At 46.4% G+C, this 71,882-nt stretch overlaps 1 protein-coding gene and 1 long non-coding RNA gene across 2 annotated transcripts; one reads left to right on the forward strand and one right to left on the reverse strand.

Annotated features, from left to right (window-relative positions):
• Window positions 1-5,403: 5,403 nt before the first annotated feature.
• LOC132536480 (carboxyl-terminal PDZ ligand of neuronal nitric oxide synthase protein-like) lies at window positions 5,404-58,431 on the reverse strand. Its single transcript, XM_060184394.1, has 2 exons — window positions 57,946-58,431; window positions 5,404-5,777 (listed from the first exon to the last, which is right to left on the reverse strand). Exons 1-2 carry the CDS (start codon window positions 58,048-58,050, stop codon window positions 5,562-5,564), a joined length of 321 nt encoding a protein of 106 aa, XP_060040377.1. The 5' UTR covers window positions 58,051-58,431; the 3' UTR covers window positions 5,404-5,561.
• On the forward strand, window positions 9,809-12,703 carry LOC132536479 (uncharacterized). Its single transcript, XR_009548039.1, has 2 exons — window positions 9,809-10,046; window positions 12,550-12,703. It is a non-coding gene; the product is annotated as an uncharacterized LOC132536479 (long non-coding RNA).
• Window positions 58,432-71,882: the final 13,451 nt, after the last annotated feature.

The following is a 71,882-nucleotide window of genomic DNA, read 5'->3' on the forward strand; positions in this document are numbered from 1 at the left end:
ATGGGGATATAAGGGAAGCTGATCTCAGAGTCCCTACTAAGAAGGAGGCAGAGGGTGAGAAAAGGAGATTCAAGGATAAAGCTATAAGCCAAGGAATGTGGGTAGCCTCTATGGCAGAAAAAGCCTAGAAAAAAGACCTCCCACTACCCCAGATGCTGGAAGGAACTCCAAGAAGACTCATTGCAGAATTCTGATCCCCCCTCCAAAAAAAAAAAAAAAAAAAAAAAAGATAAATCTTGCTGTTTTAAACCAGGAACTTTGTGGCTATGTGTTATTGTAGCTACTGCAAACTGACACAAGTAAAGGAGAGGAAATAACATTTCTTAAGAGTAAAATAGACAAGGAAACAGACAGGGTTCACTCTAAGTTCAAGAGGAGCAGCTAGGAGACAATGGCAAATCCTAAACCAGGAAGCAAGGAAGGTGAACAGTAGGGAAGGCCCCCAGATGATTGTGACTAGAGGTTTCAAGTTCCTGCCAACTGGGTATGACAAGGCTGCTGTGTGGCAAGTCATTTACCTGCTGAGTAATCTACGGAAGTGCCCAGAAACTGTTCAAAGAAAACAAGGAAGCAGCACTTGTACAGAAAGTATTTCCACACTCTGCTACCCCAACAGGTCAAGGAGGATATGGCCTTCCTCCTAGGTTCTGGGCCTCACTGCCCTCCCTGAACCCCAACAAGTGGGAAGACTGCAGCAGCAATCACTTCAGGTCATGAATGACACATTGTTTGGGATGTTTGACAGCTGGAGGAAAGCCATATGCATGGGGTGGGGGGGGGGCTTCGTCATCCAGCCAGCCAGCCATCCATTCAATGAGACTGCAATGTGGGGCTGGGAAGATAGCATAATGGTTATGCAAAAAAAAAAAAAAAAAAAAATTCATGGCTGAGACTACAAAGGTTCAAGCCCCAGCATCACCAGAAGCCAGAGCTGAGCAGTGCTCTGGTTTGAAGCAATGAGGCCTTTAGGATTCTGAGAGAACTTTAACAGTTCCTACTGGAGAAAGAGGATTCCCCTGCTCTGGGGTCAACTGCCCACAGCACCTACTAATCATGAACTCCACTGCTTACAGGCTTTGCCTGTACCCCCAAATTGGCCTTGGCCTATTACTCAGATTTATTCATGTGCCTGTCTTGCTCACAACAAGGATAAGAACCCAGGATGTTGAGGGCTTGGTGAACATCAGAGTGAGTGAGTGAGTGAGTGAGTGAGTGAGTGAGTGAGTGAGTGAGTGAATAATGAATGAATGAATGCACACATGTGCATGTTTTGTGCTGGCTGTCAAGCACAGCAACCAGGTGGCCCCTCTTCCCTCCCTGGCCCACCTCTTGAACTGTCTGCGTAGGAGTTTGTAATTGATGTGAGGAGTTGCTGAGTCATAGCAGGCACTTGGCCCTACGCTCCCCCTTCCCAACAGGCCAACCCTGTTTCTCTCTTTCACCACCTTCTCCTGGAGATCAAGCAATCCCTTCATGGTCTCCTCTTGCTCCCCAAGAGAAAACACAGTGTCCACAGGCCTATTACCAGGGAGTCCAAGTCTCCCAAACAGAGACAGGGCTCTTGTCCATTCAACATCATAGATGTGAAAATGACTATCATGATGAGTAAGAAGGAGTTTAGTAAGTAAGCAGAGATCAGAGACAGTTGGGAGCAGCCAGCCAGAGGAGAAAGTCCAGGGTGGCTACTTCCACTTCCCATAGCTTGCCTGGGGTTCTATGGGCCAGCAGTAAGGACCATCCCCCAGGTTTCTTCTTATCCAATGATCTGGCTTATGTTCTTTTAAAAATACATATTTAATTATTATTTTTTAATTTGATAGAACAGAGAGAAATTGAGAGGGATGGGGAAGAGAGAGAAGGAGAAAGAGAGAGACACCTGCAGCACTGCTTCACCGCTTATGAAGCTTCCCCCTGCAGGTGGGGACCAAGGGCTTAGAAATCTATGATTCACTGGGCATCCATGTCTTGTTTCCCAGGACCACCTACACACTTCCAAAGTGCTAGGGTTCCCACTCCAACAGATTCTACGTAGAGGGCTGGCACCCAGAAGGCACACACACTACTAAGAAAAAGAATTGTGAGATCTTCATGCACAGTTGGTGGGAAAAGAAAACAGTGCAACCAGTACAGAAAATAGCATGGTGGTTCAAAAAATAAACAAAACAAAACCCATATAATCCATCAGTGCCACTTCTGGTTATTTACCCAAAGCAAACTCAAAGCAGGATACCAAAAAGACATTTGGAACTCCAAGTTCACAGCTCCATTATTTACAACCAAGAGGTGAAAGCAACCCAGATTTTCACAAACAGAAACATGTGTTATACACACATAGCTGAACACAATACCACCTTCAAAAGGAAGGAACTTCCCCCACGTGCTACACTGTGGATGGCCTTCAGGACAGCATGCTCAGTGAAAGTCACCAAAAGACGAATACAGAATGACCCCACTCATAGGAAGTGACTAGGGAGTGACAAATCACAGGCACAGAAATAACTTGATCTTGGCTGAAAGGTTGAAAAGTGATAGAACAGAATCTACAACAGTGGTTACCAAGAGATTGGGGGAGGGGAGCAGGCAGGGTGAGTATGGAATCAGAATTTAGAATTCTAGAAGAATCTAACAAGGGAGGTCAGGCAGTGGTGCATCAGGTTAAGTGTACATAGTATGAAGTGCAAGGACCCACGCAAGGATCCAGGTTTGAATCCCCACTCCCCACCTACAGGGAGGACACTTCACAAGTGGTGAAGCAGTTCTTTTTCTTTCTCCTTCTCTACTTCTCCCTCCCCCTCTCATTTTCTCTCTTCTATCTAATAAAATGGGGGAGGAAATGGCCACCAGGAACAGTAGATTTTGTAGTGCCAGCACCGAGCCTCAGCAATAACCCTGGCGGGGGGGGGAGCAAATGGCTTCAGGTTCCCCAGTTGAAAGAAAGTTTTGAGATGTCACAAAACAATATGAATATACTTAACACCACAAAAGTGCACACTTTAAAATGGTTTGATTTGAAGGTACACTTCTTAACTACCGGGGGGGGGGGGGGGGAATCATATTGAAAGCACTTTTAAAAGAAAAGATGCCCAAGACAGACAAGTTAAATTTTCCATGAAAATCAATATGGTAAGAGAAAGAGTGAGGTCTGAGGAGAAGGAAGAGGGGGCAGGCTGGATACAGACTTCAACTGGCAGCCTGGGTGGGGATGTTCTGGAGTCCCAACCCTGAAGATGAATGTGGTCCCGCTCTGGCTGACATTTCACAGTGACTCCCATGCAGAATATGACAGGGACCTAGCATCTCCCAGATGTAAAGTGCTATGACCTAGTCTCCAAGGAGGTCTAACCACTGTTCCTAGGACCAACCACCACTCAATCTCTCTGGGAAGCCCCATATGAGTAATTAGACAACATCTAGCACGCCAAACTCCACAGAGCCAGCCTGACAAGAGTCTGGCACACTCACATCAGAGGACATCGACAGGAACAGTCTTCAACACACAGTCCCACGCCCCAGTCCCTGACAACCAAGTGACAGCCCAAACAGCTTCTGAAAGGGAGCAGGAAAAAAAGAAAATAGGGGCCCTGACCTAGCCGAGAATTGGGGGGAACTCAGGGTAAATACACCCAGAGTTCTTTCCCTGAGTTCTTGCTGTCAGCGGTGGCCAGTCCAAACAAGAGTCCAGGCAGCTAGACCAAACAGCTTTCAGGCCAATTAATCCCTCCTTCTCATTGAACGGGCTGCTCGTTAGGAGCTGGAAGCGGGCCACAGGATGGCGCTCCTGGCATCTGGCCACGTGGATGACAGGTGACAAGGGCAGAGGAATGGGGCGAATGCCAGCATGCAGACTGCAATCCCCCACCCCCAACTCTGTCACTTCCAGATGACAAGTGTCTGCCGGAAGCTCTGCTCTCTCCACACACTGGTGCCAATGCTGCCTCCTTCACTGGGAGAAGGCCATCATGTCCCAAGCCTTTGGTTCCATGATTGAGGTGTCACCTATAGAGGTGACACCTCAATCATGGAACCCAAGGAGCAGAGTCTCCCCAAGGGTGCAGCCTAGTCCTGGGTGTGAATCCACTCGGCCTGCTGAGGGCAACTAGGGCAAGTGATTCCACCTTCCTAGACTCTCCTTAGTTTCCAGGTAAGCACTGCCAATAAAACATCACTGCCAACCCTTAAACAATATAGGAATTAGGGGTGCCAAACCTTCATCCACACAACCATATCTGACTTGGGGTACCTCCAAACTCTAGCTCCTAGAAGCCTACGCAGACCAGATAACCAATAACATCTTGTGAAATGACACAGATTTGATACGTTGTATGTATGAGGCACCAGAGTCTGACAATGTAATCCAGCTAAAAAAAAGTCCATGTCATTAAAGAAAAGCACAAGGAAGAAACTACATTCACAACATCATCTGTTTACAAGAAAATCGTGGATGTCAACAAGGCTGCTTCCAGTCAAGGTCAAGGTCAAGTGTACTTCAATACTTGAAAGTCTAATGAAGCACTTGCTACTAAGCAGGTGCTAAACAGTGACTACAGCCAGCAACAGCAATATACTAATGGTGATATTAGTGACAAGTGTCTTTTACTCAAATATAAAGAGGAATTTATTTATTTATTTATTTATTTTGCCTCCAGGGTTATTGCTGGGGCTCGGTGCCTGAACTAGGAATCCACTGCTCCTGGAGACCATTCCCCCCCCTTTTTTTGTTGCCCTTGTTGTTATTACTGTTATTGTTGTTATAGCTGTTGTTATTGGGTAGGACAGAGAGAAATTGATAGAGGAGGGGAAGACAAAGGGGGAGAGAAAGACAGACACCTGTAGACCTGCTTCACCACTTGCAAAGCGTCCCCACTGTAGGTGGGGAGCTGGGGGCTGGAACCGGGATCCTTATGCTGGCCCTTGCACTTTGCACCATGTGCACTTAACCCACTGTGCTACCAACCCAGCCCTTTATTTTTTTTCTCTTTGGTTGAAATCCCAGAGACAAGCTAGTTCTGGCCTTCTCTGCAATGTTCTAGGCCTCCTTTGAGTGCTGTGGTGTCTTCCTGTCTCTCTCCATCTATTTGAAAAGTTGACCCAGAGGTGAAGCACTAGCAGGTGCATACCTTACCATACATAAAGACCCAGGCTCAAGCCCCTTGTTCCCACCTGCAGGGGGGAAGCTTCACAAGGGCTTCAGTCCTTTCTCTCTCTCCCTCTCTCCCCCCTCCCCTTCCCCTTCCCCTCTCAATTCCTCTCTGTCCTAGAAAAAGGAAAAAGGAAAAAATGGCCACCAGAAGGAGTGGAATCATCAGTGTAGGCACTGATCCCAAGCAATAACTGTAGTGACATTAAAAAATAATAAATACTGCTTTACCTTTTTGTCTTAGTGTTTAGAACCAATTGCCAGCTAAGTATCAAACCTTTTCCCTGAAGTCTTTGAATCAGGCAGATCCTGAAGCAGCTCCTCCCCACCATCCCTTACATCTCCAGGCAGGGGTTGGGGGACAGAGCATGAGCCTAGGTATTGGAAGAGGGGGCAAGGAACCCCTCTGGCCATCACACCTATTTTAACCTTGGCCTCCCATCAGGAACACCACTCTACTCAGCATCTGGACAGTGCAAGGAAGTAGATCTGAGCCCAGGGCAGGCTGGCTGTGACACCAACACCCCACCATGGTCCCCAGCACCCAGCCATGGTCCTTGGCACTCACCCGGATCCGGCGCATGGCAGCCACAATCTCCACCCTGCTGTTGGGCCTCGGCACATCCAGGCTTCCCACGTACTGTGGAGAGGAGAAAGAGACACAGTGAATGAACAGGGCACAAATAGTTCCATATTGGAATAACCAACCCAGGGGAAACTTCTCCACTAACAGACCAGAGAGGAACAGCCAGCTCTTCCTTGGGAGATGCATTTCCTGGAACTGTGGGATTAGAAGAAGGTGCTGAACCTCAGTTCTGGACAAGGTTCCCCACCCATCCACCCCTGGAGCCACACACAGCAGGTACCTGCATAGCAGTGGGGAGCATGCAGGCACTGGGGGACAGCCCAGCATGGCACCCTCTGGGACAGAACCTGTGTGGGTAAAGGAAGCCCCTGGATGAGCAGGTGCTGCTCAGTCTAACCCAGTTCAGGAGCTGCTCACTGGCATGTACTCACATGACACTCAGGCACATAACAGGGGGACAATGTGGGTGACCCTGATTGCACATGGGCAGCAACAGCTTACTAGGAGCCTGGCAGGATCCATTGATCATTGCAGGGAGGCAAGTGAGGATTTAAGAACTGCCACATGAGCTGTCTCTTACTAATTTCAGTGTTGTTGTTATTCATTTCCCTTTTTTTGCTTTGATATTCACCAAGGCTTCACTGGGGCCTCCTACCTGCATGACTCCACTGCTCCTGGCAGACTTACTTTATCCCCCAGACAGAGGGTGAAAGACAGGGCATGAGAGAAGGAGAGACACCATAGCACAACTCCATTGCTCGTGAAGCTTCCCCTCCACATGGTGCTCCATGTGGTAGCCAAGGGCTCAGCCCAGGCCTTTGCACATGGTGAAGTGTGCACTCTCCCAAGTGAACCATCTCCTAGGCCCATCTTTTTGTTTTAATGGAGTTCCAGGGAATGTGTTGTGTAACGTGATTGGCTGGAGATGGTTTCAGCCTGATGGAACTTGCAAGTAGCCAGGAAGTCCAGTCTTCTTTGCCTGAGTATGCGCGGTGACTGGATGCTGGGGGAGGAGGCAGTGCCTAGAAGTGACTGGCTCAGATTAAAGACTCTGGACAGGATAATGGCTCTTTTCCAGGACTCAGACACTCATAAATTTTAACCTTGCTAGTTGTCTTTCTCATGATCTGGCCGACTCTTACCTCTGATTCCCTGGTATTTTCTGTGGAAAATGGTAACACCAGCTAAGGCTTCCCGGGACCCTCTAGACTTGCTGCTGACTGCAACAATGAAAACTGGGGCTGAACTCCTGGTAACTGATTCACAAACTTTCTGGGCTAGCGTGTTCTTAATCCCAGCTGGTAATTCCTTATTTTATAGTATCTAAAACATATGTCCCATACTTTTGTACTGCCCTAATAAACCTTGATTTGTTTAAACCCATTTCCAGCACCCCAATTCAATCCTTTACGTGTCATAGCCCAAAGCCGTCTTTATAAGTTAAAGTTCCAACAGGAATGGACCTAGAACCTCACATGTATTATACTGCTAAGCAGACTCCCTGGCCCAACTTTTTCATTCTTTATAAGGCAGGGGGAGGAGGAGAGGGGGAGGTGGGTAGAAAGACAGAGAGAGGAGAGAGGAGAGACAGCACAGCATAGCTCAATTATTCCTAGAGTTCCTCCCAGGGAGTTCCCATGTGGTCAAATCCACAACCTCAGGCACGGTAAAGTATGTGCTCCCCCAGGTGAGTTATCTCCCAGTCAGCATCAATTGTCATTAAGGGACAAAAGACTACACTGCCAAGAGAGGAGAGCAAAATCCTCCAGAGAGCAAAGTCAACGTTGTCACATTGTCCTGGGGTTTAAGGCCAGACTGCTGCAGATGGGCATTCTGGATGTCTCTTGGAGCCTCTGCCCCACGTTCCTGTCTAGAGTTGGTGCCCTGAAGCATCAGGAGGTCACATGCAGGTCACAGAGCAGACGCAGAGCACACAGTGGAGAAAGGGCTCTGGTCTGGCCTCTGTTCTACCACCTACTTCAACTTTTATAGCTCTAGAAGTCCTGGCTACATCAGCCCTCTTTATATACACACAGGGTAAGGAGGAGTCTAACAGCCACTTTCATGACTCCACCATTCCTGGTAGCCCTTTTTTTTTCCAGATACAAGGTGAAAATCAGAGAGCAGGAGAGGAGAGACCACCACACAGCTCCACCACTTGAAGCTTCCTCTTTGCATCATGCTCTCATGTGGTGGCCCCAAGAGACTTTCACCCAATCCTCAGGTGTGGTAAAGTATGTGCTCAACTCCTCTGAAAATGTGATTTGGTCCTTTTATTGAGGACATGTTGACCTATAGTAGTGTAGTGGTCACACATGTACAGTTCCACATCTCTCCAAGATGAGAAAAAGCACACTCCTCTCTCTACCAAACCATCATATTCATGTCCACCATAGTGTGCTGGAACCTCAGCACCCCCACAGTCTTACCCCTTTCCCTCATCTGAGTCCCCACATCTGCTTTAATAGACCACAGTCCATTAAAATCTTCCCTTGGATTGTCCTTTGCTTTGTTTCTTAGGTTCTGGTTATAAGTGAAATCATGCTTGTGATTGCTTCTAGAACTCTTGAGCTCTAACAGGGCCCCTTAAATCAACTCTTCACCATACCTCTACCCTGGTATCTTCCAGAAACTCAAATCCAGGAGCACACCCTCCTGTGATTGACTCATCAGGGACATTCTGGCTCATAAAAATGTTTCCTTTCAGTAACTTCCATTAGTGAGCCCCCTTTCCCAGGTCACTCTGCTGCTGCCCCAGAATGAGGGTCCCAGAGGACAAGGGGCTGGCAGACTGAGACCTGGGGGGCAGATGGAGGCAGACTGGCCTCTTCTACACCCCACCACAGTCCTATAAACTGGGCAAAACTCAGGATGCAGCAGTTGCTGCAGGAGAGGGGGCAGTGAGGCCCCCAAAAGCGAGAGACAGGCTGAGGAGATAGCATGAACAAACAGGGGTGCAACTGGCTGGGCACTCTCCCCAGATCATGCACACCCAGGAAAAGCTCCACCCACTCTCTCTGTTCCCAGGCTTGGCAGAGCAGGCAGGACTGTGAATGACCTGGGGAGAGAGAACTCTCGCCTCACTGAGCAGGGAACAAAGCCCCATTAAGAGAGAGCATGGGTTCCAGATTCCAGGGCTCACATGCAGCCCAGCAGGTGACCTTCCACTCCATGGCTGGGGAGGGTAAGAGAGATGAGGTCCTGGGGCCCCAGCTCCATGCTCAGAGGCCTGTCCTGTGCCTCCTAGGCACTAAGGCTCCAGGAAGGGAAATTACCAGAGTCCTTATCCCCAAACCAAGTGATCAGAAGGCCCCCATGTGCCTGTCTGTTCCCCTCCCCTTACACAAACACACACACACACACACCAGAAGCCAGCAGCCAGCTGCACACAGGTCTCTATTTCCTGGTTCTCTAGCAGGAATGAGGCACTTCCACTGCTTCTCTCAGCCCAGCCTGAGGAGGAAGTGCTATTTGAAGGCCCTGTAGTGTGACTATCACCATGGACTCAGTAGCATCACAGCACCCAGGTTCAATCCTCTGTACTCAGGGGCTGAGTACTATGACATCCAATCAATGATGAAACCTGTCTCTATACTAACAATAAGCAAGCATGCCACCTTGAGAAAGGGGACAGAGGAGACCTATTGCCACCCCACAGTCCCTCGTTGTGATACCATTTGGCAAAACCTGAGCTGGGTTAAATCTCTGTCCTTATGTTGACTTGAAACTCAGTTAAGAGGACATAAAAGGCATGAAGATAGGAACAGTTTTATTCTTCCATTGCTGTCTCCTCTGTAACAACCCCGCTCTAAGATTAAGATTTCAGGTGTCATGAGGCTGGTGGAGGGCACAGAACCCACACAGAGGCAGGTTATGACTTCCATGGGAAGCTCAGAACAGGTTAGCAGCAAAGACAAACAAGGACCAAAGTTCCCCAGATGATGAAATCATTATGGGCAAGGCCACCTGGTCAATCAGGAACAGAGGCAGCAAAGGACATTGTGATGTCAAAGAGTACTGTTGTGTCACAGGGAAAGCAAACCAATGATCAAGCTCCAGGCCTGATGGGTCATTCACCTGAACTCTCTACCTTAAAGAGACTCAGAGAGAGAGCACAGAGACATAACCTGTGAGTAGAATCATGGGGTTACATGGTCTGCTGTAGGGACATTCAGGAAGAACAAGAGTCATATCAAACTCCAGTTCAGTTTGCCAAGGGAGCTGGGGTACAGACACTACTGACAATAAGGTCAAAACAGGCCCATGAAAAGGTGCCAAATACCCAGATGGGAGCACAGGTCCAGAGTCAGAGGGATGACTTTAGTGTCATATGCTTTACATTGGTTTGTTCTAGCCCCCCCCCCCAAGAGAATTGGATCAGTCCTGTTAATTTCACGGGCCTGCTTGGCCCCGCCCGAAGGAACCCCAGGAGAGGGTTCCTGAGTTGGAGAGTGCCAGAGTTCCTGAGTTCCTGAGTTCGAGAGTTTCAGGGTTACAGAGTAAGAGAGAGTTCCAGTGTGCCAGAGTTTCAGAGGGCTCTCAAGTACGAGAGTTTCAGAGTTCCAGAGTTGGAGAGTTCCTGAGTTCCAGAGTAAGAGAGAGAGTGCTTGCGCCGCCGCAAAGAGACAGCAGAGTTCTGTTTGGTGATTAGTTTGTCTTAGTTTGTGAATCGTTGTTCCTGAATAAAGAAATACAGCTTCCCTGCCCAGCCGTTGTCTCCGCGTCTCTGTTACCCGCCCGTGAAGCAAGCCAGCCCGGCAAGAGCCTCTGAAATTTTAACAACAAATGGCGCCCACGTGGACCTGTGCATCTCTCAGATAAGTAAAGACAATTTGGCTACCTATGCACTATGGCCTTCTCTTCTGCTTGTGAAGAGATCTCCAAAGGCCTCTGCTCTTTCGTCACGAGACTGTTTTGCTGTTTCTGGAACATTTATATTTGGACCACTCTGTGGTTTCCACTCACTCGGGCGAACTCAGAACAGCCAGCGGGAAGAGCCAGCGGGCAGGAGGCGAGGCGCAGAGCTGCTGTTTCCACCTGGTTAAACAGCCAGCCAGCCGGCTGCGCCCAGACAACCCCGCGCACCGCGCCCACAGCCCCACAGCCCTGCAGCCCGCAGGAGGCCTACGCCACCACACAGCAGCCCGATGCCAACACGCAAGAGCCTGATGCCTCCACGCTAGAGCCCGAGGCCAACACGCAGGAGCCTGAGGCCAGCCCACAGGAGCCGGCTCTCCACCGCGTGGCGCAGGGCACTGGACGCGGGATCCCTCCACACTGCTCGGCCACTGCGAGCAGGGCAGCAGACATGGCAGGGCCATGGGGCAGGGCCGCGGCGGCCTATCATGGCCGCCACCCCTGGGCACCTAGGCCCACGCCTTCTACAAAGATGGCCTGCCTGCCCTCTTTCTATAAATTCTGGAACCATCCCGGGCCTCCCGGACCCCCAGGCTCCCTGCCGAAACTGGGCACACGAGATCTCCAGACGCTGGTCCGGTCTGAAGGCAGACAAGCTGGAGTATGCAGAGATTTGTGCAGAGATCGCAACCTGCAATTCCTAAAAGTGAATCTGCGCGGGAAGCCACCTCCGGATGGTGAAACCCCCCCCCCCAACAACTAAGACAGTATAGATTTAAATTCGTGTTTAAAATGACATGTCTTCGTAACAAAGGTTTCTCTCCTTGTGTATTAATGACCATGTTTATATGTATGTTTAAAGTTTGGTAAACAGTAGCTTTAAGGCTAAATTCTTACTAGTTAAAGTTAAATGAAAAAGGTTTTCAACGTAATTCTCATAAAGATAAAAATTAACTTACATTTAAAGTCTGAGGTAAAAATTAGTTAACAATCAATATATTTTAACTAAGTTGGTCTAAACAAAAGGTTAAATAGACTTGTTGATATGTAAAACACTACCTTCTCTATTAGAAATGGTAGATCGCACAATGGCTATGCTAATTATTCTCATGCCTGAGGTCTCCTCTCCGGCCCACACCTAGGGTGTGTCTCCATCTTGAATGGGTGTAACTAAAGGTTAAAAGACGTTGTTGATATGTAAAAGTCTCAAATTCCTTCTCTATTAGAAACGTTGGATCGTGCAGTAGATATGCTAATAACAAGTTTTGTTTCATAGTAAGTAAGTTACAGCCAGCTGCCTGTGGGACCCTAGGCCGTTCCCCACCCCCATGCAATTGCCCTTCGAGGCAAGTAGCCCCCCAGAGGCAAGAAATGTTTTTTTTTTTCTTTCAGATATGGCCCCCTCAGGCCTTCCCTTGGCAACATGCTGGTTTTTGTTATATATGTTTCTGTTCACCCCACACCCTTGATACTATAGTCATTTAGTTAAAAAGAAAAGGGGGAATTGTCGTATGCTTTACATTGGTTTGTTCTAGCCCCCCCCCCAAGAGAATTGGATCAGTCCTGTTAATTTCACGGGCCTGCTTGGCCCCGCCCGAAGGAACCCCAGGAGAGGGTTCCTGAGTTGGAGAGTGCCAGAGTTCCTGAGTTCCTGAGTTCGAGAGTTTCAGGGTTACAGAGTAAGAGAGAGTTCCAGTGTGCCAGAGTTTCAGAGGGCTCTCAAGTACGAGAGTTTCAGAGTTCCAGAGTTGGAGAGTTCCTGAGTTCCAGAGTAAGAGAGAGAGTGCTTGCGCCGCCGCAAAGAGACAGCAGAGTTCTGTTTGGTGATTAGTTTGTCTTAGTTTGTGAATCGTTGTTCCTGAATAAAGAAATACAGCTTCCCTGCCCAGCCGTTGTCTCCGCGTCTCTGTTACCCGCCCGTGAAGCAAGCCAGCCCGGCAAGAGCCTACGAATTTTAACAACACTTTAGGGATGGAATTAAAGATGCTCAGCAGTGAGGCTGGAACAAGGACATTGAAGGAGAAGAAATTCTCCCATTGCTGGAAAGCAGAAAGAGAGGAGCCACAGTTGAAGGGAACCTCCAACTCTTCTCATGGGGAATAAAGGCGGTCCCATCAACAGTATCTACACCTGATGAATCCTAAGTCTTTCAATTTTCCAAACCTGTTTTGTCCACAATGACTGAGATCTCTGTCCACATACAAGGCTCATCACGAGAGTCAAAGCCAAGGAAGTTTCAGGGTTTAAAAGTAAACACTGTAAATCACAAAGAGAGGGCATGCTTTCCATGGGCTTGCCTTGTGGGTCAAGATCCTCAAGATCCAGAATGTGTAGTCTCCCTGGTTAACCACCATACACAGGGTCAAGTAAGTCAGGACATCCCACTGTCAAAGGAAAGGGATAGTGAAGAGTTCAGTCCCTATAGGCTCAACCAGGAATGACATGGAGGGGTGAAGATAAAGAAATACTAGGGAAAGCTATCAGGGGAGGGGGTGGGATATGGAGATTGGGTGGTGGGAATTGTGTGGAGTTGTACCCCTCCTACCCTATGGTTTTGTTAATTAATCCTTTCTTAAATAAAAAAAAAAATACTAGAGCAAGACAACTCCAGCAACATATAAAAAGGGTGATACATAATGAGTGAGCAGAATACACCAAGAAAACCAGGTTGGTTCAAGTAATGTACTGTACTAGACACAAACAAGCAAAAAACCACCATCATCACTCCCAAGTTGGGGCATGGCTGCTGTGACACAGCTCACAAGACCTCAGAGGCAAGTACAGCTGATCTTGTCACATTCCCTCCTGCCTGGATGACTGTTGGGAGCAGTCTTCTTGGAGCTGGTGGTCATCAATAATTTATTTGTACCTCAGCTGAATGAAGCCCCACCATTGGGTAAAATATCCAGTTTGTACCCACTTGGGTACCAAATTTTTCTCTACTTTGGACTTTCTGAACTAGAAAACACCTCACAATATCTTTTCCTTTTCTCTAACAACTGGAACTATGAGTTATAATTCTGCATATTTTTTTCATGAGTCAAAATAGCCATTATCGGGAGTCGGGCTGTAGCGCAGTGGGTTAAACGCAGGTGGCGCAAAGCACAAGGACCGGCATAAGGATCCTGGTTCGAACCCCAGCTCCCCACCTGCAGGGGAGTCGCTTCACAGGCGGTGAAGCAGGTCTGCAGGTGTCTATCTTTCTCTCCTCCTCTCTGTCTTCCCCTTCTCTCTCCATTTCTCTCTGTCCTATCCAACAATGAGAACAACAATAATAACTACAACAATAAAACAACAAGGGCAACAAAAGGGAATAAATAAAAAAAATAAATGTTAAAAAAAGGGCAACAAAAGGGAATAAATATTTAAAAAATAGCCATTATCTACACTGTAAAAAAAATGTATGAGAAAGCACTTTATGAAAAATGGCTACAGACAACAATGTCTTTTGGGTCCTTGAGACTGATTTTCAGCATTTTTCTAATGCATTATGTACACTGTTTGCAAAAGTGATTAAATATCAACACATGCATGTACATATATACTGATGTATATGTGTTTAACAACAACTGTCAAATTTCAAAGACATATTAGCAAAACAAATCCAGCCATATACAAGGATGATACACAATGGGCAACTGGAATCCATGTCAAGAAAGTAAGGCTGGTTCAATGAATAGGTCATCTATGAAAAACACCACAGCCAAAATCAGATTTCATAATGAAGTGTGTCTTCCCTATGTTCATCACTCAGGACCAAGTGTCTCTGTTCTTATCTTTCTTCAACACAAACTAGCAAGTCCTAGCCACAGGAATTAAGCAAATAGAAGAAATGAAATCATCTTGATTCGTACGTAAAAATAACCTTGTATACAGAAAACTCTAAGGAATCCACCTTTAGAACCAATGAGTAAGTTTTAAAATTATTTTAAAGAGTCTATTCCATTTATAATAGCATCAAATGAATAAAATGCTTAGGAATACAATAAGCAAATAAGGTTAAGACATACACTGAAACTAAAAAAAAAAATCACTAAAGAGCACTCAAGATATAAATCAATAGGAAGATCTCTTGTGTTCATGGATCAGAAGGCTCAGTATTGTCAATACTAAAACTAATCTACAACTTCAGCACAATCTCTACTAAAATCTATGTTTTTATACCACTAGCACTTCTGTTATCAAATATGGGGCTGTTCAGAGAATCAAGTAGCAACTGATTGTCCTACAATTCAATTCAATTCTGGCTATAATTCATTTCTGACTACCAAAGATCCCACTGACCTGTCTCCATTTCAGATACCAATCATAAGTCCTGGGCTTGCTAACTCACTACTAACCAGCTATAAATCAGGAGGGGTACAGGAATCTCTCATGACCATGACCTCTAGTTTGAAGAGCTCACAGAACCCCAGGTTTACTGTTACCATAAAGGAAACACCTGAACAGTTAGACGAAGATATTCAAAGTACTGCAGAAGAGTAGGGGGATTCTCTGGCCAGTCTACTGGGTTACACCATGCTCAACACCTGTATACACAAACCTGAAAGGAATCCAAACCCCATTGTGTAGACTAGGTATAAAGATTCCATTACATGGACAAAACTCAGCTGTTGACTATTGAAATGGAATTCAATTTCTATCCCCTCTCTTGTCCCCTCCTCCCCTACTGTCCAGAGGAGACAGAGCTGAGAGTTCCAAACCTCAAGTGGCACAGTCAGTTCTTCAGGCAGCCCATGCCCATCCAGAAATTACTAGGAGTCACCAAGAAGCACTCATTAGGCATCAAGTCAGGGAAGGTTGAAAAGGGCTTCTTAGGACTAAGGAAAGATGATCCAGCTCCACCATTTAAAAATTACAAGAGTTTTATAGGAATGTGGTGCCAGGAACAAAGGACCAAAAAATTATCATGGCATCCCAAAATTCTTTCAGCCTTCTAGCTCAGATCGACAATGTCAGGGACCCAGAGAACCAAATTTTAGGTCTCAGGATACCCCATTCTGGAAAGGCTAGAGATCTGCATATCAATGAATAAAATGGTACAGGAAATAGGGGCCAGGTAGTTGACACACCTAGTAGAATGGACATGTTACCATGTGCAAGGATTCAGGTTCAAGTCCCCAGTCCCCACCTGCAGGGGGAAACTTCACAGAGAATGGAGCAGTGCTGCAGGTATCTCTCTTATTCTCTCCCTCCACATCCCTTCTGAATTTCTTTCTGTCCTAAGAAGTAAAAATTAAAAGGGAGGGGGGAATAGCAGCCAGGAGCAGTGAATTCATGATGCAGAACAGAGCCTCAGAAATAACCTTGGAGGAGAAAAAAGTTGGACATAAATCCATGAACTTATGGCCAACTTGCTTCTGACAAGAGCTTTAAGACAATTCATTGAGGAAGAAGGACCTTTCCAACAATGATACCAAAAAGCAATACCCATCTGCAAAAAAATAAAGATGAATTTCTTCCCAATTAATAGGTTGAAACCCCAGTGTATAATAAATCTAAATGTACAAACTAAAGTGACAAAATTCTGAGAAGATTAGGAGCAAACCTTTGTAACTTTAGATTAGGCAATGAGTCTTAGACTTGACCTAAAAGACACAATGATGAAATCAGAGTCAATGTTAAAAATATATTCAACTTAAAAGTTAAAATGTCTATGTTTTAACAGAGACCCCCCCCCAAGAACGTGCAAAGATAGCCCAGAGTTGGGAAAGATTTTGTACAAGATTGTTCATGTAGTAGCACTGTGCTTGATATCCAAAAGAAAATAAGAACCCAAATGCCATGGGTGGATGGGTACAGTAAAGGTGACTCATGTAGACAGATAATGTAATATTATTCTGCAACAAAAGGGAGTGAAGCACATAAACCTACAATGCCAATGGATCTCAAACATGGGCCAAGTGAAAGAAGCCAGCCAGGAAAGGTGACATAGCAAGTGCCTCTTTATATCAACAGTAGGTGTCCAGATAGGACATGTAGAGATAAGATAGATCAATGCTTGCCAGGGGCTTCAGGCATGGCTGATAATGGACAAGTTTTCTTGGTGATGGGATGGGATGCAAGTGTTCTGAAATTACACAGTGGTGATAACTGCACAATAATAGCCTTTAGTGGCCAGGGGGTGCTGCAATAGATAAGGCATTGGGTTCACATGAAGTTCTGCATTCGATCCCTGGCATTGCATGTGCCAGAATGATACTCTAGTTCATATTCATTCTCTCTCTCTCTCTCTCTCTAGTAAATCTTTAAAAAAAATATATCTTTACAAAACACAGTAAATCCAAAATACTACATAAGCACCTTAAAAAACACTAAATTGCACAAACAAGTGAATTTTATTACATGTAAATTATACTTCAATAAAGCTATTTTTTAAAGGTTTATTTCATGAATGAATGATAGGGAAACAGAGAAGCCAGAGCAGCACTCAGGCACATGCATACCAGCGATCGAATGCAGGATCCCATGAATTCAACACTTTATCTACACTGCCATATCCCAGGCCACTAAGTTATTATATTTTAAAATTGGGGGGGGGGCCTGAAGAGTGGAGCAGCCAGTTAAGTGCACATATTACCAAGCAGTTTGAGTCCCCACTCCCCACCTGTGAGGGTGGGAGGGCACTTCATGAGTGCTAAAGCAAGTCTGCAGGTGTCTCTCTTTCTCTCTCCCCTTCTATCTCTCCCCCTCAATATCCCTCTGCCCTATCAAGTATAATAGAAAGAAAAAGGGGAAATAATAGTCTCCAGGAGTGGTGGATTTATAGTGCCAGCATTCAGTCCCAGCAATAACCCTGGAGGTGATATCATACATACATACATACATACATACATACATACATACATAAATACATTCATAAAGTACAATAGGGGGCCAGGTAGTGTCACACCTGGTGAGTGCACATGTTACAATGTGCAAAGACCAGCGTTCAAGCCCCTGGTCCCCACCCATTCATGAGTGGTAAAGCAATGCCACAGGTATCTCTCTTTTTCTCTCCTTGTCTATCTCCCCTTTCCATCTCAGTTTCTATCTCCAAAAAATGAAAAAAATTTTGAAAAATGTACAATAGTTATTACCCTTCTGGTGAATTCTGGTGAACGTGAAAGTAGGAGGGTTTTGAACAAGTCTCTAAAATGTTCTCCTGTAAGACCAGGCTCTGAACCCTACCTTTGCCCATTTCCACAGCTCAAATGTCCTGCTGTGGCTTTCTCACAGCCAACCATCACTTAGATTACTGAATTCACCAGATAAATAACCTCTAGAGATAGATGAGCTGTCACCAGACTAAATTTCAGTTCTAGTTCAAAAATATATAAACTTCTCCCCCCTACCAGAAACAACTTTTCTCTCCATTGTAAAACATAGCCATTTTATTTCACAATCCTGCTGTCCAGTGCAGTAAAATGCACCAGTCACTCACAAAAGCAATTATTTATGCATGATGTTGAATCTTCCAGAGCTGAAAGTATAAACAGCAAGGCATTTCTGAGGTGAATCAGGTTCACCTGACAACCCCCAAAACACACTGCCCCAACCTTCCAGGCAAAAATGTCTCTATGAACTTACCAAGAAAACAAGATAAAATAATGCATCAGACATTCTCCAGTTTAGTAATTCTTTTTTCTTTCAGTTAAATTATTCTAACATTCAGAAGCCAGCAAGATAACGCACCTGTCATTGGCATTACAATGTACGTAACCCAAGACTGGGGAGAGGAAGAAGGAGCAGGCTAGAAGGAGTATTAAGCACAGGTCATCTTGTCTGGCACTGCAAACACTCAGGGAACAGAAATGTTCATAAAGGAATCTGCTATGTTGAGCAGCCATGTTTTAAGCAGCTATGTGGTTGAGCAGCCATGCAGTCGTCCAGTCATCATCACTCATGAAGCCTCCGCCCCTGCAGGTGCAGACCTGGGGCTTGAACCCTGAAGCCTCGTGGATTGTAGCATATGTACTTTAAGCCTTGTGGATTGTAGCATATATGCTTTAACATGCTACAAGTAGCCATATTTTGAGCAGCCATGTCTGAGGCAGCCATATTATTGAGTAGCCATGTTTTGAGCAGCCTAATCTGAGACACCCCTCCCTGCCATAATGTGGAGATGACTACCTCAGACACACACTATTGGAAGTTATTCTAATGGCAGGCTCATGCTGACCTCCAAGAAAACTCAGAGTCCACTCTCCCCTCATCCTGTGTCTCTGATGGATAAATATTCAGCTACCAAAAAAACAGCGAAGTTTGCATTTTGTTATAGTGTGGGGATAACTGGATGTGGTCATGCTAAGTGAAACAAGTACATAGGAAAAAGGCAAATACCAGAAAAACAACAGATGTAGGAGACAAGACAGGGAACTAAAACAGAAACAAATTCTTGGAGGGGTTGAGGGGGACCAGTAGATGGTGAGAGATTGGCACATGGGAGAGTAAGATACATTAGAAGAGGTATACCCCTACACCCCTATAACATAGCTATGCAAACATCCAATATTACAATTTAAAAAAAAAAAGTTAAGAAAAGCCAGATCCCATTAGTCTAGCACTCAAGAACCTGCTCTTCTGTTAAGTACAGCTCTTCTTTTGAGCAGCCAGAGGGCAAGGCAGAGAAGACTTCCTGGTTGTTTCAAAAGGTATCTGAGATACTCAGATGCTCCCCCATTCCCATCAATAGCCTTAGGAAAGTAAGGCAGAGGAGGAGGCAGTTCAACAGAAGACAGATTAGGTAGAGACATCTCTGCCCTAGGGCATAAGACTTGCATGCCTGAAAACCTAAGTCAGTCTCCCTTCTTCTTCTTCTTCTTCTTCTTCTTCTTCTTCTTCTTCTTCTTCTTCTTCTTCTTCTTCTTCTTCTTCTTCTTCTTCTAGCGTTTGCCATCTCTCTCTCTCTCATAAAACAAATCAACTAAGTCTTGAGGAGGGAAGAGAAGGAGGAGAAAAAGAGAAAAAGAAGACATATTAATAGAAACAAAGGCAATGAGGAGGGAGGAAAGAAAGAGAGAGGGTAGAGAGGTCCTGGAAGAGCAGCCTTCCTCTTGATGCCAGGCAGCTCTGAGAGCCACAAGCTCAAAACTTTAAGTGAAACCAGCCACCAGCCTGGCTGGTCATTGTGCCAAGTAGACTTTCTGTCAGAGTTTATTGGGGATGGCAGGTACCATTCCTTTGTCTACAACTGAGAAGTGACATTATTCCAGAGGAACACCTCTGGAAGGAGAAATAACACTGAGACAGAGGTTATTAACAAGACTAGCTGAGGCACTGGTGACCTCTGCCTCTTGCTGTCCTGTTGCTGTCATCCTCAGCACCTCAGGTGGCCAAGCCCAGTTCTCTTCCTATGTGGTACTCATGCTCTTGATGACCTCCCTTCCCTCTTTGTCCTCCCAGACTTGTGTGTGTGTGTGTGTGTGTGTGTGTGTGTGTGTGTGTGTGTGTGTGTTTTCATTCCACACTTAGCTAACAAAATTAACTAATCCTGGTTAGGACAACATGCTCCTGTATTACTAGCGAGCCAAGAATCATCCTAGAACCATAATAACATCTTGGAGGCATCTTAGACTCATTTATCGGGAATGAGATTGGTAGAGTGGGGACAGAAACACCTTGCAACTAGAGCCTCTGAATCACAACTGAATGTTTCTAGCTATTTTGTCCAGGGCAGTAGGCAAAGGGGGTGGGGGCAGAAATCCCTGCACAGGAATTCACGGCTGCTGGGACTGATGACCCAGAACAGAAGTTGATAGATTCTGAACTTCAGTTTCTCCTCCTGCACCTCAGAAGATGTAGCTCTTGTGAATATCACCAAGAAGATGATCGAGATAACCCATGGGGAACTGCTGGTTCCCCTCTCTGCTAGGGGAAGAACTCCTCCATGAATGATGTCTCCCCCACACCACAGTGTCACTATTGATCAATGGCCTGGCCAATACAGTGTGTCTGTGTGTGGTAGGTATGTGTGTGCATGTACACACACATGCACGCACATTCTGCTGGAGATGTTCCCAGTGCAGTTTCATCCTTGTAGGCAGTTCCAGAAAGTTCTACCACCTTATTACCCAGCTCTTGGAGCTGACTCGCCCAGACTCATGGCAGAGAACTGAGTCACCCTCCTTATCAGTATCTTTATGCAGCTATAAATGTTTAGGTCCTGTCTCCTCAGAGACAGAATGGGGGGGGGGGTGCAAAAGGAAGCAGGAAGCATACAAAATCCATAGGATGTGGAAGAAGCAAAGCCACACAGACAAAATTCCCAGCAAAAAGAAGAGTCCCACGGGCAGTTGTGACAAGAGACAAGAGGCAGGTGCCCCCACGAACCAGATACTGTACCCCAGACAAAATGGGGGGAGAGAGGTCATCCTGGGAGTGCTACTATGTGTGACACAGGGCAAGGATGGACTCTAGGAGCCAGTGATTTGCTCCCACCTATTATGCACTGTGAAACGTACCTGGGGGACTCTGCCACCTGGCCTCCAGTGGGATAGAACCAGCACAATGGCATGGTACCCAACCCCAGCTCTGCCCCTACTGCAATAATGTTCTAGACTCTACACAAACACAATTTCCCCAAGCCTGTTGTCTGGGAGATGGAGCCTAGCAGGACCCTCAGGGGGAAATTAAAACACAGAGGAGAAGCACACTGTGGTCACTGGAAATCCACTCCTTTCTTTAATCAAAATAACACAAAGCTGGGGTCAAAAGAGAGTTAACCCAGTAGCCCCACCCACCCAGGGCTCCCTTCCCTTTCTCCTCATACCCAAAGTCCTTTGAACATGCTTTAGGATTCCCCAGGAAATCAAGGAGGACCCCAGAGGTGAAACCAGGGCAACCAGTCAGCCATCTGTCCTCATGCACTGAGGTCTGCTGAGCTCTTGTGGCCCATTTATCCAATGTCTGTAACTTTAACAGACAGTGCAGGCTCATAGTGGTTGGGGGGGGATCAAGGGCAACTCCCACTCACAGAACAAGGAGAAAGCTCCTTTGGGTCCCTTCAGATGCCCCACTATCTCAGTCTGCTGGGAGCTATCCTGGCTTTAGCACTGGAAGTTCTGCATCCTGAGGTCCCTGTCCAGGGGGGATGTGTCACAGCTGAGCGGGGTCCCCAAAGGTACCAACAGCCTGACAGCTAACACACATCTATCTCAACAAAAGGCTACCCAGTACCTAGCCTCCCAGTACCTAGCTCCAGACCAAGTTCTAGAAAAAGAAGGATTGGCTACAGGTGTTCTAGAAAGTGGCTCAATGACTACAGTTAGCCATAAGTTCTGGTCCACACAGAGGTCAGAAGCATCCCTGCCAACCCCCCTCTGGAAGGCTCAGCCCCAGATGGTGATGGTAATTGCAAAGCCACAAAGGAAGCCTGGCTCTGCCACCTCCAGGCATAGGCCTGGCTGTCCCTGGGGGAGCTCTTGCATCCCCAAGTTCACAATGCATGCCAGTTCTTCAGGGGAATAGGTGTCCTACCACTAAGATCCCATCTACCAATTCTGGATGTTTGTGCAAACTACCACCATCCCCAAAGATGAGAAGGTTTCCAGAAGAAGTAATCCATCTTTCCTTTTTCCCAGTGCCAGTCTCCTTGAAATGATGACAGCCTAAATGTCTTTAGGTACTAGGCATGCACAGGGGCATGACCACCTGGCCCACAGCACCAGAAATATGACAATGACAAAGGCAGGATTCTTGCCTCTAAGAGCTAGGGATTCTACCAAGGACACAGATCTGAAATATGAAGGGGTGCTGGGCAAGGCCCCTCCCAAGGAATCTCTAGCTGCACAGAGCACACCCCCAGCCCCACCAGTCCACAGTCCTGCCCAGCCACAGGTCAGACATAAAGGTAGATTCAAGGAGGGGGTATATGTGCATGGGGGGGGACCTAAAGCTACAACTCACACCCCCCAATCTGTGTATTTGCATCAATACTGCATCAATGGCCAGGTCACCTGTTCTGTCTTACTTCCTAAATTCCCAAAGTGGCCCCTGTACTCAGATCCATTCTCTCCTCTTCAAAATAGGCACAATTTGGCAGTGATAAGGGAGGATTTATCATCCCCATCAGCTTCCACCAGGACAAGATTCTGGGGCAGAATTCAACCCCATTCCCTGTTCTCTTTCACACCAAGCTTGCTCTTGGCACTCTGTGAAGGTTAGTTACTCCTCCCAGCCAACCGCAAAAATAATAACAGTCATCTATAAATACCCCGGCTTCCTGCCGAGCAGAGGAATTAACCACACTGCAATTAAGGGAACTCAGGAGCAAACACTCAGTTCCCCGCATTAAAGGCAGACAGCAGGATTAAGGCAATAAATACCCATTCCAACATATTTCTTTGTCTAAAAAAAGTCAAGTCAAATATTGGAGACCACCCCACACAGCGGCAGAGGGCTAGCAACGGGTAAGTCACCCAAAAGTCGCAACACAACTAATGAATCTACCACAGGAGATAAAGAAAAATAAACATCTACCCTTCAGATTGTTTTCAGCTCCTAAAAAGGATACCATTCAGATACCCAGTCCATACAAAGTATCACTCATCCATGGTAGAATAGAGCAATGCCATAGCCTCATTTAAAGGCTGTCAGAGAAAATCACAAAGGCCTCCTGGTACAGAGACAATGGAAACCCAGAGAAACATGGAATCTACTAGAACTGGTTCTTGTCTAGAAAGAACCGCTGACTAAAATGTGACCACATATTTAGAGAGAGGAAAACATCTGTGGTGGGTTTTAAGGAAAGGACTCGAACACAGGGCATCTAATTCAGCAACATCTTTGCCCTTAGTTCAAGATGTCTAAGTTCATAAGGCCTAAGATGAAATGCCATGGGCACAGGCAAATTGGCTGGAAGAACAAGGACACACCAGAGAAGACTGGGGGTTTGTCACTGTCATGCAGGTGGAAGTGGAAGCAACAGATCACAAATTCCCAGCTGGACAGCAGGACAACCTGTCACCCAATAGCACTATAGCTAGCTATCACAGAATTTTTAGTAATGTATCAAATCAAAAGAGACCACAGTGGAAAGACGAAGTATAACCAGCTCAGACAATAAGGGAAGGCACTCAGACACAGAATTCTAGAAGGATAGCAGAAAGCAGTTCTTTATCTTTTCTTTTCTTTTTTCTTTATTTTTATTAATTTATTATTGGATAGAAACAGACAGAAATTGAGATGGGAGAGGGAGATAGAGAGGGAGAGAGACATCTGCAGCCCTGCTTCACCACTCATGAAGGCTTCCTCCTGAGATGGGGACCAGGGGATTGAACCTGGGTCCTTGCGCACTGTAATGTGTGCGCTTAACCAAGTGCACCACCACCTGACCCCTTATCTTTTCTTTACTTTTTTTTTTTCTTAATAGAGACGGACAGATACAGGCAGAGAGAAAGAATGAAAGAGGTCATAACACTGAAGTTTCCTTCAATGCAGTGGGAGCCAGGCTCAAACCTGGGTCACACACATGGCAAAACAGTACACTATTCAAATGAACGTTTCACCAACCCAGCAGAAATCATTCTGTAACCCATCACATAATTGGAGACCTCAGGGTCTTTGTTCCATTCCTACCTACTAAGTGAGGTAAAAGGAAAAGTCTGGAGAGGGCAGGTAATGGTGTGCCCAACAGAGCATATATTACCATGATCAAGGACCGGGGTTTAAGCCCCTGATCCCCACCTGCAAGGGACAAATTTCAGGAACGGTGAAGCAATGCTGCATATGTCTCTCTTTCTCTCTACCTCTCTATTCTCTTTGTCTCTCAATTTCTCACTGTCCTATCAAAGAAAAAAGGAAAAAATGGCCACTGAGAGCAGTGGATTCATTGTGCAGATATTGAGTCACCACTATAACTCTGGTGGCAATTAAAAAAAAAATTTTTTTTAAGGAAGGACCTGGGGAGCAGTAACAAGTCCTCACTGGCCCCAAGTTGGCAGGAATCATGGGGGAAGTGGGTGGCTATTCTCACATGGACCTGGATTCAAGCCCCAGACCAACACATAGTTTCCACCTGCATGGGGTCAGCTTTACAAGGGAACACAGCAGCGCTGCAGTGACTCCTTTTATTTCTCCATCTCCTTCTGTCTCTCATCTTCTAGCTAAAGGGAAGAAAAGGTAAGAAATGGAGTTACGGGATCATTCAGGCCCCTCGCCTCAGCAAGAAACCTGCTAGCAAAAGAAAGAAAAAACAAAACAGCAGTGAGGCTCCTAGGAATTAGGAGCCCAAGTAAAGGCAGCAATACTTAACACAAAGGAGTATTAAGTCTAGGACTAAGAGATACAAAGTCTAGTTCTTTATCTCTCTTCCTGAAAGCTTTCTATGTGACCACTCAGCTAACCAGTATATTCTAAGCCCCAGAACTGTATTAAAGTACACTCACTGCAGTGGGGATGAGAGCAGCCCCTGTCCTGATACAGAGGGCTGACTATTCTGAAAACAAGGAAAGTGAAATCACAGACACTATGTGCATAACACACTTTGGCTATATCATGAGCTCTCTCAAAACACCTGGGCCAAGAAGAAGGGGAAGCATATGATCTAGGTTGGAGCCACAGTGCCTCAGGGGCTAGGAAAGCTCTAGATTGACTCAACACACATTGAATGTCTGGCTTGGGCTCCACGCAAAGAGATGTCCAACAAGGAATCACATATACGTCAAGTTCACAGTCATGTGAAGACTAGGGAGGATGCAGCAAAGGTTCAAAAAAGGGCTGTTCAGTTTGCTAATGAAGCAGGGGCAAGCACAGCCTGTGCACATGATATTTGAGCTGAGCTGTGAGGATAAGTAGATTAAGAGAACATTGTGGGCAGGGACAAGAGAAACAGGACATAAAGGAGGGGACATAGATGAAGTCCCTGCATTCGTGCCAGGGTTGTAGGGCAGAGCCAAAAGGAGGCCAGGTGACTAAGAGGACAGCTTGTGCAACTGGGAGGAGGAAACCATAGCCCAAGGCCTCCAGACCCACATTCCCAGTGAGCAGGAACAGAACACCAGGCCAAGCAGCTCAGAGAGGCCCAGACATGCCAGCAAGACATACAAGAGCAGACAGAAATCTATGCATTTGTCAGAAAACCATTCTGCCTTCTATACTGTGGCCCCATGTATGGACTAAGGAGTGAGGGGGTAGGTGGTGGCACACTGGGTTAAGCACACATACTATGAAGTGAAAGGACTGGTGCAAGGATCCAGGTTTTCTCTACTCTGACACCATTGTCTCAGACAATATTCTTAGCCAACTCCAGGCTTAGCTATCAAACTCAAGCAAAACTGTAGGTGTGTGCCCCAGGAACATGCCTAAAATGGACTTCTTAGCTTTCTTCTACCCTAAGGTCCCTAATACTATCTGCTCTAATCCTACTTTTTGGTTCCTATTCAGTCTCCTATTTGCAGATGAGGGAGAGGGCTCAAAGTACCCCATCACCTGCTGTGTATATACTAACTTCTCAGTTAAATGTCAACCATGTAAACAACAACTAAATCACAGTGCTTGTTAGCAGAATTGTCTTTTATTTTTATCACTTAAGTAAAAAGACTCTCATTTCTACTATTTCTGTATCTTCTCAAGAAATGGAAGCCTCATCTCTCTGGGAACATAGGGTAACTGTTTAGATAATGCCCCCCACTTAGGGGGGGACATGCAGCCATAATTGGGGTTCACAGTAAGGTGGGAATGACCCATCTCTTAAGTGATGAAGAGCAGCTAAAGCCAGCACATGGCAATGCAGGTGAACCTCTGTTTTGAGACAGTCTGCTATTTCAAAGCTGGAATGTTCCAACAGCTTCATTAGGGTGATTAGTGTAATTACAACAGACTCCCTTGCTTTCCAAAAGAATTAATTTCAAGGTTTATTTAAGTAGAGGAGCTCCTGTTGAGTATTACAAGATTATTCACTGACAAATCCCCCTACTCCCCTTTTTTAGATAGAGACAGAGAGGCAGAGAGTGAAAGAGACCACAGCACTGAAGCTTCCTTAATGAGGCAGAAGCCCGGCTTGAAACTGGGTCATACACATGGCAAAGCAGTGCACTACCCAAGTGCACTATTTTGCCAACTCAACAAAGATAAATTTCCCTTCTACCACGGTTAGTGGAGTGAAAGCCATGTGAAGCAAGGCATATGTAATTTGTTGTTGAGATTAAAATGCCTCTTCTAACAAGATCATAAAGACCCAGAAACTGCATTATAATAGTTGTCAACAATGCTTCAAGATCCTAGTGCCACAAGAATTATGACAAGCTATCTGGTGGCCACAGGACAAGTTGAGAATTACTATTTTAATTTTTATTCCACCAAGCCTGTCAGTAGATCTTAAACTGGATTAGGGGAAAGAGGAGGAAACCTTCCTGAATCCCAGGTCACAGTGGGCCATGCATGGAGCAGGTCTCCAGAAAATTTATCTTTAGATTTTTCTCTTGAGATACGATTCCCAAAATACAAAAGTAGAATCACAAAGTCAAGACTCAAGCCCGTGCTCCCCAGGATCAGTTATTTTGGAAGCTTTCACCAAGCTTGAAGACTGAATTCTGAGTTCTCCATGATAATCAGATCATTCCCCCTAAAATGATATAGCTAATGAAGGAGAGGGGGGCAGATCCCATACCTGTCACCATCAGTCAAGAAATGTGGGACACATCTGCCGGCCTTAGTACCTTCTGGACAAAATGAGGAGGTTGGACTCAGTACTTACTCAAACTCTGAAATAACCAGTCTTTGCCTCTCAAATACAGTTTTGTAGAGGGGGGCAGGGGTTAGTCTGTATTATATAAAGAGAGACACCTGCAGCGCTGCTTCACCACTCACAAAGCTTTCCCCCTGCAGGTAGGGTCCGGGGGCTCAAACCCAGCTCTTTGCACATTATAACGTGTGCACTCAACCAAGTGCACCACCATTCGGCCCCCAAACAAATACATTTTAAGATGTATTTTTTAAAGCATAGTTCTACCATCCACACAGGTCCCTTGGTGCTGCCCATGGTGCTAGGGATGGAACCCAGGAGCCCTGGCTGACAAAGCATACACTACCCACTGAGCCACATCCAGGGCCCCTCAAATGCAAATTCTCATATGAAAAAAAAATTCCTCATGTTTAGAATTCTTCAATGAAAGTCCCCTCCTTCACCCTCCTTGAACATGTGGCTCTGTGGCCATCACCTGGATGAAATCCACAAGAGAGAACTGTAGATTCAGGGGGTACATCACAGCATGGAGGCCTTTGCAGAAGGGTCACAGGAAAGATGGAGAGAATTTGGAAAATAGGCATCAGGGCTGGGTGGTGGCACACCCAGTGACACACAACCATCTGCAGGGGGGGGATGTTTCACAAGTGGTGAAGCAGTGCTGTGCATCCTTATCTCTCTTCTTCTCTCCCTCTCTCCCTCACAATTTCTCTGTCTCTATTCAGAAATAAAATAACAGAGAAAGCAGAGATATATTCACTTTTGTGAAGGTCTGTCCTCATACTCCGATGTCTTTTGTAAGAACGACTGTCACTCAAGTGACAATTCGCAACTGTAAGCACTTAGCCTGTCTGCTGTCACTGTCATGGATAAAACAATCCCTAATATCAAGACACAAAACATCTGACCAGGTTTAGGGTACTTCTTCAGGTCAGTCCCCAGCAGAAGGAAATGACATGACACTCACACGTCTATGTCACAAGTGTCCCTGTGTTTGTGAGTACTTATTCACATGTATGGAATCAGATAGCTTTCACAGGCAGTACAGGGGACATCCTATTCTTTAGGGGATGGGCTCACATTTGTCGTGCTAGCTATAGAACAACAAGTGCCCTCCCCTTCTGTCACCTCCTCCTTGTCACCTGTTTCCTTCCACAGAGCCAAGGATGTCAGTGAGTCAAACCCATTCCTTCCAAGGACCACTAGCCCCAGCAGCTGCATTGACACCACATCTGGCAAGAGGGCCTGTCATTGACCTGCAGGTGTTCATGGATGTGACAGAGGCCCTCGGGGATTGTTGCAGGCCAGAAGCAAGTGGGGGAAAAGCTGTCTGAGGCTTAGAGATGCTTCTCACTCTCACCAAAGCAAGAAAAAGCAGCCTGTGTGTGGGCGCCTTCCACTCCTCCTATACCCACAGCATCCTCTCACTGTTGGCACTCTAAAAACTTTTTTCATTGGTATATCTTTTCTTTTTATATATAAATATTTTAGTCTTCAAATATTTTTTAAGATTTTATTTATTAATGATAAATATAGGAAAAGAAATAGAAAGAACCAGACATCACTCTGGTACATGTGCTTCCGGGGATTGAACTCAGGACCTCATGCTTTAGAGTCCGATGCTTTATACACTGCGCCACCTCCTGGACCATGGTATATCTTTTCTTAAAAGCTATTAATTTGCTAGGACAGAGAGAAATTGAAAGTGGGAGGAGAGAGAGAGAAAGAGACCTGCAGCACTGTTCCACCACTCATGAAGCTTCCCCCTTTGCAGGTGGAAACTGGTAATGTGGGCACTCTAGCAGATGGACCAGTGCCTGGTCCCTATACTTATTTTTTAAGTATTTTATTTTATTAATTTTTTCATTGTTTTGAATTTTTATTTCTTTATTGAAGAATTAATGTTTTATAGTCAACAGTAAATACAATAGTTTGTACATGCATAATATTTTAAGTATTTTATTTACTTTAGTTTAATGACAGAGATAGAGACAAGAGAGAGAAACCAAGCACTGCTTAGCTCTGGCTTATGGTGGTGCTGGGGATTGAACCTGGGACCTCAGAGCCTCATGCATCAGAGTTCTATACATAATCATTATGAGATCTCCCCAGTCCTTGGCCCCTATACTTTTTTCAGACAAAGGGGGGACAGGTGGAAAAGACAGAGCCAAAGCTTCCTTCATTGTGGTGGGGGCCAGGCTCAAACCTGGGTGGCACACATGGCAAAGCAGCACACTATCCACATGAGCTATTTTTAAAAAAATATTTATTTATTCATTCCCTTTTGATGCCCTTGTTGTTTTTTATAGTTGTAGTTATTATTGTTGTCATCACTGTTAGATAGGACAGAGAGAAATGGAGAGAGGAGGGGAAGACAGAGAGGGGGAGAGAAAGATAAACACCAGGAGACCTCTTCACTGCTTGTGAAGTGACTCCCCTGCAGGTAGGGAGCCAGGGGCTCGAAGTGGGATCCTTATGCTGGTCCTTGTGCTTTGCGCCATGTGCGCTTAACCTGCTGCACTACCGCCAGATTCCCCCACATGAGCTACTTAACTGGCCTCATGATGACACTTCATAAAAATAAAAAATAAACTATGGCAGGAGAGCAAGAGCATTGCTGGTTTTTCTGTCCATTGCTTTAGTTTTTGTTGTGGCTGGTGATGCTTTTTTGTCATTGCTGGGGCTTCACCATCCCAAGTTGACACTTCAGATATAAAAACAGAGATGGGGTGACAGGGAATAAGGTAGAAAGGAAAAAGATGCCACAGCACCAAAGCTTTCCCTAGTGCAGTGGAGGCCGGGCTTGACCTGAGTCTCACACACATGGCAAAGCAGCCCACTGGCCAACTGAACTATCTTGGGGGCCCTATTTGTTTTTTTTGTTTGTTTGTTTGTTTGGGTTGGGGTGAAGGATCTTTCTGTGGCATTGGGAGTCTCCAGAATGTATGACACTGCAGTTCTATCAAGTCCCTCCCAGGCTGATTTTTTCATTCATTATTTGAGAGAGGGAGGAGAGACACCACAGCAATGTTCCACCATTCACGGTGCTCCCAGGTGGTGCCAGGGCTTGAACCCAGAGTTTCCCACCTGAGAAGGTTCACTGGAAGGTGAGCTATGTTGCAGCCACACTGGGCTTTCATTTGCTTTCTTGGATGGGGATGGGAGGCAGGGAATGAGATAAGAGATTGCAGCTCTGTCTCACCAGGAGCAGAGAGTGGGGCCTCCCCTGCACAGTTCCATATGCAAAGTGAATCCCTACCCACCTGCAACCCTGGGAGACAGAAAGAACCCAGGAAGCCCAGACAGGCTGATTCCTTACTGCTGAGAGCCCACCCTCAAGTGTCATTGGAACACCAACCCCCCAGTGGCAACCCTCTGCTCATCAGGACAGGAAAAAGGTCACCATCTAGGTCTTTCTGAATAGTCTTGAGCACCCACAGCAAGAAGTCACAATTGGGGCTCCCAGGCCTGTGCTGAAGTGGTTTGTTCTGCCATCCAGACAAAAGGCTCTGGTATGGAGGTCCCAGGGGTCCCTCACATCTTCCTTGTGGTTCCCATGCCCCCTGAAGTGATACACTAAGTTCTCTGAGCTTTTGGTGGGGTAAGGACAAAACTTCCATTTTTCACAGGTTCTGTGGCTCAAAAAGACTAGGTGTCCACAAAAGAAGAAAGAAAGAAAGAAAGAAAGAAAGAAAGAAAGAAAGAAAGAAAGAAAGAAAGAAAGAAAGAAAAAGACTAGGTGTCCCTCCAGAGCTGAGTTCTAAGTAACCCCCTCTCCTCAGGAATACTCTCACCCCACCCCCACCCTGCAAGCTCTAGACACACAATGGGTGCCCAGTGCACTTGGAGTAAATAAAAAAATTTCAACTGACTCATTGGGTCCAGGGGCTGCTCAAAAGGACCTGCAAACACAGACTCACCCTCACAGGAGAAACTGGGGTGGGAGGATAAGTAGTCAGGAGCTGCAGGTGGCTCACCCAGTAGAGTACACATGTTAATGTGTATGAACCCATGTGCAAGCCCCAGGCCACCACAAAGGAGCACTTGCAAGGGGGGGGAACTTCATGAGCAGTAGAGCAGTGCTACAGGCTTCTCACCCTCCCTTTATCACCTGTCTCTAGCTCCTTCTGTCCCTCACCCTCTATCAAAAAGAAAAAAAAAAAGATATCTGCCAGAAGAGGTACAATCATGCAGGCACTGAGTCCCAGCAAAAACCCATGATGAAGAGAAGAAGAAGAGTCAACTGAACAAATAGCATAGCAAAGGCCATCCTGAGCAGCTAATGCTGATGAAACGTTTCCCAGTCCTCTCTGCAGCATCTCCTAAAGAAATAGTAAAGGACCATACAACACACATGGCGCCTAGAAGCTAGAAGAAACACCAGCGAAAAACAGTGACTGCTGAGCAGTGAGAAAGAAGAGGCACAAACATAAGCAAAATTTGGGGCTGGCAAAAGAGCTTGACTGGATAGTGCATTACTTTGTCATTTGCACAACTCAGGCTCAAGCCTGGCTCCCACTACATTAAAGAAAGCTTCAGTGCCGTGGTCTCTCTATCTCTGTCTCTTTGTCTTGATCTGAAAGTCACCCCAGAACACAAGTGCCCCAGAGATTATCATAAATAAGTAAACACATGTGTGGGCTCATCCATAGTCAGATGGCAGGAAGAAGTTGTGATGTGTTTTCAGGGTCCACAGGAGACAGGAGAAGCCCCTTAGTGTCAGCACACACATGACCACGTTCATGTGTGCACAGATGTACAAATACATACTTATGCACAATACACGCCTGCACACATATGCACAATCACAGGTGCACACTTACACACATGTAAACAAACACACTCATGTGCAAGTGCATGTATACAAGTGCCCACATATATGCCAGGTTAAGTGCTTTTCTCTGCACAGACCCTTCCAGAACTGGAAGGTTCTATTCCCAACAACTGTTCCCAGGAGTGGAGGGGATTCTCTGCAGAAAGGTGAAAAAGGGCACCCTAGCATTGGGCACCAGCCTTGGGCACGCCCTGGGAGCACAACGGGCACATATATTCACCCAAGTACAAATATGACAGCCCTGGGAGTCGGGCAGTAGTGCAGCAGGTTAAGCGCAGGTGGCACAAAGCGCAAGGATTGGCATAGGGATCCCAGTTCGAGCCCCTGGCTCCCCACCTGCAGGGGAATTGCTTCATAAGTGGTGAAGCAGGTCTGCAGGTGTCTGTCTTTCCTCCTCTCTGCTTTCCCCTCCTCTCTCCATTTCTCTCTGTCCTATCCAACAACAACGACATCAATAATAACTACAACAATTTAAAAAAGGGGGGCAACAAAAGGGAATTTAAAAAAAAAAAAAGATGACAGCCTCCAACATCCTTGGGTCAAGACACCCTCAGAAGCCCAGGCACCCGTGCAGTTGGGTCAGAGACTTGTGAGAGGAGCAGCCTCCACACACAGCACAGCAGCAACAGTCCAGAAACCTTTCAACCAGCTACACAGCACTACTAGCACAACTTCTTGCATCAAAACAGACAACCTGGTTATCTCCAAAACTTCTCAAAGTGTGTTCTGAAGATGCTTTTTTTCTTTCTCTTTTTCTCCTTTAATTAGGGAGCATAGTTTCTTACCTCTCCCATCACTAAGGGTCTGTGTCTCCACCTCCACCCTCACCCCCTTACAGAACCACTATAGTTCTCCCACAATCTTAGATATGCTGACTCTTTTTTCCACATTCATGTGTTCAATTCTCTATATTCCACATGGATGAAACCATTTTGTAGTTGACCTTTAACTCATTTACTTCACTAAGCATAATCTTCTCCAATTCTATTTATTTTATCCCAAAGGACACTATATCATCGTTTTACTACTGAGTAATACTCCACTGAGTATATGTCCCATAAATTTTTTATGCAGTCATCTGTCAAAGGGCATTTTGGTTGTTTCCAAATGTTGGCTATTGTGAACAATGTTTGTGCTGCTATGAACATATCCCTTTGAATCAGTGTTATTCTATCTTTTGGAAAGGAGTTGAGCTTCTGGATCATAAGGTATTTCCATTTATATTTGTTTAAGGATTCTCCATACTGTTTTCCATGGTGGTTGTACCACTTTACATTCCCTCTAGCAATGTAGTAGAGTTCTTCTCTCTCCATATCCTTTCCAACACTTATCTTCTCTTGTTTTGTTGATGAAGTCCATTTTCACAGGTGTAAGGTAGAATTTCAATGTGATTTTAATTTACATTTCTCTGAGTGAACTGGAACATCTCTGCATATGTCTGTGGGCCACGTGTATCTCTTCTTTAGAGAATCATCTATGTATATCTTCTTCCTACTTTTTTATGAAGTTGCTCTTTTTCTTGAGCTGTATGAGTTCTTTATAGATGTTTGATATTAACCACTTGTCTGAATTACAGTGTGCAAATATCTTTTCCCATTTGCTGAGATTCCTATTTATCCTTTTTTTTTTCAAGATATAAACAGAGAAGGCAAAAGGGCAGCAGGAGGAAAGAGACCACTGCACCAAGTTTTCTTCAACATGGTGAGTACTGGGATTGAACCTGGGTCATGCACATAGCAAAGCAGAGCACTATCCAGTTCTCCGGTGAACAGTAAACCAAGCCTCCAACAGCCAGTCACTGGGTCTGCCTGAACCTGCAGTTTTCCTGGCCACCAGCCCACTTTTCTAAATCACCCCAGGGGATTAAGGGAAAGTCTCTCCTCTTGGGAGTGAGTTTCAGCCTGGCATTTGCTAAGTGCGCTCCCAGCACAGCATTCAGTGGGTCCCCCTGTACAGCATGGAGAAGAAGAAAAGCCTAGGGCTTGATCAGACCAGGGCTTGGTCTATGTGACAGGAGGTATGGGTGGCCAGCAGTCACTACTGATCATCGACCAGATGTGAAGGTTGATGAGGTACTGCCAGCAGGAACACTGCTTCTATAAAGACCAGTCTTTATAGAAGTCTATCACCTCTCTGTCCCCAAGAACCATTTGTACACTATTCCACAGCCATTATTTACCACTCAAACAACAGTGAGTCACTTCCCAGCATCCCACAAAGGTGATTGGATGGACAGACACACACACCTAGGCTTCATTAAGAACTTACAATATGAGGCTGGGCAGTGGCACACTTGATTGAGTATACACATTATCTATCATGCACAAGGATCTGGGTTCAATTCCCCAAGTCCACCTGCAGTAAAGAAGCTTCACAGACTGGTGAAGCAGGTCTGTAGGTGTCTCTCTTTCTCACTCCCTATCACCCCCTTCCCTTTCAATTTCTGTCTCTAAGCAATAAAACAAAAAATAAACATTTTTAAAACAGAAAATAATTTTGAAAAAAAACTCTTGATGTTTCACCCCACAGGTGAATTTCAGCCCTTCCTGATGTCAGATTGACCCCCTCCAGCCAGTGGGAGACCCTTCATGGTGCTCCTCAAGTTGGAAATCCCCCCACAACCCACCCCCTTCCCCAGTGTGACAATGCTCCAAACATGTTCTGTTGGTCTCCCTCTGCCCCCTCTGCATGCAGCCATTACCCCCAAAGCACCCTGGTGCTTTTTAGTGTGACATGAGCCCTGGAATGTTTGTCACCATCATTTCTGGGTTTCTCCAGTGGACTCAGTTAGGACAGACTTTTATTAATGCTTTTTTGTGGTCGTGATGGTAGAGACTAATATATATGTGATTTCATTACTCCAAGCCAATCTTTTTCATTCAGATAGACAGACAGAGACAGAAACAGAGATAGCGCAGCACAAGAGCTTCCCCCAGTGCTCATGGGACTCCATATTATGTCTGGGCTTGAACATGGACCAGACACAAAGGATTTAAGTCATCTCTTTGTTCTTATGATGTTTCCTTCCACCCCTCCCTCAACATACAGCAGGGTCTCATCAGAAACTAAGAAGTTGACTTCATATGGAGGATGGGGAAGCTTGTGGTCTGGGTTCCAAGATGTACTATCAATGGCTGTTTTATTTTTTGTTTTCAGTTGGGGGTTTATTATTATTATTAAAGTTATTGGTTATTTGACTAGAGCATCACTTATCTCTGACTACTTAGTGACACTGGGTATCTAACTTAAGACCTCACATGCAAGTCTGGTACTCTACCACCTCAGCTATGTTTGAAAGCAGCTGGCAGAGGTCCACCTAGGTGGGATGGGGAGGTCAGGGAGGCAACGCCAAGCTATCTGATCCGCACACAATACATGTGATCAGTTTTCTCAGAGATTGCAGGAGTGTTTTCTTTCTTTAATTTTTTACCTTTCTTTTCTTTGATAAGTCCATGATAAATTGAAAATGGAAGGGTAGACAGAGGGAAAGAGAGAGACACCTGCAGCACTTGTGAAGCTCCTTTCCTGCACATGAGGACTGGGAGGTTGAACCTGGATCCTTTCGCATGGTGACATGTGAGCTCAACCAGGTGCACCACCATCCAGGAACCCACTCCTTTTTATTTTAAAATTACATTAGATTTTGACATAGACCAAACCAAGCTAGCCAAATGGCTTCAAAGAAGACAAAGTCCTATTCCTTTTCCCTCCAACCTGTGCCTTCTCTTCTCTTCAGGGAAGCCATTTTTTCTATTAATTTATGCCTCTTTTAATGTAGGCAAATAACCTCAGCTTTCTCCTTTAAGGCTGATTTTATAAGAGAGAAGGAACGAGAGAGAGAGAGAAAGAGAGAGAGAGAGGAGAGACCTGAACACTGCTCAGCTCTGGCTCATGGTGGTGCTGGGGATAGAATTTGGGATCTCCAAGCTTTAGGCATGAGTCTTTTTGCACAACCACTATGCTGTCTCTAGAGCCCTTATGCTCACCTTTCTTACATAATTGGTGCTTGCCCTTTCACTTAACAGCTCCAAGGGCTCACTTCCTTCTTGGCGGCACAGTTTTCCATTGTGTGGACTCTGCACTGTACCAGCCAGCTCTCTGCATACTGTTCTTGCAACAGCACTCCAGTGACTAGCAGAATGCAGTCTTGAGAAAGCTTTCTACCAGTAGGTCCTCAGGACTTCGAAGTATGAGGTTGCTAAATCAAAGTGAATGCATATGTACCAGGACTGGAGGTGGGGCTCCATCCCCATAGAAAGGGGAATCTTGCTTCCCTCCCACCCCACAAATGAGAATATTCTTATCTACTTCTTCCATGACCAGGCCAGCAGAGTACAGCCCACCCCCCCACCCCACCCCCGCCACAAGGTTGGTTTTCTGGTAGCTCCCCAGTGAGAAGTGCAACATCTGAGTGAACAAGTGATGAAATGATCCAGTGATCAAATTATCCACTCAGGCTTAGCCTCCTCTCATAGGGCTATTAGTCATGTGTCAAGCTAACTCCACTCCCTTCTGATAACCAGTTCAAAGGTCTATGGCTGTGTTTAGCCCAAGCAAGTGAAAATGCAGATGGGTGGAAGAGATGTTTTATACTGGCCTGGTGGGGGGAACAGCCATAAAAGGCAAAGAACGTCAGCCTCCTGCAGTTGGAAAACAGAAGTTCTTTAAAGATCCCACTGCAGCAAACCCAGACTATAAGGCACCTACAAATGAATCCAGCAAAAAAAAATAAGCAATATTTAAGTAGGAAGCCAGAAAGTGAGTGGCAGGTAGCCCACCCTATAGAACACACACATTATTGGCCACCACAAGGCAGTGCCTGCAGGACAGCAGCCTCATGAGCAGTAGAATGGTGCTGTGGTATCTTCTGTCTCTGTCTCCCTCTCTGTCTTTCACTCTCTATCAAAAAAAAAGACCATTAGGATCAGTGAAGTCATACAAGATATATAGGTATAGATATATTTTTATGCAGATCTAAATAACTGAAGGAATAACATCATATCTGGAACTAGTTTGATCTCATACATAAAGATGCATGCTTTCTCCCAAATTACTCTATGACCACCATAAGCCAGAGCTGAGAAGTACTCTGGTAATAAAAAGAAATCACAGCAACCCCAAACACAAATCAGGAAAAGAACTGAAACTTATGAAGATCCCTACTCAAAAGGATATATTGATCTGGTTCTAAAGCATTTCTAGAAAATCAAACTCCATATTTCAGGTTGGGCATAATCCCACAAAGCAATGCACAGCAAAGAATTGTGGGGGAATCTGAAATAATGAGAAGCAGACAGATAGACCAAGAGACAAAGACAAATCCTGGAAGAAGACTTCCCTAGGAGACAGTCACTGGCCTATGACAGCAGAGACAAGGCCAAGCCATGAATGAACACACTGACAACCAGTCACCTACTTGGAGAAGAGTAAAATCAGAAGCCTATTTCAAAGCATAAAAATAAAACCCAGGGAGTCAGGCGGTGGTGCAGCAGGTTAAGCGCATGTGGTGCAAAGCTCAAGGACCAGCATAAGGATCCCAGTTCAAGCCAGCTCCCCACCTACAGGGGAGTCGCTTCACAGGCGGTGAAACAGGTCTGTAGGTGTCTCTCTTTCTCTCCCCCTCTCTATCTCCCCTCCTCTCTCGATTTTTCTCTGCCCTATCCAACAATAGCAACAACAACGATAATAACCACAACAATGATAAATAAATTTAAAAATAGGGCAACAAAGGGGGAAAAATGCTCTCCAGGAGCAGTGGATTCATGCACTCCCTGGCAATAACCCTGGAGGTAAATAAATAAATTAATTACTTAATTAAATAAACCCCAGAGCTCAGTGTGGAAAGAAAATGTTGGGAGTCAGGCAGTAGCGCAGTGGGTTAAGCGCACGTGACACAAAGCACAAGGACCAGCATAAGGATCCCGTTTTGAGCCCCTAGCTCCCTACCTACAGGAGAGTCTCTTCACAGGCAGTGAAGCAGGCAGGTCTGCAGGTGTCTTTCTCTCCCCCCACCCCTGTCTTCCCCTCTTCTCTCCATTTCTCTCTGTCCTATTCAATAACAACATCAATAACAACAACAATAATAACTACAACAATAAAAAAAGGGCAGCAAAAAGGGAATAAATAAATATTTAAAAAGAAAGAAATAAAATGCTAAAATCCTTTAGAGGATACTGAAAAGCACCATTTGGGCCTTAGTTTATGAAGAAAAAAAGTATTTAAAACAAAGAAAGCACAGAAGGAAAAAGATAACAACATATGTATTAAATTCTAAAACATTTACACATCATAGGATACCATAAAGGTGGTTAAAAAAATAAAGCCACAGAGGGGCCAGAAAGATAGTTCACTGAGTGGGGAATGAATATACCTTGCCATATATACTGTCCAGGTTCAATCCCCACATTATGTGTGGGTGTCTGTGTGTCTCTCTGTGTGTCTGTGTGTTTTGCCACCAAGGTTATCACTGGAGCTCAGTGTCTGTGTGATGAAGACACAGCTCCCAGCAATCTTTTTTTTTTCTGTTTTTTTCCTCTAGGGTTATCACTGGGGCTCAGTGCCTGCTCTACGAATTCACTGCTCCTGGAGGCTATTTTTCCCCTTTTTATGTTTATCATTGTTTTTGTTATTATTGTTGTTATTGCTGTTGTTGTTGCTGGTTAGTACAGAGAGAAATTGAGAGAAGAGGGGAAGACAGAGGGGGAGAGAAAGATAGACACCTGCAGACCTGCTTCACCACTTGTGAAGCTACCCTTCCTCCCCCGCAGGTAGGGAGCTAGGGGCTCGAACTGGGATCCTTATGCTGGTCTTTGCGCTTTGCACCAAGTGTGCTTAACCCACTACACTACTGCCCAGAGCCCCCCTTTCTTCTTTTTCTTTTATAGAACAGAGAGAAATTGAGAGGAAAGGGGGAGACAGAGAGGCAAAGAGAAAGAGAGACACCTACAGCGCTGCTTTACCACTCATGAAGCTGTCTCCCTTCAGGTAGGGACAAGGGGCTTGGTAATGTGTACATTTAACCAGTTGTGCTACTGACCCCATTCATGTGTCTTTCTCCCTGAACAGAAAAGTTAGCCTGAGGGGTCAGGCAGTGGCACACAGGTTGAGCACACATAGCATGAAGCGCAAGGAGTCATGCAAGAATCCCAGTTCGAGCCCTGGCTCCCCACCTGCAGGGGAGTCGCTTCACAAGTGGTGAGGCAGGTCTGCAGGTGTCTGTCTTTCTCTTCCCATCTCTGTCCTCCCCTCCCCTCTCAGTTTCTCTCTGTCCTATCCAATAAAATGGAAAAAATGGCCACCAGAAGCAGTGGAATCATGGTGCAGGCACAGAGCCCCAGCAATAACCCTGGAGGCAAAAAGAAGGAGAAGGAGGAAAAGGGAAAAGAAAAGTTAGCCTGCAACTGGTAAAATCCCACATGCATGAGGTACCCAGCTCCACTAAAAGTAAATAAATGAATAAATAGCCACAAAGTACAGAAAAAGAGTTGTAATAACCCCAACCTAATGCAGCAATTCAGAGGAACCTTCTGCAAGTCAACGAGGAAAAAACAAATCAACTGGTGAACAAGAAGCAGCATGAATCATTCCAGACAAGGGGAAAAGTAATGACAGAAAAGCATAAGACCTGAAGCCAAGGAAAGGGGAGGGGAAGGGGAGGGGGAGGGAGGAGAGGGGAAGAGAGGGGAGGGGAAGGCAAGGGAAGGCAAGGAAAGGCAAGGAAAGGCAAGGGAAGGAAGGGAGGGAGGGAAGGGAAGGGAAGGGAAGGAAAGGGAAGGGAAGGGAAGGGAAGGGAAGGGAAGGGAAGGGAAGGGAAGGGAAGGGAAGGGGGAAGGGGGAAGGGGGAAGGGGGAAGGGGGAAGGGGAAAGGGGGAAGGGGGAAGGGGGAAGGGGGAAGGGGGAAGGGGGAAGGGGGAAGGGGGAAGGGGGAAGGGGGAAGGGGGAAGGGGGAAGGGGGAAGGGGAAGGGAAGGGGGAAGGGAAGGGGAAGGGAAGGGGGAAGGGGAAGGGAAGGGGGAAGGGAAGGGGAAGGGAAGGGGGAAGGGGAAGGGAAGGGGGAAAGGAAGGGGAAGGGGAAGGGGAAGGGGAAGGGGAAGGGGAAGGGAAGGGAAGGGAAGGGAAGGGAAGGATGAATGAAAGAGCTTTTTCATCAAACATGCTGCAGGAATTGTGCAAGCTCACCAAAGCAAGTGTGAGCATGGGAACAAGAGTTCCCACAGCAGCCTAGGAGATTGTGTGGTGGTTAGAGCACTGGACTTAAAGCAGAAATTCTGAGTTCAATCCCCTGCCAGTGTTTCTTTGCTGTCTATTCTAGCTCTTGGTAAATGCTCTGAGCACAGCATCTTCCCTCCTCCTCCACTGCTCAGCTGCACTTGAAAGATATGGGATTGACACTGATTGAAGGATGAATATGGACAATGATGTGCTTAAGTTATCCTTAAGGGGAGCAGTAGTATAGCCAGTAGAACATACCCATTACCATATGCAAGAACCCAGAATCAAGCCCCCAGTCCTCACCTGCATAGCGGAAGCTTCATGAGCAGTGAAGCAGTGCTACAGGCGTCTCTCTCCCTATTTCCCCACTCACTCTCAATTTCTGTCTATCCACTAAATACATATTTTTAAGTGTTTTGAGCTTCCTTAAATGTTAATGTTAAAGAGGGAGAGCAAAAGACAACCTTGAAACCCAGCAATAATCAAGATTATTTACCCCTGAAAGTCAGACAGGATGCAGAAGGAGGAGATGGAAGGAGAAAGGAAGAAGCATCACTGGCTGAAGTCACTTTAGACCCACTATACTGGACTCCCCTGGACAGCCCTGCCAAGCAGCCCTGAATGGTTATGTCTTTGGAGAATGTTCTAGAATTCCCTCATGCTGTTGAATCCTCATGACAATCCCACAGTGGGTGGTAGAACTCCAGACAGTTAATTCAGTAGAGCTGAGAAGGGGTGCCCAACATTAGTACTAGCTAATGTCCAGGTCAAGCCTCTAATGAGGCTAGTGTCCAGTTGCCCACTTGGTCATCTACTTCAGGATGGGAACCTCGTCTCCAGCTCAGGGTTCAGACTCTCAGTGGAGGGTGTGAATTTAGCATCCACATAGAACACAAGACAATTGAGAGGGCTCCCTGTCACTCAATACCCTCTCCTGAAGCCACAGGGTATCCATATGCCCTGCCCCTGCCCCTGCCTCATGCCACTGACCAAAAACCTCTGAGAAATGTGGAGTTATGATGCAGTGGATCCCATAATTGGTACCAAGAGGCCTTGTTGGGCTACAAAAAAAGGAAGTCTAGGTCAGACTCACGTTCATGACCCAAAGTCCTGGTAGAGTCACAGAGTGTGGCCTTAAGAGGCTGGAAGTAGTGTCAAACACAATGAGAAATGACTCACATTCTCAGAAGGAGCTTGGAGCAAGGCCAAGAGTGCACCTGCTACACAAACATATGAAGACACACACACACACACACAGATACAGACACACATCCATATACAGACACACATACAGACAGGCACACCAACACAAGCACAAGACACATGTTTTGGCACCAGATCATCTCTGAACTCAAGGCCTCTTCCCTCTTAGTCTAAACTTGCAGTGAGAGGGTACACACATTGACCAGCTGGTCTGAGCCTGAGTATCAGTGAGTATCTGGGCAGAGGCAGAAGTAGCCTGCAAAGGCTCTGAAGCCACCTGCCACATGTCCCCATCACCTAGCCAGGTGGCTAGGGGGTTGGCTATAGAATCAGTCGGAAGTCTGAACGGATATTTACAAAGCCACCCATCCAGCAACAAGGCTGTGATTAGGGTGGGTCCTGACAGGCCAGATTACACAGTGGCTCTCTGACACCATCCAACGGGCTATGTAGGCCCTAGGGGAGAGTGAAACTAGCCAGGTCAGCCCAGGCAGGCTGGCATGGATGACGAACAGCTCCACAGACCCAAAGTCTCCAGAACCAGCAGAGATGTGCCTACTAGAAGATTCCAACACCTGGCAGCATATGCTAGAAGAAGGGTCTGGAACAGGGACCGACTTCTCTCCACTTCATCCAAGGAGGCCTCCCAAGCTATAACCTTTTCTTGAGACTCCAGCCATGTTTTTCTGTATTCATTTATTCATTTATTTGTGATATTATCTTGGGTCTGGGAGAGGTTCACCCAGTACATATCACATTTCACTGTGAGCAAGGTTCCAGGTTCGAGCTGCAGCCCACTGCCACCCTCTAGCCTCCATTATTCCACACCAGTGCCAAATTATGTGAGCCTATACATCCAGCAAATGTACATGGGACTTCTTAAAACAAAACCAAGACTGCCCTTCAACTCACTCCACAGAAAGTCTCTCCACTGCACAACAGCCTATTTACTTGGGGACAGGGATGAGTATGCCAACCCCAGCATGGGCCTGGAGAGTTCTAGACAACCTATGGGGACAGCTTCTCCCCCTCTGTGAGGTCAGCAGCCTGGAATGGGGCACTTGGTCTCTTTAAACTTGAGTCCTGGCTATAAAGTAATGGGCTTGACTCAGAACCTGAATCTGAGAGCAGCTCTGGGAGCCCTCCCACCTGCACTGGTTTTATTCACCCCTCTTCTACAAGCTAACTGCCCCCATCCCCAGGAGAAAGTCTGTCCTTGTCCATGAGGCCAGCAGCAGATGCCAGGTCAACTAGAGCAAAGGGCTAGTGCCCAGGCAACCTGCTGGGCTTCCACATAGCCTCCCCCTGCCCCTTTTTTTCTCTTTTCTCTCTCTTCTTTCTTTTCATTTGATAGGACAAAGATATTGAGAAGGAAGGGGGAGATATAGAAGGAAAGAGAAAAAGAGACACATGTAGCACTGTTTCACAGCTTGTGAGGCTCCTTCCTTGAAGGTGGGGACTGGAGGCTTGAACCTAGTCCTTGCACATGGTAACATATTTACTCAATCAGGTGTGGCACTGTCTGGCTCCATGGAGCCTCAATATGTTGTCAACATATGCAAACATGTATCTTATCACACAAACAGAATTTATTCACTGTCTTCCTATGCTCACATGGCTACACCATTTGCTGCTCTGTGCAAAACAAAACTTAAAAAAAAAAAATCCCAGTCAGCAATTTGCCCCCCTGCAGTGAAAGCATGAAGTGAGTCCTCCAGATTCTGGCCAAATGGAGGCAGTGCAGTAACTAGATCTTGTGTGATTCCTCCAGCAAGAGGCAGAGTAATATGGTATAAATTTAAAACTCACAGATAGGGGCCAGGAGATAGCTCATACTGTAGATTACAAGTCTTACATGCTTGAGGCCTTGTGTTTGAGCCCTTGCAGCATGAGAGCACCATGAATGACGGCACCAGGGAAGCTCAATGGGTGGTGGAGTGGTGCTCCTCTACCTCCCTCTCTCTAAATAAATAAATAATGGGGGGGGGGGAAGTGGGCCAGGGACAGAGATAAGCAATACTGTGCCTATCTGAGGCCCTGAGTTCATTAGAAGAAAACCCCAAGAGGGCTAACAGGTGCTTACAATGGGAGAATGGATAACAGCAGTTGGAACCAGGGGCACAATGGGACTCTAGTCAGAGATGACTCCCCAGGACAGGACCTCCACTCCCAGGAGACCCACACAGAAGAGAGAATCCTCATTCAGCATCAGAGATGGGGTCCTGGTATCTGTGACCTGAAGTAAAATGACATCAAAGGAAAGTAGGAACTTGAATGTCACTTCATTCAGCCTCAGCTGGAGGTTGTTTCCTTCTCATTGTCACAAGGAAGCAACACTGAATGAGACATTATTCAAGACCTGCAATCAAATTAAGATGGGTGGGGTTAGGAAGAGAGTAGAGAAGTGCAGACAAAAATGGGAGAAGGACCCACATTTTCTCTCTCTCTCTCTCTCATACACACACGCACACACATGCACACACGCGCGCGCGCACACACACACACACAAAGAGCAGAAAAGACAGTATAGTGGTGATATAAAAAGACAGTCATGCTTGAAATTTCAGAGCCCCAGGTCCAATCCTCAATACCACAAGTCAGAGCTGAGCAGTGGCCTGGGAAAAAGAAAAAAAAAAAAAGACAGGAAATGAACTGAAGTTAGAAAAACCATGAACATTCATCACATTAAACACTGAGAGTAGGAAAAGTATCAAGTTCAGGGCAGCCAGGTGGTACACCCAGTTAAGCACACACACTATACTGTGCGAGGACCTGGGTTTAAACCCCTGGTCCCCACCTGCAGGGGAAACCTTCACAAGTGGAGAAATAGAGCTGCAGGTATCTCTCTGTCTCTCTCCTTCTCCGTCTCCCTCCCCTCTCAATTTCTCTCTGTCTCCAGCCAATAATAAATAAATAATAATTAAAGAAAGGTATCAAGTTCAAATTCACAAGGTTTTTTTTTTTCTATAAGAAATAGAGGATAAGAAGCAAAACAAAACATCATCTATGGATATGCATGATAAGCAAAGCATTCCAAAAAGGGCAGATTCAAGAAAAAAAATTACAGATAAAAATATGACAGAATTTCAAAACGAACTAAAAATACTTGAAATTATGCAAGCCATGAAATAACATAATTTAGAACTATGAAAATTCAGAAGAGGCTTGAGGGGAACTCAGGAGAGAGTCAATTTTTTAAAAATAATTCTAGAAATGAAAACAAGACAAGAAGGAAGACAGGGAGCAATTCAACTCTTACCTGGAAGTAGGGAAAGCTGAAATGAAACAGAGAGAGATGAAAGATTTGAAAGCAACAAACAGTGGAAATGGACAAAGAGGGGCTAAGAGATGGTTAAGGGGGCCCAGCAATTTGTGAAAATGTTCCCCAAACAGCAAATATTTACAACCTCACATTGAAAGAAAACATTATGCACCTGAGAATGCTGATTCAGAACAATGAGTGTCAACATAAAGGCTAGTAGTAAATTCACTGGAGGACAGACTTCTCAGGGAAAAAGTACACAGAAAATTAGATGGTCTGCAGTTGGTGAAACATGTCAGCTGGCAGAACACAGGACTTGCTTGCATGCCTAAGGTTCCTGGTTCAGTCCCCAGGGATTGCTCTGATCTCTCTCTCCCTCTCCCTCTTCCTCTCTCTCTCTCACTCTCTTCTCTCCTTCATTTGATTTCAACAATAAAAAATAAAATTTTGAGGGGAGTTGGGCAGTAGCGCAGTGGTTAAGCGCAGGTGGCACAAAGCACAAGGACCGGCATAAGGATCCCGGTTCTAAGCCCCCAGCTCCCCACCTGCAGGGGAGTCGCTTCGCAATCGGTGAAGCAGGTCTGCACATGTCTATCTTTCTCTCCCCCTCTCTGTCTTCCCCTCCTCTCTTCATTTCTCTCTGTCCTATCCAACAATGACAACATCAATAATAACAACAATAATGACTACAACAATAAAACAAAGGCAACAAAAAGGGGAAATGAATAAATATTTTAAAAATGATAATAAAATTTTTTTTTAAAGTGGGAGATAGCTCAACCGGGAAGTTGCCTGCATTGTCATGTGTGCAACCAGGGTCAAGCTCAATTCCCACTGCACTCAAGGATGCTTCAGTGCTGTAATGTCTTTCCCTCTGTCTCTCTTTCTGTCTGCAAAGTAGGCCTGGAATAGTGAAGCCCCAGCAATGACAATATAAAAGAAAAATTAGATTATTTTCAGACTTAAAATATTCATGAAGTGAAGTCTAAAGTAAAGAGCAAATCAGGGGGGCCAGATGGTGGCTCACCTGGTACAGTGTATGCATGCATCACTATGAGCAAGAACCAGAGTTCAAGCAGGTTCACCTGCAAGGGGGAAACTTCAGGATCAATGTAAGAGTGCTCCAAGTGTCTCTCCTCTCTCTGTCCCTTTATCTCTCTCTCTGTCTCCACCTCTCACTCTCTTTCACTCTTTATAAAAATAATAATAATAATGGCCACCAGAAACCATGGATTTGTGTAAACACGGGTTTGAACCCAGCCCTACTGCTCTGCAGGAAGCTTCTGTGCTATGGTATGCCTCCCCCAAACACACACACCTGAAAAAGTTGTCTTGGAGTAGTAAATCCCCAGTAGTGATAAAAAACAAAAATAGAATAAAATAAAACAATATGTGGTGGGGGGGGCATACAACAGAAAAAAAGAGAAGCACTATTCTGGACTATAATCAGTAACTTATTTGTCTTTTTTAGATAGAAATGGAGAGGCAAGAGAGCACACAGCACTGAAGTTCCCTTCAATGCAGTGGGAGCTAGGCTTGAACCTAGGTCATGCACAGGACAAAGCAGCACACTATCCAGATGACCTATTTCACTAGCCCTGTCATCAGTGTCCTAACTGATGCTGGTGTCTGTGTTGTCCTCGATGCAGGAAGGAAGAAAGCCAGACAGGCAGTGAACCCAGAACATGCAGCTCTGTTATTTTGTGTCCTTGAAAGCTAGAATTCACAGCATGGAAGGAAGAAGAGATGAAATATAGAAGAGGTTATATAAAAAGCCTGCTGCTTGGAATTCTAATTGGAAACACCAGGGTCAGCTCATGAAGGTTGTCAGTTTCTGTCACACATACTCACACCCCCTCTCACCCTTAGAAGCAGTTTCCCTATTTTGTCCAATGAGAAAGATCTAGAAACAAAAGCAGACCCAAGAAGACTAGTATGTAGCTAGGGGTCTTTAAATGCCATTTTTCCTCTTTTTTTTTTTTTGTTTATTTGTTTTGGTCCCCCCCACACACACACACACATCTTTTTCTTTGAATAGAGACTAAGAGGGAAGTGGGAGACAGAAAGGGAAAAAGAAAGACACCTGCAGCACTACTTCACCACTATAAATCTTTCCCCCTGTAAATGTGGTCCAGAGACTCAAGTCTGGGTCCTAGTGCACAGTGACATGTTCACTCTACTGGATCAACCACCACCTGGCTTCTGCAAATGCCATGTTGCACAGAGAGATACCAGCTCTTGATGGAAATATGAGGGTGGGAGATTCCTGGGTTGAGGCAGAAAATGAAAAGAGAGAAAGAAGGAGGGAGGGAGGGAGGGAGGGAGGGAGGGAGGGAGGGAGGGAGGGAGAAGCAAGAAAGACCAGGGGAAAGGGAGAAACTGAGAAACTTCCAGCTACTGGACTGTATGTAATAATACATGTCAGGAAGAAGGGGTCTGGAAAGAGGAAGGGACATTGCTCAGCCCTGGACATCCCCGTGCCTCTCTCTCTCTCTCTCTCTCTCTCTCTCTCTCACACACACACACACACACACACACACACCACATACTGTTGGTGTCTCTCCCTCTAGTTCTCTGCTTCTTTCAGCATAATAAAGCCCCAGCAACAAGAACAACCACAAAATAAAAGCCAGACAGAAGATCAGAACAGACATTTCACCAAAGAAGACACACAGATGGCCAGTGGGCATAAGAAAAGATGCCCCCACCTACTCTCTGGCTAGAGAAATGTAGAGGAGAGCCAAATGAGAGAACACCTCAAAAAGGAGGACCCTGGGGCCCAGAAGACAGCATAATAGTGATGCAATATCCCAGCTTCAATCCCAGCACCACCAAAAGCCAGAGCTGAGCAGTACTCTGGCTGAAGTGAAATGAAATAAAATAAAATACTAAATAAATAGCAGGACCCTGGAACACTGACACCTAGGCCCCAGGATATTGTCTGGTTGGGACAGGTCTGGGAGACCAGATCCCTGCATGGGGTAACCAAGCCACCTGGCATGGACACTCTGGGAGGAGACACGAGAAAAAGATGATACAATAGCCCCTCAAAAGTTGGCCTGAGAGTTGTGGTTTATTGTTAAGCTGTTTAACAATAGCCCCGCAAAATGAGTGAAGTGTGGGTGGATGAACTCAGCCTTGTCTCCAGTGCAGACTCAGCTGCTATCCCCCTGGCCATAGGGAGGAAGTGGCCAAGAGACAAGAGTCACCAGATTCCAGACTGTATCCACAAAACTTTTTTTTTTTTGGCACCAAGGTTTCTACTTGGGACTCTTTTCCTACGTTATTCCATCACTCCTGGTGGGCCCCTTATTATTTTTAAGATAGAGGTGAAAGGAAAAGAGAGGCAAAGAGAGGAGAGACACCACAGCACTGCTCTACTACCTGTGACACTTCCCCTGCACAGATGCTCCAAGCAGTGTCCAGGGTCTCAAACCCAGATCCCCGTTCATGGTAAAGTGTGTGCTCCACAGGGTGAGCTATCTTCCATCACCACCCCCTTCCCAAAACTGCCTTCTGAAAGACAAGCAAGGCAGCCATGGTGACAACTGACAATGAGGCAGAATGACAGCACCAGGTAAGTAAGAGTCATGATGGGGACCCTCATCCCCACAGAGGCATGTCCCTGAGGGGAGGGCACAGGATCATGTAGTGTGGGGGACACAGATGTGTGTTTTGTAAATGTTCAACTTCAATCTGTCCTACTGGCCATGCCCTGTGAGGCACTGTTCTCTCCCCCCTGGCATGTGCTTGAACCTGGGGCCTCTAGCAGGCAAGTCCTGTGCTCTACCCACTAAGTCACCTCTCCGACAGTGAGATTTGGTGATGTAAAAGCTGTATAGCTGGGCCAGTGTGTGACACAGGTTTGAGTCCCGCCCCCACCACATTAAAGGAAGCTTTCGTGCTGTGGTCTCTCCCCCCCCTCTATCTCTCTCTCTCTCCCTCTGCCTCAAAGAAAAGATGTGAAACAGAGAAGCTGGCTATGTTCATGACTCTCCCTATGGTCCAAGGGACCATAGGAAACCCATGGGGGTGGGGGCGGTTAAGTAGTGCAGCAGTTAAGTGCACATGGCACTAAGCACAAGGACTGGCACAAGGATCCTGGTTCAAGCCCCCAGCTCCCCACCTACAGGGGGGTGGCTTCACAAGAGATGAAGCAGGTCTGCAGGTATCTATCTTTCTCTCCCCCTCTCTGTCTTCTCTCTCAATTTCTCTCTGTCTAACAATAACAATAAGGTCAACAAAATGGGGGAAATGGCCTCAAGGAGCTTTGGATTTGTAGTTTCACAGTGCAGGTAACAAGCCCCAGCAATAAACCTGGAGGCAAAAAAAAAAAAAAAAAAAAAAGGCTTGGTTCAAGCCTAAAAAAAAGAAAAAAAAAAAAAGGGAAGCCCATTGGACTAGGACTCCAGTGAGCTCGGGTTTGAGAGCCCAGATGAGGGTGTCCCTTCCTCCCTCCCAACCTCTTGGAAGCAGAGGTGCTGAAACTGGCAATTTCAGGCAGGAACCATGCATCCCAGCTGGCACACCTGTTCTGGGCATGGAGGAGGTAATTACTGTTTGGGGTATGAGACCACACTTCCTGTGCCCCCCACCCCCTACTAGGCTCTCTGCTGGCAGCATCTGCTGCAGCCCAGTGACTATCTCTCAGCCAGTCCTCTGGGCTGGAAGAGCCTCACAGAGCGCTTTTAGTTTATAGTGCATTTTTCATTCACCATGAACACTGATAGAATCAAGCAGTGACACCACAGAGCAGACAACCCTATGTCCCTTCCCTTAGCAGAGTCTTTTAACAGATGCCCAAAAGCCTGGCTGCAATCAAACTTTATTATCCCAGGAGTCAGGTATTTAGAACACAGCCTGTTAAGTGTGAAGAGTGCAGGCAAAGGTACCCACACTACTGTAACTGGTCTGTCAGAATGAGCCCACAGCCGCTGTGAGAGGGGCCCTCAGGACACCTCCCTGAGCAATCACAAATGTACTTGAAACAAAGGTCGACACAGAGAAGACACACACATACACACACACACACACACACACACACACACACACACACACACACACACACAGAGCAAAGTTGTCAAAATCACATCCAGCCCAAAGCAGCTCCCCTGCTGAGTTCAAGTCATCGAATCACCCAGCATCAGTCACTTAAAAATTCCCCAGAGGCCACCAGCAAGGTGACTCACCTGGGTAGTTCGCCTGCATTGTCAGGTTCGAGACTGGCCCCCACTACACTGGGGGAAGCTTTGATAGTGTGGGGCCAGGTAATGACAGGAATAGTATCTGTAGCCAAGACCAGAAGCTGATTGACTTCTCATGAGTGGACAGGCACAAGAGGACCTGAGGACCTCGGGATGATAACGCTGAGCCATCTTGGAGCTGCTTCAACTAAGTTCAAGTCAAAAAGCTTCTAGAAGGACCCATCCAAGGACATAAAGTATGAGTCAAGGAAAAGCAATGAATTTATGACTGAATCAGGGATACACCACTGCCTGGTCCCAAGAAAATTCCATTTTTATTTATTTTGTTTTCCTTTTTCTTTATTTGATAGGACAAAGAAAAACTTAGAGGGAAATGGAGAAACACCAGCAGCACTGCTTCAGCCCTCATGAAATTTTCCCCATGCAGATGGTGACTGAGGGCTTGAAACCAGATCTTTGTACACAGTGACATATGCACTCAACCCAACCCCAGAAAATCCCATCTTAAAATGAACAAAGCACAGCTGAGGAGTGGCATAGTGGAAAAAGAGCTGGACCTTCAAGCATAAGGCCCTGAATTCAATCCCCAGCATCACATATGCCAAAGAGATACTCTACTTCTGTCTCTCTCTCTCTCTGCCCCTCCCTCCCTCCCCCATCTCCAGCAAATAAAAATATTTTAGACTAAATTAATAAGTACATATTTTAAAGAATAAATAGAGCCAGGGGAACAGAATAATAGTTCTGCAAAAGACTTTTTTATTGCCTCCAGGGTTATTGCTGGGGCTCAGTGCCTGCACCATGAATCCACTGCTCATGGAGGCCTTTTTTTTCCCCCCTTTGTTGCCCTTGTTGTTGTAGTCTTGTGGTTATTATTGTTGTTGTTGGATATAGAGAGAAATAGAGAGAGGTGGGGAAGATAGAGGGGGGGAGAGAAAGATAGACACCTGCAGACCTGATTCACCGCCCGTGAAGCGACTCCCCTGCAGTTGGGGAGCCGGGGGCTCAAACCGGGATCCTTATGCCAGTCCTTGCGCTTTGCGCCATGTGCACTTAACCCGCTGCACTACCACCCGACCCCCTGCAAAAGACTTTTATGCCTGAGGCTCCAAAGTCCCAGGTTCAATCCCCACCACCACCATAAACCAGAGCTGAGCAGTACTCTGGTTAAAAAAAAAAAATTAATTAAACTAAATTAAAGAAATAAGATAGGTAGAGTGCAGACAGAGAGGTGGCTCAGTGGTGGAGCACAGGACTTGCATGCTTGATTCCTGGTACTGCACATGCCAGAGCATCATTCTGGTTCTCTTGCAAATAAATCTTTAGAATAAATATGTATTAAGATGAGTAAGGAAGCTCCTTGGATAACTCTGCAGGGAAGGGCTCACCCAGAAAGACACTGTGTCATCATTCACAAGGGACATGCAGGTCAGACACAGGGAAAGGTCTGGGGAGACAGTATAGTGGTTCTGCAAAAGACTTTCATGCCTGAGGTCCTAATGTCCCAGGTTCAATCCCCAGCACCACCATCAGACAGAACTGTACAGTACACTGGTCTCTATTTTTCTTTCTTTCCTTCCATCTTTCTTTCTATATATATCTTTCAATCAAAAAATAAACAAATAAATAAATAAGAACTTATTTTTTAAGAAAAAAAAGAACCACAAGAGGTTCCTCTCTGCCATTAGGAAACCAAGTGGTAATAAGCATAAGAGGAGGGTCTGGGTGGTGGCACACCTAGATGAGTGTACATGTTACAATGCACAAGGACCTGGTCCCCACCTACCAGGGGGAAGCTTTGTGAGTGGTGAAACAGAACTGCAGGTGTCTCTCTGTCTCTCTCTCTCTCTCTCTCCTTCTCTATAACCCCCTTCCCTCTTGGTTTCTGGCTGTCTCTATCCAATAAATAAATAAATATAATACCAAAAAAATTTTTTAAGAATTTTAAAAAATAAGCATAAGAGGATGCAGAGGAATCTAGAGCCTTTGACATGCTATAGGGAGTTGGGGCACAGCCCTCTGGAAGGGCCTGACATGGCTAAAGGGGCTCACCCCAGGGTCCAGAAGTACCTCTGCTGCCTTCCTTCCCAGGACCTCCACATGGGGCCACGGGCCTGACACTTGCAACAGAATGCACAGGCAGGTACAGACATGTCCATTGGACCCCCAGAGAGCCCACAAAGGGTAACACCCTATTTTAAGGACTCATCAACCTGTGCCTGACATATTCTGGGCAGAAGAGGATGGATCTCAAAGCACCTGAACACACTGTGTACTTGTACAGCAGGTGAAATAAGTGTCCGCTGAGAGAGGGCACCTATGAACACCTGGTCTGACCTCCCTTAGGTCCTGAACCCTGGACTGCCAGATCCTGGAGGGGATTCAGGGTACTCAGGTTTTTGCTATTAGGGTTATATCCCTGGGGTTCAGTGCTTGCACAACTCCACTGCTCCCAGTAGCAATTGTTTTCTTGCCTCTAGATAGTGAGAGATACAGAGAAGAGAGACATTGCAACACCACTCCAATACTTGTGAAGCTTCCCCCTGCAGGCACTCCCATGTGGTAGCCTATCAACTGAAGCTTGATCCTTGTACATGTCAATGTGTGCACTCAACAAGGTGAACCATCCACCATCTGCCCCCTTCTTACCCCAGCACTCTGTCATAGTCTAAAGGATCAGGCTAGAGAAAAGACACTCCAGTGATGATGAAATAATAGGCATGATGCCCTTATGTGTAAGCCCTCAGGACAAGAGGATCCCTGGCTGGGAAGACAGCATAATGGTTATACAAAAAAAATATTTTCATGCCCAAGGCTCCAAAGTCCCAGGTTTACTCCCCAAGACCACTTTAAGCCAGAGTTGAGCAGTGCTCTGGTGAAATATAAAGAAGCAAGTAATAAATGAATAAATCCTTACAGGCTCAGTAGAGTGCAAACATTACCATGTGCAAAAGCCTGAGTTCAAACCTCCAGTCCCCACCTACAGAGGGGAAGCTTCAAAAGCAGTGGAACAGAGCTGCAGATATTTCTCCTTCTCTCCCTCTCTCTCTCTCTCTCTCTCTTCCTCTCTCTCTCTCTCCCTTTCCTTCTCCCTCTCCCTCCGTCTGTCTCCGCCTCTATCAAAAAGAAAGAAAAAGACAAAAACTGCTGAGAATGGTGGAGTTCTGCAGGCACCAAGCCCCAATGATAACTCTGGTGGTAAAAATCAAAAGGGGGGATCCCAGGCAGTATGCCATAATGGGTGAGTGTCACTGGAATTCCCCAAGCCCATATGATGGAAGGCATGTGGTCAGAGAATTCAGTTCAGGTTAAAGTTTCCATGCCACCAGATCACTCAGCAATGGGACAAGAGTCAGAAAGCCATTCCTCCCGCTTGACAAGTCACACACATTGGTGCAGGAGGTATGTGCAGAGGAGAAAACATAGAAGTCAAAGGGAGACTGACTCAGGCAGCTCCAGCCATGACTCTCCTCCCACATGCACTCTAGGGAAGTGACCTTGACATTCCCTCATCAGGAAGACAAGTCACTTCTCCTCATGCATGTGTGCTGGCCCTGGCCAGATTTGTCCAACAGCATACATCAGAAGTGACCATGTAGCTCTCTGGAAGCTACAGCCTTCTCTCCTCTTTAAAGCCAGTTGCCAAAGAAGAGGGTCATGTTTCACAATTCAGAGGACACTAACACTGAGGCACCAATTATATCAAGAAAACATTCTAGACTGTTCCAGCCCCAAACAATGGCACTACCTGCACAATCCAGTCAATATCAAACACAACAGAAGTGCCCAGCCCAGCCCTGCCTGACCAAGGATTCCAAAGCAAACTGAGTAGATGTCTTTTTTTTAATAAATAGTGATTTATAAGACTATAAGTTAATAGGATTATAGATTAACACTGTCCCCACCACAACAGATCTGTGTCTCTATGCCTACCCCCATACAAAGGAGTTTAAAATCTCTCCTTCCTCCCTACACCCCACCCCAGCTACCCCCCAGTCTTTTACTTTCATGCAATAATTCAAACCCAGTCCAAGTTCTGATGTTTTATTGCCACTGAGTTCCAAGGTGGAACTTCTGTTAAGCAGCAATACCTGAAACCAGCTTTTTTTTTTTTTTTTTTTTTGGGGGGGGACTCATTCTGGTTTTGTTCCTATCCAGTTATACATTCCAGGATCCAGAAATTTCCCTTGGGACAACTTTCCTCCACTGTCAAATGAAGTGGATTTGAGGACTTTCCAGAAGTGGAAAGGCCATGTGGAGAATATGAGAGCCAATTATTCTGAGGATGCAGGTCCCCCAGGCCATGGATCACAGGATGAAAACCTCCTGGATGTTCCCCAGCACATCGTGTGTGCTCAGCAAATACCCATGTGTTCAGGTTACTTCTGTGACTCTGGACAAGCTCATTTCTGCCCTCCCTCTTCAACTGCAGGTAACAACACTGAGAGAAATATTTTCTTTACATGAAGATCCTAGGTAAACCCAAATGTGAAGCTTGACTCTGCAGGTCATACCCTTGCCATCCTTTGCACCTTATTTTCCAGAGGTCCACCAGCAAATGAAGACAGCAGGTAGCACATGGAGGCCAGGAATTGAGGGGTCACTTGAGTTTGCAAGCAAGATGAGACTTTGCACCTACCAACAAGCACACAGATGTTAGACCAGCTGCCACACAACACAGGGAGAGCAGGGGACCCCCAAGGAGCAACTCCAGCCTAGGGGGTATGTGGAGGATGGGGATTCATTGTGGAACTGTCCAGTTTTCAAAGTCTGAAGGTGTTCTCACAGCAGCATCCAAGAGGCCCAGAGATCCTAGGAGGCCCCACAGTGAGCTGTGTGTGAATCAGATGGCATCCCAGATAGTAAACATGCCATAAAAGTCCTCAAAGGAACAAGAATCCAGTCTAAAACCAAGGCTCCAGGGTGAAATGCTAACTCTGGCCATATGGGACAGTGCCCCCCCCACACCCCCAGCCACAACAGCATTACCAGCCAGCAAAAAGGGGACTCTTGGGGGAGGGGGCAGGGCATGGGAGCTTTGTGCACACCGCAGGTGGAACGCAGCTAAGACCCAAGGCTGGTTGAAACACCAAGTTGCTGTGAAAGGCACAGAACCTCTATCTGGGATGCTCTACAAGCTGGTGGTCACCGCTCCATGGGAAATAGAAGCAATCATCCAATGTGGCTCCCTCCTGCATGGATGCTGATGCTCTGCCAGCCCTGGGAAAGAAAATCCAGGGCTGCCTCTTTAAGGATGCCTGACAGGCTACAGAATCACATTTCTATCTCGCACACAGCCTGTGCTTTTGCAAAATAAGGATAGGTAGAGCTGAGTGGGCTTCACTCTGAAGTCCCCACCACTATAAGGGCACTGCCCTAGTGGGGACCCAGGACAAAGGCACCAGCTTTGTGCCAGTGGGCAGAAAAACTGCTTCCGTGCCACTTGGGTACCCAATGAGAGGGCCTGAATGAGCCAGTGTCCAGCATGGACAAAGGCAGCCTAGCCCTTCTCTCCCTCCCTGCTCTCAGAATGGAATCCCATGTCCCTGGTGTCTCCATTGGCAGTGAACATAAGGGCTCGGCTGGGCCTAGCTTCCCTCCTGAGGGTGGATGCCCTCACTGGATACAGGAAGTTACTATAGGAACTGCAGCCTTGGGCCCTCAATCACAGAGAAAAGAAACTGTTTGGTGGAAGAGGGGAAGGAAGACCTCACAGGCTGGGGCCATGACAGGCTGGGGCCATAGCCTGATCCTTCTCTACCTCTAGGCTCACTCACCTGAACTCAGCCCTGGAGTTTACCCAGGACATGTCCTATTGGAATGGGGGTGGCAAGATTTGGACTTTTTAGTCTCTTCACCTGGTGATTCTTCTGCACACTGGTGTGTAAGATCTGGTTGGGCCCAAACACAGAGAAGCCAGGAGGAGAAGTGGTACAGGAGATACAGCATTGACCTCACAAGCATGAGGTCCTGAGTATGATCTCCAGCCTTATATATGCCAAAGGAATGTTCTCATCTCCTCTCTCTCTCTCTCTCTCTCTCTCCCTCTGTCCCTCTCTCCCTCTCTCTCTCTCTCATATTCTGCTCTGGTTTTGTCTGACTAATAAATCAATAAATATTTGAAGGAGGAGGATGGAAAAAGAAGAGGACCTAAGCTGGGGGTGAGAGTGTTTTAGAGAAAACTGAGAAATTTTACACATGTACCACAAACTGTATCTACTGTAAACCATCAATCCCCCAATAAAAATAAATTTTTAAAGAAAAAAAAGGAGAAAGGTTTATAAACTCTTAATTCTGCTCTCTTGTGTAGCCCTAACTCCACAGAACAAGATGAAAATCTGTGTGTGTGTGTGTGTGTGTGTGTGTGTGTGTGAGAGAGAGAGAGAGAGAGAGAGAAAGAGAGAGAGAGAGAGATGGGGGAGCACACAGAAATGGCTACTACTCTTGCTTCCAGATGCAAAAGCCTGCTCACCAGAGACAGGCCAGGAGAGCAATCCACCCAAATATCCCACCCCAGCCCAGGCAGAGCTATTCTGAGAGAAGCAAGATAAGATCTAGGCTGCAGGGAGCTCTGGTCTGCGCCCTGCCCTACACACTCTGCATTCCACCGCAGGGCCTGTGTCCAAGGGGCTGGGTAGGGGTGCCCTGAGTTCAGGCATGTGTATAGGGAAGGGGGATCTTCAGGAGTAAATGAAAGGCAGGATTTAGCAACTCACTCCCCAACACAAGACAGAGAAGGAAGCTGACAGACACCTACCTGTCAGGCCCTGGGTGATGTTTTGAGACGGAAGGACAGACATGCTTGACAACATTCCCTTTATGTATGAGGTGCTAGCACTCAGAACCTTCACGTCCGATGGGGGAAGGGGGCTTTTCCAATGCAACAGGACACTTTGGAGGGGGGGGGCAACACTTGTGATTTATGTGGGGGTCAGGTGAACAGGAGGTGCAGAGCATGTCACAGAGGGACAGAGGGAGCCCCAGCTGGCACTCAGAGAGCAGAAGTGCTCCCTCTGGGGAGGTTGCTACAGCCTTGGTCACAGTCCCATGCAGTCAGGCTTCCCTGTCCCCTCTCACAGGGACAGTCCTGGATGGAGATCTAGTCCTCTTTTTTGGATTCTCCAGCTACAGGTGCCCCCACCCCCCGCCACCTCCAGCTGGGAAATTTAATAGTGCTTCTCTCCTAGACTCCCCACTCCGGACCAGCAGACAGGCAGCTTTCTTGAACACATGCCCCGTCCCCTGCTGGCGCATATGAAGGACTCAGCAAATCAGGTACTTAAGCAGCAACGCTGACCCCCAGTTACCTGGGTTCAAAGATACCTCCCACCTCCGTGTTCTTTCCCTCAGTTGGGAAGCAGTCTCCCCCTTTGAAAGACCTTCCAGGTGCACCCTCCCACGGGAACCCGCCTGGCGACTGACATTAGAGCTCCCTCATGCCGTGTCTACAACACCAGGTGCCCAGGGCCCCCCAGCTTCTTCTCAGAAGGAAGGGTCCCAGAAGTAACTCCTTCCAGTCAAGGAAGGGTGAGAGGGGTGGGGGTCTGCAGGTGGAGGAGGATTCTACAGGCGGGAGGGGGACCTTCTGAAGATGGAGGGGGTTCTGCAGTTGGGGGTCTGTAGAGGTAAGGTAGGCGGTCTGCAGTGAGGGGTCTGCAGTTGGGGGCCCACGGGTGAAGAGGGTCTGCATGTGGAGGGGTGCCTGCAGTTGGGGGCGTCTGCAGGTGAGGGCAGGTCTGTAGTTGGGGGACCTGCAGGCTGGGGGTCTACAGGCGGGGTCTGTAAGTGGCGGGAGGTCTGGGGGCCTGCAGACGGGGTCTGAGGGTGGGGAGTGTGCAGGCTGAATGGGGGCCAATGCCATTCCAACTTCGCCGGGCCTGCTAGGCAGCCGAGGGCCAGGCGGCGGAGTTCTGCGAGGGAACAGGGGGGAGGTCGCCCCCACAGTGCGAGCGCGCCCCCCACCCCCCTCAGGCTGCCCTCGCCCCTCACCTTGGCTTCGAAGCAGATGCCGTGCTGGAAGGCGTCCTCGTTGTGCAGCGGGATCCGCAGGTCGTGCCCGTCGTCCACCAGGTTGTACTTGGTTTTGCTGGGCATGGTGCCCAGGACGGCGGCTCGGACGGCGGGAAGGGGCCGAGACCCCGGGGCGGCGGGGGCGGGGCGGCTGAGCAGACTGGCGCTCAGGCCGGAGGCCAGGAACTGGGGGCCGGGGGACAGGGCCAGGGGCCGCGCGTTCCTGCTGCGGCGCGTCGGTCGGGCGGCGGATGCGGGCTGGACCCGGGAGCCGCGCGCGGGAGGCCGGGACGAGGAAGCGGCGGCGGTCGCGGCGCCGGGCCCTGTCACGGAGACCTGACGGGCGCGAGCGGCTCCTCCCGCGGGGCGGGGCCGGGACGGCTCCTCCTACTGCCTCAGGCCCCGCCCAGGACTCGCAGGCCCCGCCCCCCACACGCCCCGGGGGTCTTCTCACAGCCGTCTTTCACTGATTCGCCCCGCTCCGAACCCGCCCCGCACTCAGACCACGCCCACGTCTGCCCCGAGCCGCGGTCCCGCCCCTAGACCGCCGAGTCTGGGGCTAGCTCAGACCACGCCCCTTCCCTCCCAGGCCACGCCCCCGGGGCCCGCTCTGGGGCTGTGGAGGTGAAAGTCCCCCCCACCCCACCCCCAGCCTGGCGCGCCCTGGACCTTCGCGCTGGCGGCGCAGAGCTACCCCCGAGACTCCCACTTCAACCTCCTTTTGTCTCTTGCGGCCCAATTTGGACCGGCGTGCTGATGATAGCAGCTCCAGCAGCCTGGGATCTTATGTTTTTGCTTTGGGAGGGGTGTATGTGGGCGTGTTTATTGTTTTGCTGGGGTTTTTGTTTGTTTTTACCTGGAAGGTTGGGTCATTGCCAGCAGGTATCCACGCGGTTCATACCCGGTCCGCTGCATCCGGAGAACTAGGGCACTGCCCCGTGGGGGGCTCCCTTTGTGCCTATAAGCAGTGATTTGTGGTTTTGTCCTGGGAGGTGCGGATATGCCTTTGGGGATGGTTTCAATATTTAAAAGCCTTGTGGACACAACCTAGGTTTTAAAAATTATAAAAAGAGTAAGAAGGACACGCGGATCCAGAGCCTTTTTCTTCTCCTTAAATTATCGAGTCTCTATAACAAGGCATGGACAAAATAAGCAACCAAGTTATTTCTTGCTGTTATATCCTTCTTAGTAACTGGGAATAAATAATTAGTAAACTGCTATTTTAGTAAATGATGGTGTTCAGCTTGACTGTTGTTAAGAGTTCCAGGGAGCTAGGCGGTGGCGCCTTACACCTGGTAGAGCAGTTGTGTTACAATGTGCAAGGACTGCGGTTCAAGCCGCTGCTCCCCACCAGCATGGGGAAGTCTTCACAAACAGTGATTTAGGGCTGCAGGTGTTTCTCATTCCCTCTCCCTTTCTATCTTCCCCTTTCCTCTCAATTACGCTCTGCCACTATTCAATTTTTTGTGTGTGTGTCTCCCTGGGGCTCAGTGCCTGCACTACGAATGCACTGCTCCGGAGGCCATTTTTCCCATTTTGTTGCCCTTGTGATTATTGTTATTGTTGTCATAATAAATAAGAAAGAGTCCAGGACCAGGGAGATGGTGCAGTGGTTGTGCTCTAGGCTTTCATACCTGAGAGCCAGAGGTTCAGGTTTCAGTCCCCTGAACCACCATCCAAAGCTGAACAGTGCTGTGGTCTCTATATGTCTATCATTAAAGTGAGTAAATGTATGTTTAAAAAAAAAAACTTTGAATGTCTTTTTAATAATATTGCCTTCTTATTTCCAGCTGGGATGAGAGTGTATATTGGAAGGATTATAATGCTTGTATTTAGTTTGTTTATAGTGTAAAATGTACAAATGAGTGGATCCTACAAGGAGTTTGTAGTCATTCAGAATCTGAATACAGGTGGAAGTACTTGGTGATTGCTACAATTTACATAGTTTTTCTATTATCCCAAATCACCAAGTGAGCTGGGAAGATAACATGGTGGTTATGCAAAAAGAGTTTCATGCCTCAGGCTCTGAGGTGCCAGGTTCTCCAGTTCTACCATAAGCCACAGCTGGTAAAATAAATAAATCACCAAGAGCTAATACCAGAGCCAGTTCTACCAAAGATTAGGAGCCAATAGTCAGCCCCAGTCAAATTCATCACAGCAAACCTGCTGTTATTATTATTGTATTAATTCAGTGCTAGAGTTGAAACTCAGAGTCTCAAATATTCCAGGTGAGTGCTCTACCACCGAGTCACTTCTCCAGTCCAACTTTTTATTTTTCTTTATGAGAGATAGTCCACTATCCACTCCACTATCCAACAAGTTCTACTTAGTTTGTCTCTGCTGCTCCAGTATACCTGGGGATTAAACCCTAGAGTTCATGTATGTAAGGCAGGCACCACTAAGCCCCCTCCAGCAGGCTAAACTCATTCTTAATTTAATGCCCTGTGAGGGGCCGGGTGTGCACCTGGTTGAGCGCACATGTTACGATGTGCAGGGACCCAGGTTTGAACCCCCAGTCCCTAACCACAGGGGAAAAGTTTTGTGAGTAGTGAAGCAGTGTTTCAGGTGTCTCTCTGTCTCTCTCCTTCTCTATCAACCCCTTCTCTCTCAATTTCTGGCAGTCTCTATCCAATAAATAAAGATAAAAACGTAATGTAGACACATCCACCAAGACAACTCAAGACCAGGTGTGAAGGCCACACTTAGAATCGCTACCAAGCATCACAGTGAGATGAATAGCAAGAAACATGTTTTCCTGTGTTAAATCTACAGATAAAGTGAATTATTGGGCAAACAGAATAGCTCACTTGAATAGTGTTGTTGTGAGCGGGCCGCGGAGAAGAGAGAGAGGGGGTCCAGAGCGAAGAGGAAACACAAATCTTTATTTGCGCTGGCACCTCAGAGTTGGGTGCTAGAGAGGCAGGTTGGGCCACGTGGAGGTTGCGAAAATGGTCGCCTCACACAGTAACCTTTCCTGCGTCTGAACACCGGAGTGAAGTGCTGGCAAGAGGTGCGGAAGAAGGGCTTTTATAGGAGTAGCTTTTGCGAGAATGGGAAGGGGGAGAAGTAACCATAGCACTCCAGGATAGGATAATAACTCTCGTGAGAATGGGGGGGGGGAGGAGTAACCAAAGCACTCCAAATATCGCCAGGATATAGACAATGCCCTGAGGGCACAACATGGCTGAACAGGCACTCTGAGAATGTCCCAACTGTCACGGGAACTAGCAGTAGCCTGAGGGGACAACATGGCAGATGTGACTGCATCGGCACAATTTCCCAGCATCTCCCCCTTTCCTTTTATCTAATGCCCAGGGCAACAGTGTGTAAAGTCTATGAACTACTCAGGGTCAGTCTATGAAAAACCAGCAAAGTGAAGGGAAGGAAGCTGCTGTAAAATTATCTAAAGTGTCCAAAGGGTATACCAGTAAGTCCGATAGAAGTCTCAGTCCAAAGTAGGCGACTAGGGGGAGAAATGGCAGGGGATGAAATGCTGCATGAGGAAGGTCAGCCTCTGGAATTCTGCTTTTCTGTAGATTGTGAGCTGGAACCGCCAAAACGTGACAGACAAAGCAGAAGCAGGAAAGGCAGACAGACAGTAAAAAAAGTTCTGTCCTTGGAGTCTGTGAATCAGGTTCTTCAGATCGTGTCAGGTGACATCTAGGGTTTCAAGGGGGTGTGCCACTGTAGTCGTGCCATCTAGTGGGTGATGTCAGGGTGTGCAGGGGTCCAGATGTTTTTTTCCGGGATTCCTGTGGAAGAAACACAAACAATCTGCTTCTTGTGGTTAGCAGGGCATCTGATTTGAATGCTTTATAGAAAAAGAGGTTTGGTGCCTTAGCCAACTGAGTATTGGGGGATGTACCTTTCCTATTCATTTATTATTATATATTCATGGGGGAAAAGAACTTATCTTTTAACAAAGACTCTAAGGTGTAGGGAAGCGGGAACTATCTTATCCCTTTTTTTTTTTTTTTTGGTATCTTGCCTTTTGTTGCCCTAGTTGTTTTATTGTTGTAATTATACTGTTGTTATTGCTTATATTGTGGTTGTTGGATAGAACAGAGAGAAATGGAAAGAGGAGGGAAAGACAGGGGGAGAGAAAGACACCTGTAGACCTGCTTCACTGCCCGTGAAGTGATTCTCCTGCAGGTGAGGAGGCAGGGGCTCAAACTGGGATCCTCAAGCCAGTTCTTGCACTTAGCGCCACCTGCGCTAAACCCACTGCGCCACCACCCGATTCCCAGGAACTATCTTTTAACATAAACTCTATGGCCATGCCAATAGCAACCTTGAGGGCACATGTGGCTCCCCACATGTCCCCCTGTCTTATATCATGTTTTGATGTTTGGCGGACTTTGTTTTGTGGCAGGGTGGACTGTGCCTGTCTTAGGTTGGGAATCAGCCTTCTGTCTTACCCGTCATTGGAACACCTGGCCATTTTTGCCCAGTAGTACCAGATGCCCTGTCTTAGGTTGACTGGATAGTGCTAGTTTCCTCTTACCCATCATTGGCTAGCCAGCCCTCTACATGGTGGATGTTCTGATGGAGGGGGGCAAATCCTCCACAGCAACTCAATATTCTGCCATGTCCAGCCTATGATAGTAAGTTTGTATAGGTTGCATCTTTATGGCATCAATCTGTTGCTGCAAAAAGGCCATGAGCTTGTTAAGAATTATAGGACCGTGGTCTGGGAGGTGTCGCAGTGGATAAGGAGTTAGACTCTCAAGCGTGAGGTCCCAAGTTCGATTCCTGGCAGCACATGTACCAGAAAGATATCTGGTTCTTTCTCTTTCCTCCTCTCTTTCTCATTAATAAATAAATTAAAATGTTGAAAAAAAAAAGAATTATAGGACCTATTGTGAGCAGAAGAAGTAAAACAAGCTAGGGTCCCACAACTAAGGGTAGACAGGTAAGGAAGGGGGAATGTATCCATTGGTATGAAGAGGTGGGATAATATCTTAAGTCTAAGGGAAGAAGTCAGTGGATGTGATGTCCAGGGGAACAGCCATTTGTCTTTGGGGGTAGTAAAGGATGTCTGTGGCATGGGTGATGTTATAAAGGGAAACATCTTTAAATTGTTGGCTGACAAAGGCAGGCCTATGGTGGCAAGACAAGATACACCAGTTAAGTGTACAAGAATATGTGAATGTTGTTAATTCACATAGGTTGAATATGGAGGAACTTCTTACAGTTTAATACCTTACCATATGAATAGATGATTCCTCATATGAAGGCTTGATAGCTGTAATCACTTAATTGTGAAAAAAATAAAACTTGTAACAAGTTAGAGGTTTACTATAATTGACTTTGGACTATAAACAGACTCAGGTTACTTAGAGAGTTAACGCATGTGAATGACAATGGTTTTAACATTTAGAGTACTCTGAGCAGATGGGTAATACAAAAATTTTTGGTCATTCAACACACTCACTCACAAAACACAACTGGCCAGTCATAACATAAGACATTCAGGGAAGGGGTAGGAGAGAGGGCTCTGTGAGCCAACTTTTGTAGGTTCTGCTATGTCATATTATGGATCCTGGGATGTATCCTGCGACTAGTCCTCTTGTATTTCTTGTTCTTCAGGGATAACAGTGCCATCATGAGGGTATTGTCGGACATGGTAGGCAGGAACCCAGACAGGTTTAGAGTAATTATGTGGGAAAATGCATGCAAAACCTCTTCCCATGGTCAATAAAGGGTCAGGCCCTTTCCAAATTTTATCAAGTACGTCTTTCCATTTGACCTTAATAGATGGGAGAGTAGATGGTGTTTGCCAGTGAAGAATAATAGGAGGTAAGTCCGAGTAATTGTAAATATTAAAGAGATTTAACGTAGTTAAGGCTTTTGCTAGCTGGATATTGGGGGGGGGGGTACATTCCTCCTTTATCTTTATTTAATTGAGCCTTAAGGGTTTGATGGGCCCTCTCGACAATGCCTTGTCCCTGTGGATTATAGGGAATGCCAGTAGTATGAGTAATGTTCCAGAGGGAACAAAAATCTTTAAATTGTTTGCTGGTAAATGCAGGTCCATTGTCAGTTTTCAGTTGAAGATGTAAGCCCATCACAGCAAAATGGAGAGCATATGGCTTATAAGCTTTTTAGAGCTTTCTCCTGTCTGAGCTGTTGCCCACATAAATTTAGAAAAGGTATCAATTGAGACAAACACATATTTTTGTTTGCCAAAGTTTGGTATGTGGGTGACATCAATTTGCCAAATAGCATTAGCTTTTATGCCTCAGGGGTTAACACCAAGAGTCTGAATAGCAGGTGTTTTTATGAGACTTGCACAGGAAGAGCATGTAGCTAGGATATGTTTTAACTGTGGTAAAGGAACATCAGGAAATCGAGCTCGAAGGCCTTTAAGATTAACATGGGTTAGAGAATGGAAATCAGCAGGATCAGAGACAGAGACTAGGAGAGCTCCTGTGGAGGCAAAGTGGTCAGCTACAGCATTCCCTTCGGACAGGGAACCAGGAAGAGGGCTGTGGGAATGAAGGTGCTGAATATATAGTGGTTGGGTTTGAGAAGAGAGCATAGAGGTGATCTGAATCAAGAGAGGGCAAAGTGGGTTGTCATCAATTTTCACATAAGAATGAGCAAGCCATGGAAGTAAGTTAACAGTATACACACTGTCAGAAAAAAGGTTGAAGGATTCTGGTACAGCTTTTAATGCAAGGAAAACAGCATAAAGTTCTTTGTACTGAGGGGAATTCTCAGGAAGCTCAGTAAAGAGAGGTTTAGGGGGTTGTTTGTCCGGGTAATAAATGAGGGCAGTAGCTCCCTTTTTTCCACCATCAGTGAAGACTGTAGCAGCAGAAGGAATGGGATCTCGAGAGAAAAGTTTAGGTGCTAGTAGAGGCAAAAGAGGTAAAGAAGCTATCAATTTATTGGAAGGAAAATGGTTATCTATTTGTCCTGGAAACCCCACGAAGCTTATGGCAAAGTGGGAATGATGGCGTATGAACCACTCTGTATCTGTGAGAGAAAAGGGCAGAATAATTAAATCTGGTTCTTTCCCTAAGACCTGCACAGACCTATTTCTTCCTTGGCGAACCATGAATGCTAATGCGTCTATCTCAGTGAGGAGTCTTGGAGCTCCACCTACTGGCGTGTGAAGCCACTCGAGAACCCCATGGTTCTGCCACAATGCCCCTACTACTGTGGGGGTGGAGTTAAAGATTAGAAGGTTTACCGGAGAGGAGGGGGAGAATCAAACAAGGTGCATGTCCTGGAGAGCCTGGTTAACCCTTTCCAGTGCCGAGGAGGCCTCGGGAGTTAACCTACATTTTGAGGAGGGCTGTTTGTTTCCTTTCCACAGGTCAACCAGTGGTTGGAGGCAGCTTGTAGGCAGATAAAGATACTGCCTAAGCCAATTTAAATTTCCAAGAAAACTTTGTAAAGAAGCAAGAGTAAGGTTAGAAGGAAAGGTGACATTAGGTTTTAAGGGACGAATTTGCGTTAAAGAAATCTCTGAACCTAAAAAATATATTGGAGGAATTAGCTGTATCTTCTCAGGAGCCACATTAAGGCCGCTTTTCTTTAATGCAGGAAAGAGAAAATCACGTAAGGCATAGAGATCTGTATCTGATTTTCCCCATATTAATACGTCATCCATGTAATGAAAAACATTAAGGCCCTTATGGATATATGGAAAAAGGGCAGATTTAACAGCCTCTTGACAAATTGTAGGACTATTGGCCAGGCCCTGGGGCAGCACCACCCATTCAAATCTATCAGCAGGGCTGGCGTTATTAATAGAAGGAACAGAGAAGGCAAAACATTTACAATCTTGCAGATACAAGGGAATAGAGAAAAAACAATCTTGTATATCAATAGCTATGATTGGAATTCCTGTGGGAATTGCAGAAGCAAGAGGCAAACCCCTTTGGGGGGAGCCCCAGACCTGCATGGTTTTATTAACCGCACGGAGATCTTGGAGGAGGCGCCATTTTCCTGAGTGCTTTTTAATCACAAAGACAGGAGTATTCCATGGGCTTCGAGAATCACGAATGTGTCCCAAGGACAACTGCTCTCGGACAAGCTCTTTTAAAATTTCTAGTTTATCCCTAGGTAAAGGCCACTGTTCCACCCAGACAGGCTCATTAGAAAGCCAGCTTAAGCAGGGTGTTTGGCTACGAACAGTGGCATTTAGTATTGGGGGTGCTGATTAGATCTGGTCTCGCGGGAGTGGGTGTTACGCTCTGCAGAGGCATCTGTGGATATCCTAACATCAAGACATTCTAGAAGATCCCTGCCAAATAGGTTGGTGCTAATATCAGCTACCAATGGGAGGAAGTGTCCAGTAGAATCTTCCGGGTCTTCCCACATGAGCGAATCTCATGTGAGAAAGGATTGGGTCACCTCTCCAACGCCATGTATACGAGGTCCCAGGAGGAGTTCCCAATTTTGGGGAACCTCTGCTTGCCTTAAAATCATCTTTTCTGCCCCCATGTCAATCAAAAATTTAAAAGGAATAGTGTCAATCTTTACTGTCATAGTAGGGTGACCGCGTTCTAAAACAGAGGTGGTCCACAAAATCTCAGGCCCCGAATTTGTACCATTCAGGGGCATGCCATCTTTATGAAATTTGGACCAACAATCTCTCTTCCAGTGAAACCCTTTACAGCATCTGGTACACACCGTACATGGCTGCTGGCTCCCTAACTGAAAGCGGGGTTGCCCTGACTGGAGGCGTGGTAGCTCTAACTGGAGGTGGGGTTGCCCTGATTTGAGGCGTGGTCGCAGCTTATCAGGACATTGGTTATGCCAATGTCCTTGGCGACCGCACTGAAAGCAGGCCCCATTTTGATTACGTGGGGTTACTGCATAAACCTGTGTCATAGCGGGTGCCCCATAATTGCCTGATGTAAGTTCCTGTGTCACTGAAATCCAATTATCTGGGTGTAGGTGTTTAAGACTAAGGCATGCCTGACAGAATTGTGGTATAATGCCATCCCAGACAATAGAATGCAGGAGGAAAGAGAGGATTTCAGGATTATAAACCTTTCTCTCTAAGGTTTGCCTCACCCTTGAGATGAAATTTGTTAAGGTTTCATCAGTGTTTTGGCGAAGAGAGTTAATAGGGACTGAGTAATCTACATTGGTTGGGGTCACCCTTTCCCATGCTTGTGTTGTGCAGATGCATACCTGTTCAAAATAACCAGTTGGAAACTTAGCTTCTGCCTGCTGAGTTCCAGATTTAAATGCTCCTGCTCCAAACAAAGCATCAAAATTCCATTCTACCTGTTTATTACTATTTTCCTGCGATTGTCTAGAGCATTCATCACAGAAGCATGCCTTCCATTGTAGGTAGAGGGGGTCTGGGAGTGCAGCTGAAGCCAGGTCTTTCCAGTCCTGGTGGGTGTTAAGGTGCTGGTAAAAACTCCTTAAAATGGACTTGGTCCATGGAGCATGAATTTCATCCTCCTTCACGGCTTGTCTGAGTTCTCTGAGCTCTTTGGAGGAGTATGGATGCCACACCTGAGGATTTTGTCTAGTTGGGGCCACATTTACCAGGAAGGTGTGAATTTGGTTCGATGACACTGGGGAGAGATCTACGGAAGTGGAAGGTGCTGTAGTGGCAGGGGAAACTGAACACTTATCTACATGGATGGAGCTCTTGGGGTGGGCTGCACATGGTTTAAAGTCCTTAAATGCTGAAAAAATATCCTTTAACTCTCGTATCTCAGCCACAAGGTCTCTTAATGATGAGGTATCAGCAGGGGGCAGGGTCAGAGAACTGGAAGCCTCAGAGGAAGCAGGGGGCGGGGCCAGAGAAGCGGAAGCCTCAGAAGAAGCTGAACCCAGGGCAGCAGGAGGCGGGGTCAGAGGAGGAGCTTCCGAACACGTGTATGTGTCTGTGGGAACGGAATTTTTGGGTCTAGCCGCTGATCGCTTAGGGCGTCTAAGTCTTAAGCACATGTGCTTTAACTCTCATATCTCAGCCTCAAGGTCGCTTATCCTCATGGCAGACCACATTGTACATATCTTGTAAGTGGCAATTATAGCTATGAGAACCCACGGTGTAGCAAAAATTAAAGTGTCTCTGAGAGCGAGAACCTGTCCCAGGAGAGAAGGAAATAATGTCTGGGACACCTCCTCATAAAATGAAAAAAATCCCATGGTGAGGGGAAACACAGGGCCACAGAGTCAGGCGGCTGCCACTTACCTGTGTCTGGGCGGCTTTTCTGGACCTCAGGCCGGGCGAGAGTGCGGGACACGTCGGGTGCCAGATGTTGTTGTGCATGGGCCGCGGAGAGTGCGTGGGCCGCGGAGAAGAGAGAGAGGGGGTCTGGAGCGAAGAGGAAACACAAATCTTTATTTGCGCTGGCACCTCAGAGTTGGGTGCTAGAGAGGCAGGTTGGGCCACGTGGAGGTAGCAAAAATGGCCGCCTCACACAGTAACCTTTCCTGCGTCTGAACACCGGAGTGAAGCGCTGGCAAGAGAGCGAGGTGCAGAAGAAGGGCTTTTATAGGAGTAGCTTTTGCGAGAATGGGAAGGGGGAGGAGTAACCATAGCACTCCAGGATAGGATAATAACTCTCATGAGAATGGGAGGGGGGAGGAGTAACCAAAGCACTCCAAATATCGCTGGGATATAGACAATGCCCTGAGGGCACAACATGGCTGAACAGGCACTCCGAGAATGTCCCAACTCTCGCAGGAACTAGCAGTAGCCTGAGGGGACAACATGGCAGATGTGACTGCATTGGCACAATTTCCCAGCAGAATAGTGCTCTTCTCTGCCATGTGTGTAACCTAGGTTCAAGCCCGGCCCACACTGCATTGAAGGAAGCATTAGGACTGTGGTCTCTTTCATTCTCTCTCTACTTCTCTGTCTCTATCTAAAATAAATATATATATATTATAAAAAAATAAAATGTGCTATTAGTTTCTCTTTATTTTATTTTATTGGAGACGGAGCTTGGAAGGGTCTTTGTTTTGGTTTGTACCATGCTGCTAATGACCAATCACCCTTTTCAATACATTGCCTGCCCTCTTGGGATGCCAATCAAACTTCAGTATCTTCTGGACAGTATCTTCGGTATACTGGATTGCCTCATCAAAGAAAAGCAAAAGTTCCATTAATTTGCCATATTCATAAATACTAGTATGAGCCCTTTATAATTTATCCTGAAGAGCTACACCATTAACCTTTTTCTCCAGGCAGGGCGTGAAAGTCTAATCAAGCCTGCCTGACTCTGAATGACACAGGGGTTTGAATGTGCATTATAATACATGTTTCTAAGTCAGCCCAGCAACCCAGCCACAGCAACATAAGACCTACAGTAGTTCCTTCTATGTCTCTTCTGAACAACAACAACAAAAAAAACCAGAAAAAGTCCTCTGGCTCCAAGTAACCTTTTTTCATAGATTAACCACTAGGTTGCTGAATTCACTGGAATTTCTTTTTTCTTTAATATTTTATTTACTTTTTTTAATGAGATATTAAGAGAAAAGATACAGAAGGAGGGAGGGAAGGAAAGAAAGAGACCAGCGCACTGCTCAACTCTAGCTTATGGTGGTGCCAGGTATTGAAACTATGGCCTCAGAGCTTCAAGAATGAAAGCCTTCTGCATAACTATTGTGCTGTCTCCCCAGCCCAATTTACCAGAATTTCAACTTGAACACTGTAACATATTATTTTCAAAACACACATGCATGCGCACACGCACACACACACACACACACACACACACTCACATGCACTTAAAGCCCAAAGTAATTTCAGGTCCCAGTACAGAGACAACTGTCTAGTGAGCTTCCAGTAAGTATTTATGGACTCAGACATTAATAGCTAACATTAACTGAGCTTTCTCTGCCTGTGTGTGTTGGGCATTGTCCTTAGAGTTCTGCAAATATTTTACTGAATATTCACAACAGCCCTAAGGTTAGCCCCATTTTATGATGAAACAGGGGCCAATGAGGAGCCCCAAAACTTTCCCAAGTTCAAGAAAGACAAGGAGCCTGAATCGGAACCCAACTCTATGTTAAGTGTTTCCAGAGCTAGAAGATTGCTGGCCTGATAGATTGTAGGCCTTACCATGCATGAAGCCCCAGGTTCAAACCCCTATACCACTCAGGAGTGCCATGGATGGTGGAAGAGTTCCTTCTTCCTCTCTGTTCTTCCCTCTTCCATCTTTTCCTTTTTGTCTCCCCAAGACAATGAAAGGACTAAGTTTGAGGAGACTGCTTAGTGGTATCACACATGCTTGGGGCCTGGGGTTCATTGGCTAGGGTCACCTAGTGAAAAAGAGATGGTACCAGGTTCAGTGTCCAGCCTGTCCTCTGCTGAGTCTTCCACCCAAAATCACGTCAGAGTCTTGGGAAGAAAAACAGCCAGCTCCCAAAACAATGGGTGCCCCCCAGTAATTTCCTTCTTGGCTTTCTCCACAGTGATTTTCATCTTGATTTTGCACCTCTAGATAGAATGGAGTGGTACCCACAGCAGCTTAAATCTACAGAGAACATCAAGTCTTGTTTCCTCAAGTGATTGATAAGTACAAGTATCAATATCCACATCCCCTGTATATGCAGCAATGAATAACAGGATTGTAATCTGAAGTGCATCTAAGATATAAATTGCTGAAGCATATGTTCCTGCTTGATTTTGTTTAAACATTGCCAAAAAAAAAAGTAATTGTAAAAACAAGTTGAAATCACAGAATTTTAGAAAGTTATCCAGAGGGACTGGGTGGTGGCACATCTGGTTGAGCACACATGTTACAGTGCACAAGGGCCCGGGTTCGAACCCCTGGTCCCCACCTGCAGAAGGAAAGTTTTGCAAATGGTGAAACAGGGCTGCAGGTGTCTCTCTTTCTCTTTCCCTCTCTATCTCCCCTACCCTCTCGATTTCTGACTGTCTCTATCCAATAAATAAAGATAATAAATTTTTTTTTTTTAAAAAGAAAGCTATCCAGAGGTCCTGTGGTTCAGCACCTTTATAATAAGGACAAAGTAATAGAAACCCAGGGGAATATACACATTGGCATGTGCAAGGACCTAGGTTCAAGCCCCCTGGTCCCCACCTATGGAGGCAGAGCTTCACAAGTGGTGGGTCAGTACTGCAAGTGTCTCTCCTGTCTTAATCTCCCTCTCCACTTCTCCCTGCTTCTCGCCCTCTGTCAAAAAGAAAGGAAAAGCAGCTGCCAAGAATGATGGAGCTGTGCAGGCACTGAGCCCCAGAAATAGCCCTGGTGGCAAAATGGAAAAAAGGAAGGGAGGAAAGAAGGAAGGAAGGAAGGAAGGAAGGAAGGAAGGAAGGAAGGAAGGAAGGGGAAATAGAAATGCAATGAGGGAGTCGGGGGTAGCGCAGTGGGTTAAGCACACGTGGCACAAAGCGCAAGGACAGGCATAAGGATCCCAGTTCAAGCCCCTGGCTCCCCACCTGCAGGGGCGTCGCTTCACAAGCAATGAAGCAGGTCTGCAGGTATCTGTCTTTCTCTCCCCCTCTTTGTCTTCCCCTCCTCGCTCCATTTCCCTCTGTCCTATCCAACGATGACATCAATAACAACAACAATAATAACTACAACAATAATAAAAAGACAACAAGAGCAACAAAAGGAAAAATAAACAAATAAAGTTTTTAAAAAAAAGAAAAGAAAAAAATGCAATGAGAGGACAGAAAGATAGTATAATGGCTATGCAAAAGCCTTCCATGCCTGAGGCTCTGCCGTCCATGGTACTCCCATGTGGCATAAAGATATGAACCCAGGGCCTCATGTATGTTAAGGCCTGTGCTCTAGCAGGCCAGCAATCTCCCAGCTCTGGAAACTCCTAATATAGAGTTGGGTTCAGATTTAGGCTTCTTGCCTTTCTTGAACTTGGTCCTCAGAAGCACCATAAGCCAGAGCTGAGCAGTGTTCTGGTCTCACACTGTCTTTCTGTCTGTATCTCTCTTTGTCTTTAAA

Source organism: Erinaceus europaeus, unplaced genomic scaffold, assembly GCF_950295315.1.
Source record: "Erinaceus europaeus unplaced genomic scaffold, mEriEur2.1 scaffold_331, whole genome shotgun sequence".
Taxonomy (NCBI): Eukaryota; Metazoa; Chordata; class Mammalia; order Eulipotyphla; family Erinaceidae; genus Erinaceus; species Erinaceus europaeus.

What these genes read in the sequence shown, in the direction of transcription:
- LOC132536480 (XM_060184394.1), bottom strand. Translation starts at nt 58,050, where the DNA reads ATGCCCAGCAAAACCAAGTACAACCTGGTGGACGACGGGCACGACCTG. An exon ending in GCATCTGCTTCGAAGCCAAG is followed by an intron (nt 5,778 to 57,945) that starts GTGAGGGGCGAG and finishes TCCTCTCCACAG; the next exon opens with TACGTGGGAAGCCTGGATGT.